Source organism: Periplaneta americana, chromosome 17, assembly GCF_040183065.1.
Source record: "Periplaneta americana isolate PAMFEO1 chromosome 17, P.americana_PAMFEO1_priV1, whole genome shotgun sequence".
Lineage (NCBI taxonomy): Eukaryota > Metazoa > Arthropoda > Insecta > Blattodea > Blattidae > Periplaneta > Periplaneta americana.
The window spans coordinates 12,356,499-12,428,587 of NC_091133.1; the positions used below are offsets into that span (position 1 = coordinate 12,356,499).

Consider the following 72,089-nt stretch of genomic DNA (forward strand, 5'->3'; position numbering starts at 1 on the left):
AAGATTATGAAGTGCCATTACTGTAGGACGAAGTGGAGGAAGATAGAGTAGAATTACCTAATGGGTTGTATGTATCACTCAAACAAGTCATTAGAAAGGAAATACTAATAATATACAGCATACACATATAGGTAAGTTTATCATCACATTATAGGCCTATTGTTACACATTCATAAGATTTTTTTTTTTTTGTGCTTCAGTGAAGACCATGTTGCAAATTCCTTTTCATTTGTCTTCAAGTCTTCAATGACAGAAAAAGACTTCCTACTTTTCACTTCCGGTAACTGATTTAGTGAAAAATATGAGGTTTTGCTTCAAAATATTAACAAATGAAGTTTGAAACTGCACACTTTCCTCCTCTATGATCGAAACAAAAGTATATTTACAAACCGAATGTGACGAAGTCTTCCCTCTGAAAGGAGCTCTAGTCTAAACATTGATAACTTGCATAGCATGTCTAGGCGATAAAATGTAACAACTCAGAGTCACGAGTGAGATATGTCCAGGAGGGGAAAATATTTATTAATATGAAATTCAGACTAATCACTCACTCGACCCTTTACCACTCACTGAGTTGTCCGATACATCTCACTCACTCTCAAGCATTTTTATTAATATCTGCCAATTAGTAAGTATATATATATATATATATATATATATATATATATATATATATATATATATATATATAAGTTTACAATTAAACAATCAAAATACATACAATCAATTTCAAAAGAAAATTGAAATAATAATAATAATAATAATAATAATAATAATAATAATAATAATAATAATAATAATAAGAAGAAGAAGAAGAAGAAGAAGAAGAAGAATTGAAATAATAATAATAATAATTGCATCTGAGTCACTCTCCACTGCCCTACTCCTCCTACTATTACCGTTCACAGAAGCACTAGTGTGAAAGGTGGTAACTTTGACATCATTATTTAATATTTGGCTGATGAGGTAATCGACACAATTTGCCTGTTTGGTCGTCATGTGGCATAAATAAAAAAACCTTGTTTTGAGAAAAACAAGGTTTACTATTCCTTATATTTTAAAATTCTAGTAGGCGCCTAACAATCCCCATTATTGCCACTGAAATAATATGATGGAGCAAAAGCACGGCTGACTGTAAAAATGCAGCAGGGGTAGTACCTAACTTACTGCATTAGGCACAAAATGAGAGGCAAAAAATAATTTTGTGCTAAAATCACTAATGTGCTCTGTTGGGAGATTTAGGTATGTATATGGACTTACTGATACTTCACATTAATAATTCTCCATATGGAGGATGCGATGTCACTACTAACCTCAATTTCGATAATTTCTGATTTACACTACTAGGCGTCCAAGCACGCCAATTGACATACAGTATTGTAGAAGATACATTTATTCATTGTTGCATTACAGCTCCGTCAACCAACTCGCAAGCACGCTGTGTTACTTCTGTGCACACGGCTTGATCTGTGTCGGTGGGAACGTAACGCAGTGATGGTCTGCTTGTGTCTGTAACTGCAGTAAAGTTTGCTATTACACTGTAGACGATCGGATAGTAAAGAAGAGTACATCATGCGCTTTGATAAACACTGTTCATTGTGCCAACATTAAACTATAGCCTAAACAACTAAATGCTAATAGCCTACATTACAGAAATACAAATAATACATTGTACCAATATAACTAAATACAACTTAATTGTGGCATATACTTGCAACATCTTTTTTAAGTATAGTTATATAGGAAGGAAATAATACATTGTTAGTGAAAGTTAGCAATTCACAAATGAAACTCCTACATATTTTATCCAATAGGCATGTTGAAAAATGCAAACAAAACATATTTACAACGGTAATACTGGAAAGATGCCTTCAAATTAAAGTGATATAAATTGTGCAATGGATAGTACATATCTAAATTAAGAATCCGATACTTTAAGGTTTACTCAGATCACGCTCTTGATTTTTGACATCTTTTGGTTTGTACGATATGAAGCTGAAACACAACTCTGAACCCTTAATGCACACTTCAAGTTATGGTCACTGAGATGGGCTCTTTCATAGCCTTTGTTACGTTTCACAGCTGAAAATAAAGCTTCACACACATAGGTCGAATCGAACATTGAGTCGACCTGGTTGGCAAGTTGGTATAGCGCTAGCCTTCTATGCCCAAGGTTGCGGGTTCGATCCTGGGCCAGGTCGATGGCATTTAAGTGTGCTTAAATGCGTCAGGCTCATGTCAGTAGATTTACTGGCATGTAAAAGAACTCCTGAGGGACAAAATTCCGGCACATCCGGTGACGCTGATATAACCTCTGCAGTTGCGAGCGTTGTTAAATAAAACACAACTTTTTTTAACTCGAACATTGAAATCAAAGATGCCTCACACACATATGCAAACAAGGGAATCTTGACTTACGAAATCGGCTGTAAAAGTCTAGCAAATTACGTCTGCTCCTATAACTATCAGTCAACTCAATGCCACATTTCAAGTTGCTTAGTTTCAGTTGAACGTTTTTGAGAGTGCCATCAATATTTATGCTGAATGGTGTAGCAAATAGATTGAAATCCACTTTTAAGTGACTCAAATCTTAAATCTGTGTTCAAACTCACTGGAGATGTTCAACATAGCAGTCTACCTCTAAGAAATCAGAGTTCCGGACCACACGTGCCAACCTAAGAAAATGACTGGGATTGCCATTGAACAGTTGACGTTCCCATAATGACAGCATATTTTTTTAAAGCTTGAATACTGCAAAACATCTGTGTGATCAATTTGTTCCTCCCTTGAAGTGACTCATTTAAAACATTCAAATGTTCAGTTATATCAGCCACGAATGCAAGATCATATTTCAGCTCTGCAACAAGTTCTCCACTCATTTCCAGGAACAAATTTATCTCTTCCAGCAATTCGAAAAATCTACACAGAACTTTGCTACATTCCATGAAGAAGTATGTTGCTTCCCATTCAGGATCAAAATTGCTCGTTGGCATCAAAGGTCTTCGCTTTAACGGGATTCTTTCCATGAAAAACAGGCGTCGAACTATGAGACACGACTGCTGCTCTACTCCGCTCAATATCTCACTGCAAGCAGCCAGTTGGTTGTCATTGCTTTACAGCATAGAATAAAGAACATGTCCAATTCTTACGTTTGGCATATAAAAATGCTAATATGATATATATTCAAAATTAATACCGATACCTTAATAACAATAACATATTATATACAATGCAATATGTTTATCATTTAATAATATTAAAATATTTACACAGTACTGTGAAATGTCAAGAATTCATCTACAGCAGCGTTTCTCAAACTTTTCTACCTACGGAACCCTTTTAAACCCAAAATAAATCTGTGGAACCCAGCGGACTATTAGTGATGTGTGTATGTTACAGGCAAATATTAAATTACCAAATGTATTTCTACCATTAATATGACATTTTTATTGATGTAGCATATTATACATATTTATAAATTATAAATAATTTTGTTGAGCTGTATTTGCTGTTATTATATAGATTAGTAATCCTGGTTGATTTTTATCACTAATATTAAACATGTTTTTTGAACTCAAACATTATACATACTCGTATTTAAAAATTACAAATGTTTCTGAAATATATTTCCTACTGTTACAAATATCAGTAAATATATAACAAGCATAAATGAAATTAAGTCCACTTGCATCTTTAACACTGTTTTGTAATTTACACTAAAATTCAGGTACCGGTACTTAATCTTTTTTTTTTTTTTTTTAGAAAAAATCACCTGTTTGAAACAGATCAGTGGAACGAGTGCTTTTATTGTTTCATGTTGGAAAGCTGAAGTCTCATGTCTGGTTCTGCATGGAGTCTGTTTTGGTATTTAGTTTTGATACACTTATACATATAAAACCCATTTTCACATAGGTAAGTCCTTACAAAAGTAATAGCTTTCTTTGATAACACTGAGTACTCTCTTCTCAGGCTGTGCCAAAAATCCATCACAGGGAGATTCTTAAACTGAGGTTGCAGGGATGAATCAGACGTCAATTCCAGTAATGCTTCGCATTGTTCAGAAGCGTTGGAAGAAGGTTTTTCTTTCATGTCAAATGGATTTTTGACCCACAAGTTTTGAGAATTATTTTCAGTCTCCTCGTCTGGAAAATACTGTTCTACAGTGTGGCGCATACAGTATCCTCCAAATGCTTTACAAATTATTCATTGATTTCATCAAGTTCTCGGAGAGTTTGGTCGTTCTCCTCAAGGAAATCTTTCAAAGCAGGGAAGCTCTCATATTCATGGCCGGCTAGACTTCTCATCCAGAACTGCAATTTTCTCTTGAAATTTCTGATTTTATCTGCTGCAGTGAATATATTAGCATTTTTCCCCTGTAATAATACAAGGCTCTTCTGATGGTCAAGACCCGAGCCACCCCTGCCCAAGCAGGAGGCCTTGCCCCACTGGAGATTTACGGCTTTTATTATTATTATTATTATTATTATTATTATTATTATTATTATTATTATTATTATTTCATTATTCATACATTTAATTCGTTGATTTTGACAAAAATGTAAGTTAAATAGGCAAATCTCAAGAACCATTGTTTGATACTCAAACGATCGTCCAACTCGAAATGGTGATCAATGAAGAAACCATCACCTCAACCCTAAATTCGAAGTAGAGATTTATGAAGGTTTCATTTTGAAAAGTCTTGAATTTAGTGGTCTGGACTTGATAAAATTAACGATTTTTACTCAGTGTTGCCATATTTAGCGATAAGTCGCTAAATCTAAGGAAATAAATACGATTAGCGATATTTTTTCCCTTTTTCCTTTCTTTTAAGTTAAAACATTCAACTGAAGTCGTGCACTTAGTTTTAGAAGAGGCATGTGTGCATGATTGACTCGTCTAATGATTCATATGTGAAAGCCCTGATCTCATATATTTGTGATCAGTGATCAGGGGTGAAAGATGCTGATTCAATGATTCTCAGGGGTTAGGTCTCTCTCTCTCTCAACACTGATAAACGGTAGCAACTTTGATTGGCACGTGACGAGTCGCGAGCTGCAGCTAATTCTTGGTTCTTCCCCGCAACGCGGAGATTTTCCACTCCAAACCGACCCGAGGCAGTCGAGTTTTGGAATTTTGTGCTGACAGTTCGTGTGAAGCAAATGGGACTGTAGTTTTTGCTGATTTTAATATATTTTAATATATAAGATTTTAAAAGTTTTAGATTTCACAAAAACAATTGCGATCAAATGCTTGAGTGAAAATTTCCACACTTACAAGGTGCCAGAAAGTGTAGTGTCCATGATTGGATCAAGTGCAGTGTATTCACAATCAGCTGTTCCCACACCTTCCACCTCAACATCACAGCCGTCAACAATACAACCAGACTCTGCAAAAGAGGGTGACGCGAGGAAATTACATTTTTCTCGCATATTAGTATTAGTAGTATTTATTTATTTAACCTGGTAGAGATAAGGCCTTCAGGCCTTCTCTGCCCCTCTAACAGGGGATTACAACTATAACATGAACAATAAAATTACAATTAATATTACATTTACAATTACAATTACAATAAAAATTAAAGCACAACAAGATTACCTGATTAATGAAAGCTAGACATTTTATCATAGAAGTTAAGAATAAAGAATATTTTTGTATTTACTGAATTACAAATTAAACCTACAATAACAAAATTATATAGTGATGAAATTACCGGATATTGAAATATTTTGTGATAGATTAAGAGAACTATTTACAAGAAACCATGTCTGAACGAGTCTCAATTACTGACCAAGTGCCTAGTAAGTTTGCGTTTGAATTCAATTTTATTTCGACAGTCCCTGATGCTAGCAGGTAACGAATTCCAGAGTCTTGGTAGGGCTATTGTGAAAGAGGATGAGTATGAGGAAGTGCGATGGGATGGTATTGTTAGTATTGTTTCGTGGCGAGAGCATGTGTTCAGATTGTGGTGGGAAGAAAGGTAAGTGAAGCGAGACGACAGGTACAAAGGAATAGAAGAATTCAAGATTTCGAAGAGAAGGAGAAGTGAATGTAAATTTCTTTTCTTATCTAGTTTATGAATGTTCCTCTTATTTCTATTTAATGATATTTATTATTAATTTTTAGCGACATTTCTAGGGAATTTTTTAACAAACTTTGTAGAGATTTAGCTACTTTTTGTTGAAAAGTTAGCGAGATTGTAGAGCGATATGTTGGCAACAGTGTTTTTACTACTTCATTAAGAAGATTCTTGAGGGAAAGTGGCATTTTTGATGTGCTCAAAGCTTGACGGTGCAAAATACAATGACTGCTTTTGCAATTTCTTGCAACTGACTTTATGTGCAATACTGCAGTAGCTGTTTTCCCAATCATTGCTTTTGCACCATCCGTGCAGATATGAAGACAAATTGTCCCAAGGTATATGATTTCTTCCAAGTACTCACTAATAAGTCTGAAAATTTCAGATCTTGTGTCATTAGCTTCTGAGTGGACGGTTTAATTCTTCCTTGATGTAAGCTGCCATGTCTTGAATGCAACGAGCCACTGTGTCATTTGAAAGCGACACGAAGATAATTGCTTAGCTTCTTCTCATGGATCATTGCACTTAACCATGTCAATCTTATCAATTTTTCGGCTACTGTGTGAGACTCACCTGCCTGAGCCACTCTGTAGGTTACAATGAAAGATGCCTCTGCTGTTTTTTCATTTGTACTATAAGATGTCGGAGCTAAGGACTTTCGTGAATTTCTAACTCACGACATTTCCTACCAAAGAAATCAATATTGTTGTCATCAAACTGAGCATGGTGTGTTTCAAAATGGCGACGGAATTTTCAAGGTGCCTTCGAACTATTAGGTAAAATTCTGCCACATATTACATACTGAGGGCAATTTTCAGCATTCATGAAATCCAAGACTACGTACTGTAACTATCATTATATTTACGTATTTTAATTACAGGTTCATGTTGTATTTTGGATGTTGGCTCCTTCACATTTTCAGATGATCTATTTTGTAAACCTGGTGTTTCCATTTCGCCTTCATCAGACCCACATAATTGTTTAGGGTTAGTTGAAGTTGCAGTGGCACACTTGGATGTTGATTGTTTTAATTATCATGTTTTAAGCCACCGATGGATTATTCGGTGCCACCCTGTATTAAAAAATGTAGAGTTAGGATCGGTATCACTCTGTATTAAAAATAGAATGACGTAGATCGCAATGATCGGTCTCGCCCTCTGTTTACACAGTTTTGAAGAAGGGATGACAAAACTCGCGCAATTATTCTTTAAAACATTTTACCTATTTTCTGATATTATTAAATAAACTTTGAGAAACAAAATTAACACATAACTCACCTTGAACTTCAAAATAATGGTCTTTCCTCTCCAGAAGAAGTTTCCTGTGCTTTCTTAAAGGAATGTCAAATCAATTCTGCGAAATATCCTTCACAGAATTTTCAATTGATTCCATAATACAATTTACACCTGTACATTATTGTCGAAAAAATGTGTTAGCTGCAGACACTTAAGTTACTTGAAGCGCACCCATTATTATTTCAACAATGTGCTTTAGTGATCGGATTGCTGTAAACGGTATCAATTGTTGTGTTGATAATTGCCAATAGAATGGCTGAATAAACAGTTATAGTTCTGTTCTTATTCTTTTTCATGTTTTATAACATATTTTAGAGATTAAAAAGTAAATAATTTCACATCAGGAATTGGCAGAACCCCTAAAAGTTGCTTACGGAACCCTGGGGTTCCGGGGAACACACTTTGAGAAACGCTGATCTACAGAATAGAAAGTGTGAGATATTAAGTAATTTTTTAGTTTTACCTTAAATAATGCAGAGTTTTGGTTATGATTGTTAATGTCTTCAGGAAGACTATTGAAAATTTTTACTCTATGTAACATACTCCCCTTTGATAGCATGATAAATTTGATGATGACATATGAAAATCATTCTTTTTTCGGGTACTTATATTATATATGGTTGAATTGGTTGGAAAATTTTCTTTATTACATAAGAGGAAATTTATTAAAGCGTATATAATTATACTGATTTGTTAAGGTCAGAATTTCTAATAAAAAAAAAAATGGTCTACATGATTCTTTGGCCTTTGATCCAAATATTACCTATTCTAATTGCTCTTTTTTCTAATAAGAATAGGCTATATTTTTACTATCTGCTGTCCACACCTGTGGAGTAATGATTAGCGCGTCTGGGCTGCGAAACCAGGTGGCCCAGTTCGATTCCCGGTCGGGGCAAGTTACCTGGTTGAGGTTTTTTCCAGGGTTTTCCCTCAACCCAATATGAGCAAATGCTGGGTAACTTTTGGTGCTGGACCCCAGACTCATTTCACTGGCATTATCATGTTCATCTCATTCAGACGCTAAATAACGTAAGATGTTGATAAAGCATTGTAAAATAACCTATTAAAATATACTATCTGCTGAATTTCCCCAAAATATTATTCCATAGGACTTAATGGAATTAAAATAGACAAAATATATTGTCTTTAAAATACTGCTGTTGAAAAACTGTTGTAACGACCTAACTGCGAAGAAATATTTAGAATATAAAATGTGCCAAAAGTCAAAAGGTGAATAGCAATGGCAAAGAAAGCTTTTAATAGAAAAACGAGCATCTTCTGCAGATCTCTGGACAAAGAACTAAGGAAGAGACTAGTGAAGTGCTTTGTGTGGAGTGTAGCAATGTATGGGCCAGAAACATGGACATACGACGAAGTGAAGACAAGCAAATAGAAGCAGTTGAAATGTGAATATGGAGAAGGATGTAACGTGTGAAATGGACAGACAGAATAAGAAATGAAGCTATGCTGGAAAGAGTGGATGAAGAAAGAATGATGCTGAAACTGACAAGGAAAAGAAAAAGGAATTGGCTGGGTCGCTGGCTGAGAAGAAACCGCCTACTGAAGGATGCAATGGAAGGAGAGGTGAACGGGAGAAGAGTTAGGGGCAGAAAATGTTATCAGATGATAGACGACATTAAGATGTATGGATCATGTGAGGAAAGCAGAAAATTGGAAAGACTGGAGAAATCTGGGTTTGCAGTGAAAGACCTGCCCTTGGGCACAACACTATGTGCCAAAAGTGATGTTAAAAAGAAAATAAGAGATGTACGTCTTTGAATGGAATTATAAGAACAGAGTTCATTCATGCCAGAGCATATATAATGAATGGAACACGTTCGTTTTCTCTCATATTCAAAACCATAACCTAAAAATCCTAAAAACTGAAATCGATATGGTCTTCCTGCTACCATTCCTAAATACGTGCACGATATACTATGTGAGCATCAGTCTAACAGTAATTCAACTTACCGACCGGTGTGACAAAATTATGGCTGGTCCAGGCAGTGTGAGGACCTGAGACAGCAGCCAATAGTGATAACAAAATGGCTCCTCCTTGTAGCTGCTGTGGTGTGTACATAATGTCCACTGGGCCACTCTGTTGCCTCAAAACTGCAAAAAGAATTGTACAGGAAGCTATTTTATGTGTAATCAGTGGTGGCATTCTAACTTTCCAACAACCACTTCATTTGCTAATGACGCAAATGTCAATTTTAATATGAAATATGGGGTAAATTTCAGAACACGGATTCAACCCTTCCCCCTCTACCCCACCACACCAACCTTACAGCAAGCTACTTTCCCTTTGCGAAATATGCTAAGTAAGGTAACAATAAGCAGCTATACATAAAGAGAAACTGCATAGCAACATATTATTGAAGAATTGTGTGTAGAGTTATTTAAAAACTCACAGATGTTGAGAGAAGAGAAATATAGAATATTTGCAACATCAACTAGCTTTGAATATCTGACCACACTGGCAAATTGTTTGAAACATCTGAAAATGCACTTACACCCTCTACCGTAACTTTTCACATCAACCACTCTATCATCTAGTTTACTTTTCTCAGTGTTATTGCTACCGCCACTACTGAAAAAAAACTTGATCAAATGTTTTGGCGTTTCATTGCACTAGAGCACTATACTGATTGCTCCCTGCAAATAAGAGAAAAGAGATTCAAACATAAGACTCAGTATTGCCAATACCATACTCGAAATGAAAAAAATAATTTATTTTATGAGAATGGAATTAAAAATTGTAGGACAAGTGTAAAAACAGGAAAATGAAGTATATACCTAACAGTGTATTTTGTAGTAGAAAGTCTATATATTTTTTAAGTTATATTTTTGATGAGAGGAAGAGTGCACTAATGTGCATATTGTTGAGTGTTTACACTTTGCTATATTCTTCTATAGAAACAGGCCAATTCCTGCGTTTTGTTATGCGAACACACACAGTCATCATCAATGTATGCAGCAGGTTGTCTTGGTAACCATGAACTGCCAAGCCTGTAAGCATATGTCGTAGATCTTAATTTGGTTGTGTCCATCATATCATCCGTAGAGCAGAAGTCTGGCCATATCTCTTCTCTTTTCAGGCGTCCTTCTAGTAGATGGTCTGATGAGTTGAGTTGCATCCTGAGGTCTTCAAGTAGAAAAGTTTCCTTGGCCACTTCGTAAATTAGCCAGGAAAATGTAGTCAACATTTCGAGATACCAAGGGCACGTTTCTTTCATTTCCTGAATAGTGACTAGGTCTCTGAGACTTAGTTTATACCAATTAATTCCAGTCCGTAACTGATTATCAGTATAGTAGAAAAGTACCATGGCAGTGTCCAATGAGAGCAGGGTGATGTTCTTCATTTCGAACATAGCTTCTGTAGCGACTGCAGTTCTGTCCTGAATGCGGTATGACGTTGTTGTTGGTTGTAGGGTGATCTCTAAGTACTTGAAGGAGCTGACAATCTCAAGTGGTTGATGCTAGCGCATTATTGAGTACACTTTTGTAAGTCGGCTTCCTTTTCTAAAGACCATCTGGACCATCTTTCTTTCATTCATGCACAAATGATTTTTGTTTGCCTATTCTGTCAAAGCATTCAAGGCTCTTCAAAGATTTTGTTGTTTCCTCCGAATTTCGCTAAATTATGTTTTCGAACACTACAGTTCACTGTTCTACATGCGCTGTTAGTATTGAAGTGGAAGGGGTAGAGGACTGTCGACGTAATCGCAGATGGGCTTCAAGGTTGCAGGCATGTTGCCTGCATACTCTGGCGAGAAATAACAATATAATAATATGCTCACTTCGAGCTGTATTGTCGTTTACTTTTGTATTATGTTTACTGCAGTATTAAAGCTGGGGAATTTCTTCTTGAATTAATATTCTTCCTTTCTGTAAAGAAGCTTGCATTTTCACTTAAAAAAATTAACAACTGGTTCTACGAACTTTGTCAAATTTAACAAGCGGTTCAGGCAAACCAGCTGAATGACATAACTGTGTGTCATCCATCTTGTAACCCTTAAAATAAAATAATTCATAAGTACAGCAGGGTCCCCAACAATGCGACCTAAAGGGACCAAAGTTGAAATTATGCTTCCGAATTACTAACTTTACTTTCCTCACTTTCTATTTAAGGTCTTCAACATGTTTTGGGTCCGGCGTAGAAATTGGCTATCGCTATTTTACACTAAACCTTGTTTTGAAATTAAGACTAGTACTGTCTGATAATAAATCAACAAAAAAAATTGCGGATTATCCACAAATAAGACAATTTATAAAGAAATAGAGTTGCACTATTTCTCAATGCAATGGAACGGGTCATAGGTCTCGTGTATAATTCTACCGACTGCTTGTGTATTCTACGATGCAATCTTCTTTCATCGGAACTATTTTCTTCCTTCCGCATCGTGAATAAACTGCACTAAGGTTTCGATTAAGTGAATCGATATATCTCGGTGATAGTAATTGTTCAAAATGAGCAGCAGGAAAATGTCGTGGCACAAAATTTATATAGAAATACAAGATGTAATAGGCGAAAGGGATAAGTGGCCTTTGTACATCAGAAGAATACTATGGACCAGCGACTTAAAATACAAAGACCGTTTGCCTTTAACAGTTTTTTTCTTCGGAAATGGCTGCTCTATGGATTTGTTCCTAGAATTTATTCAAAGTATCAGACCACGAACAATAACCTGTAAAAAGATAGCCAAGTTTCAAGGATTGTGGCAGTGGCTACAGCGATGTGTCGAAGAGAAAAGAATGGACATTTTAAAGAAAAGAAGTTACTTCGACATGATTTTGGGAAGAGTTGTAGACTTATGCCCAGATGACCCTCAAGGTTTTACAGTGGTCCAGGGTGTATTTTTTATTTTAAAGAAATAAATTATTTAAATAGCTTACGAACTTTGCATTACATAATTTTAATAGGCAATTTTGGTGTATGCATTAGAAATAATAGAACTGTAGGCTATTACGTTATCGTTAATAAATATGTTGGGTCATGTTCCTGTATGTCTCCATCCCAAATAGCTGTCACTTTTTCTTACGAGAGAGCAATATCGTCTACAATTTCTAACTTTGCATCTCACTCACTAGTACCCAATACTCGCTACATAAGCTGTTAAGTCAGCCATTGTTGTATAATCATAAAAAATGTATATTTTTCCCTGGACCAAAAATATATTACAAACTGACTAGAAACACACCTAGTAACAAACTATTAAAATTCTTTTCAGAAATCAGCTACTGTGTAAACACAAAAACGACCTATGTAACGAGTACCAGGTACTAGGAAACTACACACTCTTCTTCTTATCAATCTCATATCTTGTAAAGTTCTTAACGTGTTCTCATTGCCTCATGAAAAGGTTTGGATAATATCCAATATACCTCTAATATCCATGATTGTCTGAAAATTGATGTTGAAAGTTCCGCACTTGTCATCTGTTACGTATTAATGCGCGTGAGCCTTTAATGCCAAGAATGTACTTCTACGACGCCATCCCAACGCAATGAGAAATAGTGCAACTCTTTTTCTTTATAAATTGTCTTATTTGTAGATAATCCGCAAATTTTTTTGTTGATTTTTTATGAGACAATACTAGTCTTAATTTCAAAACAAGGTTTAGTGTAAAATAGTGATAACCAATTTCTACGCCCGATCCCATGTTTTTTTTTTTAACCTTCCGGTGGTTGCGCACGGACTGTCGCTCCACTGAGAACTATTAATATGGTTTTCCCGCGTACCTATCATCCCAGTTTCTTCCCAATTTTCATAGCTTTCAACAAAAGACTTTTCATTATTGACAAATTTTAAGCTCTGAACTCGCATTTGCTTATCAGTCATTAACAGTTGAAGAACAATGAACTATTGAAGAAATTTATAACTATAGTTTACAAACTTGCTATCACAGAAATCAAAAGAAATCTAATTGGCATGAATATCGTACTCGAAGGCAAAAGTCTACTTTCCCATTAACTGAGCCTAAATGTCATGCAAGTGCAGCTCTTAAACATGGTGCTAGTTTCGGCCCAAGACTTTATAATAAAATTACAAACCATTTTCCAAATTTGAGATATTTTAAAATTGAACATTTTAAAAAAGAAATTTATAAAATTATTCATGATATATAATATTAACAAATGTGTGTATTTTTTACCTTTTTATTTCTGTAGGCTATATTCATGTTTTTATTGAATATCACTGGCTTCTGTCTGATAGACAGTTTGTATTGTGTGTTTTTTCTCTCTTTTTCTCTTTTTTTTGTGTTATTTATTGGTTTGAATTAAGTTACTTACTGTATTTTAATAAAGTGTCCTTGTAAATTTTATGTTATATTATTGGCTAAGACCACACTGTACACAAGCTTGGTTCTTACTATAGTGTCTAGAAATATTTTTGTTTTATAATTTTAATTTGTACTCACGTTGCCTACTAGCTAGCTAAATAAAGTAAAGAGTCCGCAGTGACCTGTAATGCCAGTTAAAACTCCAGCAGTTACTCTGCTAATAAAGACCTAATGTAATGTAATCTAATACAATATGTACATGTTTATGTTATGACTCCCATGTGTTGCTGCGACAAAGACGAAACTCGAGCAGCATGTAAAAATGTTTTGGCTACATGGTGCGAGCAATATCATGTCTCTCACGCCCACATAGTTAAGACTCTAATGATTGAATGATTTCGCACATCATTTTTTTAAGATAAATATTTTCCACAAAAATGTTTGTCCATAACTTCTTTATGATTGTAAATAGATTTAAACCCTTTCATTTGCCAGTCCACAGCGACTGTGAAGGGCTGATCAGTCCTCTACACAACGTCTATATTTTCCTTATTGGTCATTCGAGCTTTATGGTTTCGAAAACTGAATTTAGAAAAAGTCTCAATTGTGAAAGACTGAATTGACAGAAGTATCACTCCTAAGAGCAGTAATAAACTACAAATACTGGACAAGGAAAGAATGTAGGCTTAGATACAACAATCACAAATCCACAGTAAAAATTGACGGTGATACTTTCCATTTCGAGCTCAATGTCAATTTTTATCTTTAGTAGGTATCTCACCAACTTTGCCACATCAAAAAATTTAACTGTCAAAAGTACAACATTCCCCCATAAGGAAATACATAAATATACTTGGACCTCTCCAGATGGATTGACACATAACCAGATAGATCACATCTTGATAGATAAACGGAGACATACTAGCATAGTAGACATTCGAACCTTCAGGGGGACAGATTGTAATTCTGACCATTATTTGGTAATTGGAGAACTAAGAGAAAGACTATCAGTAGCCAAGCGAGTAGAGCAACAAGTTAATATTAGAAGATTCAATATTCAGAAATTAAAGGACAAGGAAACTAAGCAACATTATCAGATCGAAATTTCAAATAGATTTGTCGTATTAGCAAGTTCCGACGAAGTTGAGGAAGAGTTAGATGTTAATAGCATGTGGGAAAATATCCGAGATAATATCAAAATTGCAGCTGAACAGAGCATAGGTTATTATGAAACTAAGAAAAAGAAACCATGGTTTGATGAAGATTGTTGCATGGTAGAAAGAAGGAAACACGCAAAATTGACATTCTTACAGGATCCAGTTGAGGCGAATAGAGATAATTATTTCAATAAAAGACGGGAAGCAAATCGTACACTTAGGTATAAAAAGAGAGATTACTTGAAGGAAAAACTGAATGAGGTAGAAACAAATAGTAAAAATAAAAACATTAGAGATTTATATAAGGGCATAAAGAAATTCAAGAATGGATATCAGGCTAGGGTAAACGTAATCAAGGATGAGAATGGTAACTTGCTTGCAGACTCTCATTCAATCCACAACAGATGGAAAAACTATTTTGGGCAACTAGGTACTAAATATACATAGGCCAAATGGAAATGATCGGGACGAAATTGAAATACAAACTGCTGAGCCATTTATACCCGAACCCACGCTTTCTGAAGTCGAAATTGCGATAGAAAACCTGAAAAATTATAAGTCTCCAGGTATACATCAAATTCCAGCAGAATTAATACAAGAGGGTGGAAGCGCATTATCTAACGAAATTTATAAGCTTGTACTTGCTATTTGGGAAAATGAAATTGTACCAGAGCAATGGAAGGAGTCCACAATCGTACCCATCTTTAAGAAGGGGGACAAGACTAACTGTAGTAACTTTCGAGGAATATCACTTTTGTTGACGTCGTACAATTGAATTTTGTCCAATATTCTTTTGAGCAGATTAACTCCATATGTAGATGAAATTATTGGGGATCATCATTGTGGTTTTAGGCGTAATAGATCAACTATTGATAAGATTTTTTGTATTCGACAGATAATGGAGAAAAAATGGGAATATAAGGGTACAATGCATCAGTTATTCATAGATTTCAAAGAGGTATATGACTCGGTTAAGAGAGAAGTTTCATATGATATTCTTATTTAATTTGGTATTCTCAAGAAACTAGTTCGATTAATTAAAATGTGCCTCAGTGAAACGTACAGCAGAGTCCGTATAGGTCAGTGATCAACTCGCGTATGAACGGGCACGGGCAGTGCTTGGCTGTTGCGTGCTTACTGTACAGGGCAGAGGACCGGTTTGTGACGTTGCATTTTAGTGAACAGAGGCGGTTCTTGCCATCCATTTAAACAAGAAATGTAAGGAGCAGAAAACACTTCAAGACGTAGGCACACTCAAGAAATAAAACTTACAGATGCATTATAGAACTCACAGTAACGAATATGGCAGATATGAAGATGAAGAGCGTGCAGTATTAGTTCAACAATTGAAGGAAAATGAGCTAGAAGTTGTTTAAGATCACAATGTTAGTGAATCGGCTGTGTGATTCAGTTATAAAATTTCACTTGTAATAGTAAGATATTAGAAACCTTTTAAAGATTGAAAATTTGAAGAATGTTTAATTGCAACTGAAGAACTTTTGTCACAACAAGTGTAGGAATTTGAATCTATCAGCTTGTCTCCTTCCACCGTGATGCGTACCATCCGAGGTCTAACCAAGGACGTTCAGGTGCAACTAGTAATTATTTGTCACCTTTCATTTGTTATTCTTTGGCAGTAGATGAAAATACTTACGTTAGCGATAATCCCCACCTCGTGATTTTTGTAAGAAACGTTATTGAAAACCTTCAGATTAAGGAGAGCTCTTACATATTGTTCTCATAAAGGATACCACTAATGATTCCGATATTTCATGTAGAGCCTGTAGAAATTATTTTGGACTTCCTTGGAATAAACTTATATCCTTGGCAACCAATGGTGCTCCTTCCATGGTTGGAAGTAAAACGAGTGTAATAAGGAGTCTAAAGGACGGAGTGAAAAGCGTTAATTTATCCCATGAAGTTATTTCTATTAACTGCGTTATACACCAACAATTAGAACGAAAGATCTCACTCATCGTCAATTTAAGTCTTTCTTGACGAATGCAATAGTGAGTATGGCGATCTGTCATATTATAATAAAGTGCGGTGACTAAGTCGTGGCAAATTATTCGATAGGTTCTTTGAACTGAGGGAGGAAACAGCATCGTTCACGAAGAAAAAAGAAAAGGCTGTATCATAAGTAGACATCGGATTTTTAGGCACTAAAAATTGCAGTTTTAGGCGCTTAAAATAAGCTCAAAATTTGTAAAATTAGGCTCTATTTTAATGAAAATAGGCATTTTAGGCACATCAAGGTATCATACTTATTTCTTTCACTGAAATTTTTAGTTATACACTAAAATACGCACAAAAAGTATGTTTAAACATTAAAAAAGAATACTATATTATATTTATAAACAGAGCTGCACAAATTTAATATATTGAAACTAATGAAATAATGATTATTGATATCAAGATTACTCATTTTAAGTTATTGAAATTCAGTTCCATGCTCAGAGTTTATTATAATTATCTGCACAGTACACCACCAGAATTTTTTCTAAATTCTCCACAGTTAACCTTTGCCTTTTGTCACTGAGAATCATTTTGAAAGCAGAAAAACTTCTTTCAACCGAAACTGATGTGAGAGGCGCAAATTTTAAATTAGGTATAATAGAAACATCAATACTTACTGGAACATTTACACTTTCCCCCGATATCACTCTTGATACTTTTTCCAACAATGAAAATCCTACATTCTTATTTAATACGTTGTCCCACTTATTTTTTAACTTTTTTCCCAGTTTCGCCCAAAGCAGTATGTATGTTCACTTGAGCTTCCTTTACTATTGCTATTTGGCTACAAAGAGATTGTTTTTCACGTTCTAATTGTTCAATGCTTGCAGGTATGAAAGAAAAGTTTGATGTTATGTAGGCAATATCGTTTTTCACTCGTGAGTCATTCAGACAATCTTTCACTGCTTTCACACACGCTGCACTATCAGTTTCAGGTAATTTATCAATAACTGTGACCACTTCTTTAAAATACTTAGAATAATACACCACTGACTGAATCCAGGTTCCCCATCGTGTAACAACCGGCTGAGGTGGGAGTGGGATATCTGGAAAGTTCTCTCTGAATATTGAAATCCTGGATGGGGCTTTACAAAAACTTTTTTTTTTTTGTGTTAGAAATAAACGAATTGACAAGAGGAAATTCATTCCGGATTGTTTCAGAAACCCTGTGAAGGCCATGTGCTAGACAGGTTACATGGGTGAGGTTAGGATAAAATGTTTTAAGAAGTGGAGCTGCAGCAACCATGTATGAGGCAGCATCAGTACAAAACAACAGAACTTTAGAATCGTCTATATTACCTGAGTATAAAGACTGTAGGCCTTTATTTACAAAATAAGCAATGGCTTGGCTATTCACTTTCGAAAGTTCCTTAACACATACGAGGTGTGGAATCGAAGGTCCATCAGAACTAAGTTTTCCTACTACCATATTTGCTATATACCTATTCACAGGATCTGAGGTTTCATCCACAGAGACCCATATGTAAGAATCACCTATATCCTCCCGAATGGAAGCTAAAGTTTCATTGTATATTCTGTCTAAGTAATTTTTTCTTAGGGTCGACTCAGATGGGATATTTTGTTTGCAGTATTTTTGTAAAAACTGTCTTAAAACCGGATTTTCAATTGCATTCCAGGGAATGTTAGCAGCAACAAACGCTCTGGTTAAATCAGCATAGAAATTGCTGCTGAGATTGGATGAAGTAGGCTGTGTTAGTAAAGTTTGTTGCAGTTGATTTTTCTGCTGAGCTTTAGCCTTATGAGCCGCTCCTTGCACATGCTGCTTTAGGTGGCACTTCTTTTCTTGCGAAATCTAAAAATGTAAAGTAAACTGAATTAAAATAAAATCCTAATATTGCCGTATTTCTATCACAAAGTTAGTGGGTTCGAACAATCAAAATTTTAATGACCTGCAAATACTTTAACTATCGGAATTTAAAAGGTTAAAGTGTAGTGGTCTTAAAAAGAATTATACCTCAGGATAGCTCAGTCAATGTATAAATATTATAGGCCTACTCATTAAAATTAATATAATTTATATATTTCAACCATTGTTACATACCTGTTTGCTACAAATCTTGCAGAATATTATTTTTCCATCATAATGAATTCTGAATATTCTGTTAGCCACTGCCGGATCAATGTAGATTTTGCACTTATATTTTTTGGCATTATCGCTTTAAACTTCACAGGAAAACGTCCTACCGCTCAAAACTTCTCAACACAAATAAGGTGAGGGAAAGAGCAACTGTTAACGAGCATTCAAATGAACCGTTGTTATTGAGATTCAATTGGACAAAAATACAAAGTTCCACTTATTGTTGCATTTCCTGATAGTGTTAACACTAGGAGGGCCATTCTTTTAAATATTTTGTAACAGTTTACACTATTAATTCGCAGTTTTACGACTTTTCATAAATATTTCAAAAACACTCTTTCTCCAAAAATTGTGATTTTATGACACTCTGAAAGGCAGTACAGCTAATCGATTTCAGACCGAAAACAGTCATTTTTATAGTATAGTATATCTCTGAATCGGTAGCAGCACATGTTGTGATTGTTGCCTGCTTCAAAACTAAGGTTGGTTCTTTGTCGGCATTTGTGCCTCCAAACATGTTAAATTCAGTGAAATCTATTGCGAGTGTCGTGAGATTCAAAACATTTTGTTTCGTTTATCAATGGTTTCATGGCCGGTGTGAAGCAAACTTTCCACTTTTTAAATGCCTTAAATTTCGCAGTGAATGCATGTATAAATTATAAAAAGTAAGAGTAAAATGCGAAACTTTACAGTGAGTTAGGCATTTTTAGGCGAATATTAACAAATTAGGCTCTAATAACCGTTTTAGGGCATTTTAGGGCACTATAAAACTCTTTGAATACCTTTCAATTTCCATGAAACACAAATATTAATAATTATTTTTACTTTTCTCCTAAAGAAACAAAATAGGCATTTGCCCTAGAATCCGATGTCTGATCATAAGTGAAAAATGAAAAAATGGATTTGTGAATTTGCCTTTTTAATATTATGTGAATGCTTTAAATTGTTTTCTACAAGGTAAGAACAAGATTATTGCACAGTAGGTCCGGGGTTCGATCCCAAGTGGTGACGGGATTTTTTTCGTTGCCAAACTTACAGAACGGCCCCAGGTTCACTCAGCCTCCTATAAAATTGAGTACCGAATCTTTCCCAGGGGTAAAAGGCGGTCGGAACGTGGTGTCGACCACACCACCTCATTCTAGTGCCGAGGTCATGGAAAGCATGGGACTCTACCTCCATGCCCCCCAAGTGCCTTCATGGCGTGTGACGGGGATACCTTTTTTATATGACAGAGTGAAGGCGTTTAATATGAAACCACCTCTAATTATGGAATGTTAGCTTAACTAAAAGCAAAAGTTACAGCACATTTTTCAAAATTAACAACGATATAGGCCTACTAGTTTCTTAAGACTTTGGATTTCGAAGAATATATTCACACATAATGCGATCTGCGCCAGGATTTTGATTCGAGATTTAAAGACTAGGGAAATTTTAAATATGATTTTCGATTATTATCTGTAATTGGAACTTATTGATTTACTTTACGATATGAATTTATGGGCAAATATCAAAACAAAAGAACTTTATCTGACTTTTATATGAACTTTCCGATTGTACAGACATACATGTTAGGATCCATATATCTGTGCGAACAGTAATTTTTTCCTATGATGAAGATGAACAAGCCATGTTATGAAACCAAGTATCGGATCACAACTTAAAATGTGCTCTCAGATTATGCACTATACAAACAATAGTTCCAAACGTTGAGAAATTGCTGAAGGAAAAGAGAATTAAACAAATCCCGAAAAATCAGTGCTAATGCCAGTGTTGAATGAACTGAATGGAGTTAATTTCTGCATTACTACTCTTAGGGTTTTTATGTGTTTTGTTCAACACTTTCCCTAACAGAAGCAGTTTACACATTCACAGTAATTGTCATGCATTACCCGAATAATTAACATGAATTGTGTATTACATTTCTAAAAGTAATTACAAATTTATTAACTTCTAACTTTGTTGAAAACAGACTACAATGCTTTTCAAATTGGTTAACATGGTTTATTTACTTATTTCTATTTAGCCCGTATCTTTCTACATCAGAAAACAATCATAAACCTGTGCAGTAAATTCATATTGAGGTCCTGCCGCTGAACGTCTGCCCTGTTAAGGCTGGTTCACAATAAACCGGAAACGGCAACGAGAACGAGAATGGAAATAATGTTAAAATAAATGTATCTAGAATGCTCATATTTAAATACATTTATTTTAACAATATTTCCGTTCTCGTTTTCGTTGTTGTTTCCATTCCTGGTTTATTGTGGACCAGCCTTTACGACTTTTGCTTGCCCAGAGGGCGAGCGGGCAAGGCTTGATGACGACACAGTGCTCTGAGTTGAGGACCACTGGTATAGGTCATTTTGTGTTAGATGCGTTTCCAATTCACTGTGGGCTAAAACAAGGAGATGCACTATCACCTTTACTTTTTAACTTTGGTCTAGGGTATGCCATTAGGAATGTCCAGGATAACAGAGAGGGTTTGGTATTGAACGGGTTACATCAGCTGCTTGTCTATGCGGATGACGTGAATATGTTAGGAGAAAATCCACAAACGATTAGGGAAAACACGGGAATTTTACTTGAAGCAAGTAAAGAGATACGTTTGGAAGTAAATCCTGAAAAGACAAAGTATATGATTATGTCTCGTGACCAGAATATTGTACGAAATGGAAATATAAAAATTGGAAATTTATCTTTTGAAGAGGTGGAGAAGTTCAAATATCTTGGAGCAACAGTAACAAATATAAATGATACTCAGGAGGAAATTAAACACAGAATAAATATGGGAAATGTCTGTTATTATTCAGTTAAGAAGCTTTTATCATCCAGTATGCTGTCAAAAAGTCTGAAAGTTAGAATTTATAAAACAGTTATATTGCCGGTTGTTCTTTATGGTTGTGAAACTTGGACTCTCACTTTGAGAGAGGAACATAGGTTAAGGGTGTTTGAGAATAAGGTGCTTCGGAAAATATTTGGGGCTAAGAGAGATGAAGTTACAGGAGAATGGAGAAAGTTACACAACACAGAATTGCACGCATTGCATTCTTCACCTGACATAATTAGGAACATTAAATCCAGACGTTTGAGATGGGCAGGGCATGTAGCACGTATGGGCGAATCTAGAAATGCATATAGAGTGTTAGTTAGGAGGCCGGAGGTAAAAAGACCTTTGGGGAGGCCGAGACGTAGGTGGGAAGATAATATTAGAATGGATTTGAGGGAGGTGTGATATGATGATAGAGACTGGATGAATCTTGCTCAGGATAGGGACCTATGGCGGGCTTATGTGAGGGCGGAAATGAACCTCCAGGTTCTTTAAAAGCCAGTAAGTAAGTAGGTATCTCACCATTTAATTTTCACAATTTCTGAACTTAATCTTCTATTAAAGCCACGATCTTCTTTTCAACATTCACATTAGCGTGTGCTTACTCACAGTCTGACAAACACTAAAGTAAATTAAAATTTAAATTCAACTGAAAACATTCAACATATTAATACATATCTTCAGAGCTGATTTTCGTTACTCAATTAGTACATCACTCTGCGATTGTTTTTTTTTTATTCGGGAAATGAGCTAAGAAAAAGAATGAATGAAAGAATTGGGCTGGCTTGAATAATTGCAACTGTGCTGTATCTCAACATTCTACTTGGAATACAACTCTTTTAATAAAAAATGTTTTAATAAGTAGGTACTTCTAGGGTGACCACCGCCCTCTCTTGTCCGAACATGTTCTCCTTTTTAGGCCTTTGTTCAGGGTCCGAACGGATTAAAAAAAAATCGAGAATGTCCTCCTTTTCGTAACTCGTATGCCTGATATTTTGAAATTATCTGATTTGACGCCTTTATCATCAAGTAATTTGCTTGTAGGTGGCAGCAGGAACGACAGAATATACTCTTCACCAATGGTCATAACTCTCTTTGCTCCTATTTGTTATGCTAGCTGTTTTCATATGTAGCCAAGTGTAAAAATCATTCTATATTATCAAGTTTTGTCATAAGTATCTTAGAGCACTCTGGTTAAAAAAGTAACATACTGGTACGCGAAAATGTCACATATTACATTTCTGAAATAAGGTATTCAATTATAGTTCCGTTCATTTTCATATGTAGCTAACTGTAATAACAATATTATCAAGTTTTTTCATAATTATTTTTTAATGAAATAGATATTAATATACTTCTAAGTATGATATAAGCCTAAATCTGTACTGTAAATGTTTTGTAATATAATAGATACTGACATAATTTAAAGTACAATAAGACTAAGTCTAAATACATATTTTCTGTCCTCTTTTTTCAAACAATGTCCTCCTTCTCGAACCTTTGTACCCTCTTTTTTATTGATGTGAATCTGGTCCCTCTAGGTACTTCGGTATTTAAATGAAGCGAATAATTATCAAACTTAATGTGTTTGAGAATATCAGAGTTCAGGAGGATCTATACAGACCACATCTGGAGGCATCAGAATGTGGGTACCTATCTATGTTTCAGTAGCGTAACAAATGATACACATAGTGGGAATCTTGTTCTACAGCTATTTGATAAAAAGTCGAATTCTTCTCAGCTGTCACACTGATGGTGAAATTCTCCGTCACGTTTGTTCCAACCCATAATGTATATGTCACAGTTGCAAGGTCAGCTCCTTCAGGATTTTGTCGAGGAGTTGTGCCTTCCGCTGTCAAATTTGAATCCGCACTTGCCACAGCAGTAGAGGAAGTGTTGTTGCTGTAGATGGCTGGAATTTAGCTACTGGAAGAGCGAAGATTTATCAAATATGAGTTTTGTTTTCACTTTCCATAAATTAAACATTTTGATTATTTGTACATTTTGTTTCTGCATTACATATAATACATATAATCTACGTAAAGAATTATAAACATAAAATATGAAAACTAATAAAGAAACCTGTCCACAATTTTGTGTTGGTGGAACTATTAATATATGAAAAATACTCTAATTTCTAGATGAAAATTTTCTGACAGAATTAGGGAATGTTTCAGAACAAATGAAGTCTATAATTTTATAGTGAAAATGACGACTAAAATGGTATGTAGATCTTTAAAGTCATTTTTGACATTTCATTTTGTTCTTGGAACAAAAGACAAATCGTGTTTCTAGAGTTAATTGCCACTGTCTAAGCTATACAACTGAGTGTAATAAAATATAATGATTACACATATTTCTCCTCCAAATTCATTATTATTGATGAGTTTTACGAGCATTCTACCATCTATACTAATAATAAATCTGTAGCCGAAATTTTTCTGGTAATTTTCGATTTTCCAAAAATAATTGGTCCTAACATATATAATTAACCACCCTGAAACCGAAAATAGCTTTTTTTAAATTTTTGTTTGTATGTCTGTCTGTCTGTGTGTCTGTATGTTTGTTACCTTTTCACGCGATAATGGCTGAACGGATTTCGATGAAAATTGGAATATAAATTAAATTCGTTGTAACTTAGATTTTAGGCTATATGGCATTCAAAATACAGTATTTAAAAGGGGGGTTATAAGGAAGCCTGAATTAAATAAATCGAAATATCTCGCTTATTATTGATTTTTGTGAAAAATGTTACATAACAAAAGTTTCTTTAAAAATAATTTGCGATAAGTTTTATTCCTTGAAAAATTTTGGTAGGACTGATATTTAATGAGATAAATGAGTTTTAAAATTAAAATAACTACCATCTAAGGCCATGTAATGAATTAAAAAACAAATGACTTCGTCTATAAGGGGCCTTGGACAGCAACAATCGAAAGCTATGAAAGATAGCCTACATAGAATATTTCTGTGTTTGTATGAAGTAATATCGGAAGCTAAATTAACCGATTTGTATAATTAATTATTATTTCACCATTGGAAAGTGTAGTTTCTCTAGATGGACATAATGCTATAATGTTATTACAGTAACTTCTGATACAATATAATATAATATAATATAATATAATATAATATAATATAATATAATATAATATAATATAATATAATATAATATAATTTAAGTTATTTGAAGGGTTCAGAACCATAGTGGGCCAAGCGCCATTTACTGAATATGTAGAAAACAAGGGTTAAAATTGAGTTATTACCATAATTCAATGGAAACCTATAACAAGTGAAATAAAATATACACATTAAATCTAAATGATGTCAATCTTCATTAAACTATGGTTTCATGTAATAAAAATTAAGAAACAGGTTAAAGGAATTGTCATTACACCAAATGAGTGCCTCTGGACCAAAATGATTGCATTTCAATTATTTGGATGCAATTTAAATTAAGTAACATATTAAACGATTTATCCTTCTATCAAACATGAATGTTCCCTGGATCAAATGTCGTATTTTAATTACGTAATTACTTTATATATTTATTTCTAACGGGTGCAGCGGAGTGCACGGGTACGGCTAGTACTTAAATAATTTCAATTTTTTTTTCCTTCCTTATCATTGAAATCTGTTTTATTCTGCTCCAGTCTATTACATCTGTTTAATTATTCTCCATTCTAATTAATGATGTATACATTTAATTCTGTTCCAGTCAGTTCTCTTGTATCCTGTTTTACTTTGTTATACTGAGTGAATAGATTATAGAGAAACCACAATGCAGCAATTCTGCTATTGACCAAGCTGCTTGCAGGTAGGGTTGCCATAATAAAGAAAGACAAAACCAAGACATGAATGACACGTAAATTGAATCGACAACAGGAAACATACGAATTTCTAAGAAACGCACACTGCGTTAAATATGGACATTAAAAATAATTTATTTACTATACACACATAAGTGGGTGGCCGGGTAGCTCAGTTTGTAGAGCAGCTGGCTACGGACTGGAAGGTCCGGGGTTCGATCCCAGGTGGTGACAGGATTTTTTCTCGTTGCCAAACTTTCAGAACTGCCTCGAGGTTCACTCAGCCTCCTATAAAATTGAGTACCGGGTCTTTCCCGGGGATAAAAGGCGGCCAGAGCGTCGTGCCGACCACACCACCTCATTCTAGTGCCGAAGTCATGGAAAGCATGGGGTTCTACCTCCATGCCCCCCAAGTGCCTTCATGGCATGATACGGGGATACCTTTTTTTTTACACACATAAGTATCACTTATTTACTTAATATGGACAGAGTTGGACACTTCAGTAATACACTTTATTTTATCTTTCACCTTCTTATTTGGCATGGGAATTACATTATTACCATTTATTTGAGTGCAAACCATTCAAATTTGTGTATTACCACCACAGTACCACTCATACTTATCAGAACTATGAATAGAAGAAAGTAACTTTGTTTCTGAATGACTGTGTTAAATTCACTGCAATTTACATTTTTCATATTATACTGTATTTGCAGAATTATTGATTTAAGTGATTATCTGTTCCTTTTGTCCACTGAGCATTAATCAAAGGAAATACTCTTTCAACGTCGCACTATGCAATTCTGAGCACTGCTCCACAGAAACAGAGCTGTATCCATATTTGTGCAAAGAGCATCTTTAGAACTTTCCTCTTTGTTGCCCGATAGGAAAGATTTTTCAATTGTTAACCAGAAGGTTCTCATTCAGTTCCAAGATGTGTAATTGAGCATAATTTCCACATTATCCCACGAATATTGTTGTTGTTGCTAAGGATCTTGGATTCTTCCATTCTCCTGCGGGCGTCCCAATAGTATCTGGTGAGCTGCGATGGTAAATCAGCATCTATTTCCTTTATTGCTGGGCATTGTACCAAATGTTCTTTATCCATGATGGAGTTCTGATTTCTGCAGAGCGTGCACTGTGGATGGTAGTATATATTAATTCGATGCAGATGAAAGGCAGGACAATCATGTTTGGTTGTTAAGCGAAATATAGCAACAGCAAATCTGGGATGTTATTACTGTGTAGCAGAATGTTCCAAGGTTTGAATTCGCTTTTCTTCAGGAATTCGTGTTTACAAAAAGACTGGAATATGTGTTTGATCCTGACTTTTGAGGCATGAAAAGAGATTGTAATATTTTGAGTTTGTCTGATGTTTGTTCCTTTTTTGGCCAGGAAGTCAGCTTTCTCATTACCTACTATTCCACAGTGTGAGGGTATCCATTGAAAAACTACCTCTTTACGAAGCCCTTGTAGTATTTTAAGAGCAGAAAGAATTTCTCTTTCTCGTCTGTTTTCTGGAGGACTCGATGTTCGTGCTTGGAGTCCAGATTTATAATCACTAAGTATAACTGCTTTGTTAAATTTATGTATGTGATGGAAAGCTGTATTGATTGCTTCTAATTCACCATCATAATGAGTGGACATTGTTCCAAGAGATACGTGAAAGCTAAAAAAGTCACTTAGATTCCTGCTCCAGCGTTACTGTGTTTATCAAGCAGAGATCCATCTGTACAAATATGAAGCCATTCAGATTTTGGATATGGTTTCAATAGCTAATGATTTTAATACTGATTGATCAATGCCATGTTTTGCAGTGATGTATTGTATCAAATCATTTTCACATTTAATTTCGGACTGATAAAGTAGGTGTACTGAGAGTAGAAGCTTTTCTATATTATCAGTTGTTTGTACATTGTTTTCACTTTGTAATTTATAAATATCCTGGAAGAAGTCAGATTGTGTTTTGAGTTTCCGTTCAGAATTTTTATAGTTCCTCCAAGAATCATTGTTTGGAATTCGTTTTAATTTCTCAAATAAAATAAGACTTTGTTTCTCAATTTCGTTTTTAATAGGGATATTGTTAGTACTTATTTGCGTGGGGGCAGATTTAACATCACCTGTAATTATCCTCATAGCTTGATTCTGGACCATAGATATAAGAACTGCACTGCCATACATTAAAACTGGTTTCACATAAGTCTTATAATATGTTGTATTCAGTGTATGTACTGAACAACCCCATTTACTTCCAGCTAGTCTTTTCATCACTGTCAGTGTATTTTGCACTTTCTTTAACATTTTCAATATGCTTCTTCCATGTAAGTTTTGAGTGCACTGTCACACCGAGGTAAGTGTAAACTTCTGTTTCTTCTATGGATTTATTATTAAATGTGAGTAAGACTCTGGGTCTAATGTGACAAAGAGTATTTGGTTTTAGACAAGTTGATTTCCATCTCATTCTCAAAGCACCAATCTCGTAATTTCAGTAGGGCTTTGTTCATTTCTGTTGATAGATGCATACGTTTCTTTTGTGGTGCCGATGTCCACATTATGAGATCATCGGCATACAGTGCACATTTAACATTTTTTGTTTTGTTTAACTCAGATGGTAAATCATTGATGAAAATATTAAAAAGTGTAGGCCTAGATATTGCCCCTTGTGGGAGGCCTTTGTGAGTTTGTCTATATTTTGATAGGCATTCATTGAATTTTGTTGCACAAAATCTTTGATTACAAAAATTGTAGAACCAGTGTAGCATTTTATTATGTATTCCAATATTAGACATTTTTTCCAATAGTTTGAGTCGAGGTACAGAATCATAAACACTTTTGAAATCGACATAAACAGTCAGTATTGTTTGTTGCTTGTCCATACAGTCTTTAATTTCTTGGCTAATCCTACTCATTTGTTGTGAAGTTGACTGATATTTCCTAAATCCTGCCTGTTCTTTGGCTATTATGTTTTCAGTTTCCAAATACCAGATGAGATGATTGCAAATCATTCTTTCCATTACTTTAGCTAGAGTACTGGTAAGTGATATAGGTCGGAAGCTTTCAATTTGATTTTGGTGATTTGTTTGTTTTAAGAATAGGGACAATGATAGCTTTTTTCCACATTATTGGTATTAGGGATGTATTCCATATTAAGTTGAAGATGTCTAAGCATTTCCTAAGAGTGACTGTGCGAAAATGTTTAATCATTTCTACAGATATTTTATCTGGACCTGGACTCTTCTCGGACTGTAATTGAGCAATGGCTTTTTGAAGCTCATTCATATTAAATATGGTGTGTAATGTATAATTTGTTTTACTTTGGAATTTATCCCTAACATTCCTCTTAAGGAACTTCTTGTTATTTGATCTTGACTTGGAGGAGGAAGCAAAAAGTTTATTAAAAGCGTCTGCTATGTATTTATCATCTATTAAAATTTTCTCTTTGTGTATAATAGGTTGTTTTTTGTGTTTTTCTTTTTATTATTTAATGAAGCAATGAACTTGTGTACTTTTCCACTATCTGTAATCAATGCTATACAAAAATGTTTCAAAACACTGTTTTTTTTTCTGCATACATTATTTCCTTCCTAAGATTTGCTGCTGCAATTTGTAATTTTCCAGATTTCTGTCCGACTGCATTCAAAATCGCGGAATTCAGTCTTTTCGGCCCGGACCTTCTTCTTCACTATAAAATCACGGACTGTCCGCGAAATCCGTGGCATGTGGCAACCCTGCAGTCACAGCCCAGTATTGGTAATCCGATGCCACAAAGCAGTCATATAAAATGTTACTAAATATAAGCATTTAAACCACCGTTCACTCACTCATGTTAAGAACGAAGATGCTGAAACTGTCTGCTTTCTTGTTCCAAATATTTCTCGAATCTGCTTTAAAAGTGACGCATCATTTGCTGCACTTCTCATGGAGACAGTGTTTTTCAAGATGCAGTTTTTCAACTCTTTCAGATTATTTTTCCACATTTAGACTTCTCTAGAGATCACATTTATAAGGGCTCAGTTTAGTATCGACCAAAAAATAATCCACAAACCCTGCAAAAACTAAAAAAAATTGTATTCGGAATCAGTGATGATTTCAAGAGGTGGCTGGGGAAGGACATCCTCCCCTGGATTCCACGATGTTCCCACTCGAGATTTCAGAAATTTTAAAAGTAGAAAAATATAATTTATAGAGTATTGTATTTCAATTTGATATGGCTTTACAGTAACTGAAACAAATTATTGTGTTATGTAGATTGTCAGGTAGTTGTTTCCTTAAAGGTTGGTGCGCCACCCGATCTTGACTGGTGGACATTTAAACCATCTCAATCTCCAGTCTTGTTTATTGCAGTTAAGAAGTCAGTGCTGTGTTCTTATTAGCGTGAGTTTCAGTCTTAGTTTTGTTTAGCAAATATAATAATTTTGTTTACTGAAATAGTTGTAGCATATAAAGTAAATATAAATATTTCAGTGTATGATGGCAAAATAAGAGACATTCTTTACTTTTCTTAAAATGAAAAGATGTACCAAATTGAGAAGTCAATGGGAAGAGGACCTGTTGCATTTAATGAAGTTAATTCTCAATTGACTTTAAGTGAAAGCGAAATCTGTGAACTGGTAAAATTCCACCTGTGTTACCTTCATCTAGTGCTGTTGGGTAAGTCAATGAATAAAACAGTTGGAGTGAAATCAAAGTATAAAGAATGATGGGAAAAATAAATATCATTTGTTGTGTTTCGATTGTGCTCGGGGTGGTACATTTTGCAAACTGTGTGAAATGCATTTAAAACTGACTTTGAAGTTCTTAAAAAAACGTGGAGGGGGGGGCATTATATCAAAGCTCTTCAAAACTTTAGAAACGTTTCTGTAAGATGCATTCGTCTAATTTAATTGGCCAGTTATTACTATTGTAGGACTACTAAATTTAGGCTGTTTATGTAAAAGGATACTTAACACCGGCTTTATGGGATAATTTTACACAGAAGGATAGTTCATATTCACCATGTTATATGTAACAATATTCACATTTTTAAGTTAATGGGTACCTATGTCAACATTTAGTAGTATTTAAAACAAATGAAAGCTCTATTTCTTTAATTGACCACATTTTTCTCTGTTCCCTTTCACATAGACTACCTACCGTCAGTTGGGGTGACTTTGTCTCATGTCACGGAAAAATATAAATGGCGCAATTTCACATTTGTTCCAATGAAACAGGTTATTAATGTCTGATTCTGATATATGACAGAACAGTTTCAGTATGGAAATTTCAGACTGGACTTTGTGGTTCCACAGTTGGTTGTACTGGAGCTATTGTGTTGTTTACATTTTTCAGTGAATTTCTTGTGCAGCAAACTTTCTATTGCAACAGGTGTCTCAACTTACTTCAGTAATATTATTCAATAATAGTTTATATTTTCAGTCAAAACCGTCTAATAAATACACCATTAAGTCAAACAGCCTATATAAAAGAACGTAAATACATAATACAACTCGCCACAGACAATGGCTTCAATAAAAATACAATACAAAATTACATTCGGAACAGAATCAGAAAACTAGGGAATAAAACCTTTACAACTCTGCAACCCACAACCCCAAAAACAGACACAACACGACACCCCATGACATACATCGGAAAAGTTAACAATCATTTATCTTCCTTTTTCAAAAAAGAAAACATACACATTACCTACAAAACCAACAATAAACTAAACAGTATTATTCCCAATAGATTGTGCAAAAAGAATAAATTCTCACAAAGCGGCATTTACCAACTGGATTGCACAAATTGCAATAAGAAATACAAAGGACAGACTAAACGAAATTTTCAAATAAGATTCAAAGAACATAAATCAGACTTTTTTAACAACAGGAACAAATCAAAATTCGCCACCCACCTTATTGACTCTGGCCACGAAATTAATAATATGCAAAAAGCTCTGAAAATACTAAAAGTAATAAATGATCCACATCTCATTAATACCGCCGAGGAATTCTTTATCGTCAAAAATCACACCCCCAACAATCAATTACTCAACGAACAAATACGAAACCTGCGTTACCCCCTATACCATATAATAAAATAATAGGTTATCGACTAGTTATGTCTGGTATCCCCTCCTGGCTTCCCTTCCGTACATCACCGCTCAGTCTGCAATGTAACGCTGAGTGAAATAGGCCTTCACTCTCTGGACTCTATCAACCATACATCTTGTAAGTATAATAATTCAAAGTGCCTATATAGGCCTTTACAATCTTTTTTCAAAATTTTAAATATCTGTTTAATTTAATCTTTTCAGACAAATATGCCTTTCACCACGGTGAAACAGATTGCGAACTCCCTCCACCCTACAACACATTAATTAATATTACAGAACTCATCATTTTTATAATATTTATATTTTAATTTTACCTTTTGACATATAGTGTAAGTTCATTACTTGACTGCACAAGTTTTTAATATTAGGCCATACAGATGCCAAATAGTTTCATATACACGCAAATGAGAGTTTTCAGTTATCTATGTAAATAAGTGTTTTATTTTGTATGTGAACCATTTAACCTCAGAGTCATGACAACTATATATTTGTAAAATGCCTGCATGTGCATTCAACTACTAGATCATAATGTACCTGATTACTCCTTCACCTATTTTCAAATTGTTTGCTTAAGGATCACCTGAAGATGACTTTTTATATAAGTCGAAAATATTTGTGACCTTTAAATTATAATATGATGTAACAGAATTATTTTCTGATTTCATATACTGATAAATGTTTTGACTGAAAATATAAACTATTATTGAATAATACTTCATAACACTTTTCTGAAACAATATGACTTTAAAAAAAAATTACTTCAGTAAGCTGGTAAGTATTTGTTTTTATTCTTTACTATATCTACTTTATTTTTTATTTCATTGGCTTATTTTACGACACTGTATCAACATCTGAATGAAATGGTGATAATGCCGGTGAAATGAGTCCGGGGTCCAGCACCGAAAGTTACCTAGCATTTGCTTGTATTTGGTTGAGGGAAAACTCCGGAAAAAACCTCAACCAGGTAACTTGCCCCAACTGGGATTTGAACCTGGGCCACCTGGTTTTGGGGCCAGACACGCTGACCGTTACTCCACAGGTGTGGACTGTCTACTTAAAATACCAATGAAAGTTACAATTATTGAGCCAACACTTCAGGTTACTGTGTTGAGTATAGGGAAATGTACATTTCTAACAGCGATTTGGAGTGACTTTGTCTCATCAAAGTTTGCTCATGTTTTGCATTGAAAATGAATTTATGTATTTTTGATTTGCATTTATAGCTATACATGAATACTAACAAATACTGGTACTTGCTTTTTTTTTTTTTAATATAGGTACGTATTGATCCATCATACCACATACGTGTTTGTGTCCTCAGCAGGTAGCCTGCCCTACAAAAACTACAATGAAGAAACTCTGAAGAAAGCTGTAGATGATGTCTTAATGAAGCGATTAAGGCAAAGAAAAGCGGCCATAAATTATGGAATTCCTATTACCACTCTGGAGAACATACTGAAAAAAAAACAGGCACACTAAAACACTGCGGCGGGGGGGGGGGGCAAAAGATTTTCAACAATAGGCAGGAACAATCATTTGTTGACCATCTTATCAAGTTATCAGAGTTTGGGTTTCTTGTGGATGAAACTGATTTTAAAATATCTGTGCGATATTATCTGCCAGGCAAAGGTGTAAGTGTGCCTAAATTCAAGGATAATACCCCAGCCTCTGATTGGATCAAAAGTTTTCTCTGTGATCACCCTGAATTAATGGCGAGATTTGCGCACAATATTAACAAAGAGCTGGCATCTCAGCAATATGAATGGGAGAGCATTTTGAGGAAAGTTGACCCTCTGAGACTTGCATTGGTGAAGAGGAACAACTAGGCTATTTTTCAGTCCTAGAGTTGAATGATTACTACTGCAAATAATTCCTCTATTATTGTTTATTTTCCAGTTTTTTGTGTCTGCTTTTGTACTCCTCAAATTACTTTAAAAATATGAAAATAGATGGAAATTTTCATGGAATTGTATTATATCCTTCACCTACAGAAGTTATTATTGTTTATTGAGATTCATTGCTGTATGACAATGTAGGGATGACATTGTCTATTTCCTGTAAAGGCTTATTGAATGGTTTTCGAGATTCTAAACAGTCACCCCAGGCCGAGGTGAGATTGTCCCATTTCTTTGGAAAAAATATGTAGACTTGGAAATTTCAATATCTTTGCAAATTGGCTTTAAAGTACTCATTAGTCACTAAACAGTTTGAGAATAATATTCGAGAAATTTACAAAAATACTTTTCACACAATAAAAATGTTTTAAAGGGAAACAGGTGCTGAAAATGAGACAAAGTCACCCCAGTTGAAGGTACCTCTGCTGTTACGTAATATCTGAATTATTGTTTCTTTTGGTGTCAGACTCATCTCCCCCCATTATAGTAGAAGGGCAAGGTCTGAACTCAACACTGATTTGGGATAATACTGCTTCCATTCTCAACAAGAACTACAACAAGACATCCATCACTTTTTAAACAGGTTCGACAAATATTTGTAACAAGATTGCAGGCAGTTTCAGGATTTCCTTTCTTAACTTCAGTCAGTAAATGATGGTTTAACTGTTTATACTTAGTAATGTTTTATATTAATAATTTTTTATAGGTATAGCACTGCATATCATCAGTAGCACACTCCCTGCTTAACATTTCGTCTTAGACCTGGATTGCCGCATTGCAGTTTCACTACAATCTCTTCACCCAATACATTATTACATTCACTTCTATTCCATACTTTATTCTTTTTTAATCTATCATGAACTCACGTGACTGGTCAGAAATGAAATAAGGAATAATAAAAAAATAAGATGTGTTATTTATTTGCCGGTACTTATTTACTTCTTTATTTTTTTACTTATTAGCTATTTATTTATTAGTTATTTCTTCATTTGTTATGTATTTATTATTTATTTATTTAATCTGACATGGTTAAGGTCATAGGGCCTTCTGTTCCATCACAGCAAACATCACATACAAGCAGTGTTAGTAAATAATGAAAATTACATTCAATTCCAAGAGGATCACAAGGGAAGACTAAAGAGCACACACCCATATAGCTCAAATACAAATAAGAATAAAGGGGAAATAATAGTGCTTTTCCTTTTCTGGAGGAGGGCCAGTTTAGGCTAATTGTGGGATGACTTCTGAAGTTCTTGTAGGATCACTCCTCTAGCACTATAAGGCGCGATTCAGCCACAGCATGCAGACCGTACCTCCCTCTCTGCGGCCTCCTCAGATCGATGGCAGCTGGTGTTTGAATCTGCTGCATCCTTAACCAAAAGGCCATACCACCGACCATTCCACGACTCACCAAGGGGCCATCTGAGGGAGCAACATTCCCCCACTCACCCGCAGTTCGCTTATTGAAGCCCCTGTGGCTACTCTGGGATATGCAGCTGCTGCAGACAGATTCCACCTGGAACCACGTCCGTCATGTCCTCTTGGTCAACCTGTAAATGAAATGGTACTAATGAAGGCGAAATGAGTCCGAGGGCCAACGTCGAAAGTTTCCCAGCAATTTTGCTTCAAGTGGTTAAGGGAAAACCTCGGAATAAATTCCAACTAGGTAACTTGTCCCAATAAGGCTTTGAATCCTGGCCTGATCATTTCACAGTCAGGCAGGCTAACCATTACTCCACAGCAGGGGACTAAAAATAACAGTGATGATAATAATACATTACACGTTAAGAGTAAAATTTATAGTGTGACAGCCAGTTATTATATTTACTATTATTGCTTAATCCTAAGTTAAGCATCGCAGCAAGTGCTTAGCAAGCAATTACATGGAGAAGGATATGGTTCTTTAATTTACATTTAATTCTTCATTGTTCTATATACACTTTTAACACATATAATCACTGATTGACTTTGTATCTTCTTTACTGTGTTAACATGAGGAAATTACTTGGCTGCCTAGTTTCGAAGTGATATTCAATAGCAACAGCAATGGCAAGGGAAGTTTTTAATATGAAAAGGATCATCTTCTGCAGGCCTCTGGAAAAAGAACTAAGGAAGGAACTAGTGAAGCGCTTTGTGTGGAGTGTGGCATTGCATGGGGTAGAAACATGAACATTACGACGAAATGAGGAGAAGCATTTGAAATGTGGATATGGAGAAGAATGGAACTTGTGAAGTGGACTGACAGAATAAGAAATGAAACTGTGTTGGAAAGAGTGGGTGAAGAAAGGATGATACTGAAACTGATCAGGAAGAGGAAAAGGAATTGGTTGGGTCACTGGCTAAGAAGGAACTGACTACTGAAGGATGCACTGGAAGGAATGGTGAACAGGAGAAGAAAGTATCAGATGATAGGCAACATTAAGATATGTGGATCATATGCGGAGACAAAGAGGAAGGCAGAAATAGGAAAGATTGGAGAATGCTGGGTTTGCAGTGAAAGACCTGCCCATAAGCAGAACACTTATGCATATATTCTTCATTGTCTAAACCCAGTAAGGTCCGGTGCTATCTTCTGGTTTCCTGTTGTGGTGGGGTATGTTCGGACCTTCACTAGGCTGCAGACAATGAATAATATCACTTGGAAACTACTCAGCCAGGTAGTTTCCTCGTATTAACACAGTGAAGAAAATGTAAAGTTAATCAGTGTTTACATTTGAATTGTGATATTATACAAAGTCAGTGACAGAATTCCAGAGCCCTGGAAGTGATACAGTAAACAGAAAGGAGAGACGAATATCTCTTCATGGTATGAACCAGCGCATGCTTTCTTTGACTTGGAAAAATACTCGAGCCGCTCAACATTTCTGTAGAAGAGCGCTGCCCAGTCGTTCAGAGATAAGCACAATAAACCTCAGGCTGCAGTGTAAGCCTTCGAGTCCCTCCTCCTTACAAGAAAGAAAAAGTGATTTCATTTTGGTTCCTACAGCATATCCTTAAAATAATAAAAAAAACGTTCTGCTGTGCTCACAGTCATCATGCGCATGGTCGGCGTTATTGCGTCATTATCTATCCGTAACTTCCGCGCATTTTTATTCATATAACTTTGGTTAATAATAGCATGATCATAATTATATTTTTATTTAATAATATGAGTACTAAACTGCGTCACAGGAGCTGTTCAAAGTGGCTCCCATCTGCGTTCATGCATTCCCGACATCTCTTGATGAAGTTTATATTTGCACGTGTAAGTTCTATTTCCGGATGCTCGCAGTTTCTCCTCTTGTACTGGACTAGTCCGGCTGAGGAACGGACGGCTATAAGTAGCTGTTCATTAACTAGGAATTTATTGTTCAGAGTGACATACATGAGATCATAAAATTCATAGTCTGCCATTTATTTCTGAAAAGGACGTCCCTTAAGAGACTACCATTCATACGTACACACTCCTCATCTGCGACATATGTAGCTCATAGGGCGGAGCAGCAATGTTGTCTGCAGTTCTTCATGGAGGCTTTTTCTATACTGTCGATCCACTTTCCTCCAAGATGTAACCCATGGATCAGCCAAGAAATCAGAAAAGCAGAGAGTTAACAACATTGCAATGAGAGAAGTTAGAAACAACCTTGGCACTCATTCCTGTGAGACGTGAGTAGACCCCAGGGCCATAGTGCAGCTGGAAGGGTTAGACCAATGGAAAAAGTCTATAACCCCGTCGGGAATCGAGTCCGTGACCTTATGGCTTGCAGCGTTAGTTATTAATTGCAACTGTACCGCGCGCCCCACTGCTTCACTAATATTACTGCCATATCGTCAGTAGTAGTACTACAACTGCTGCCATTCATAATGCAGTCAGGGAGGAGCATGGACATTGTACCAAAAAAGAATTATGTAATTATACCTTAAATTTATTTACTGAATTTACTTACCTGATTTTCGTTACTCTCTCCGATCATCTTCAGAATGACAAAATATAAAAATGTCACTTGGGTTATACAGCACCCGGTCCCCCAGCGTCAAGCTACACCTCTCTTCGTGTGCCGCATAATTGTTGTGTGTTATTTATAATAAAATAATAGTTGTAATTGAATGCCCACACAGTGTCTCATAATTAATGCTTATTTTAAAATAAATCAATTATTATTTTAACGTTACAAGAATGATGTTTGAGGTGATCAGCGTATTCTGGATCAATTTTTCCGAGTATTTCTACTTCGCCTAGAATGTCATCCTACACACCCTATCTCAGCCACGTTCAATATTATCGTGAATTTATAGTAAACCTAATATAAATACAAGGATAGTATTGATATATACGAGAAGCATTCAGATTTAGTTAGGAAATTATTTTTATTTGAATTTCCACTCTAGAGGCTCGGTTCAAACGTCAATGCGACGTCGCACTCAGAGAGTACAGGTAGGGGAGGAATTATCGAACCCAATTGAAATTACTTCCTAGGTCCTGCAGGGGAGTATCTTGGGGCCTCTTCTATTCTTGGCTTTTGTAAATGATCTGCCAGTTAATATCTTGTCTAGGGTTCGCTTATTCGCGGATGATTGTATGGTATACAGGGAAATAAAAAGCCATGAAGATACTACTCTTCTCCAGAATGACCTCAATAGAATAAACGATTGGGCAATAGCCAACAAAATGAAAATAAATTCTGTAAAGAGCAAAGCCATCAGCTTTACAAGGAAAAGAAATAAAATAGTCGCATCGTATACGTTAGGGGGTGAAACCATTCCGGAAGTTAACAAATGTAAATACCTCGGAATAACATTTAGCAGTGATCTCGGCTGGGGGGAACACGTTACAGACACAACGGGAAAAGCATGGAGAGCATTACACTTTGTGATGACGGTACTAAGAAAAGGTTCTGATAAATCCAAAGAGATTGCATATAAATCACTAGTACGTCCAGTAATGGAATATGGTGCTGCATGTTGGGATCCTTACAGATTAGAACATATTAAGACACTGGAAAAGATTCAAACATGGTCTCTTAAGTGTTGTCGGAAAAATTCACCATTAAAATGGGACACACTCACGGACAGGAGAACGCGAATTCGATTATGCGCACTGTTCAAAACATACAGAGGTGAGCCTGCCTGGAGAGAAATAAAAAATAGGTTGCAGCCGCCAAATTACTCTTCAAGGAACGACCACTCATATAAATTGAGGGGAAGAAGGCAGAGGACGGACACAGGAAAGTTTTCTTTTCTCAATTGTACTATCAGGGACTGGAATGCTTTACCTGCAGACTTACTAAAGGCTTTACCAACAACCAAAAATGTATTTAAAAATAGGCTTAAGGGCCTTACTAATAGACGGTAATTATACACAGTATTTAAAGGGTTTAAATGATATGTTGTTATTGAAGTGTTGTATCAGTGAAGAATTATGTTGTGTCAATGAAGTGTGTTGTGTCAGTGAAGAAGTATGTCGTGTCAGTGAAGTGTGCTGTGTAAGTGAAACGTGTTCTTGTCAGTGAAGCTTTATAGTTTATAGTGGCAGTGCATAGTATTTGAACAGTGAAATGTTTTTGAAGTGTTCGTGAAATCAGGATAGAATCAGTGAAATGTGTCGTAGTTCAATTGCAGTGAGTGAGCTGACAGCGAAATTAGTGTAATTTGAAAGGTACTTGTGCAGATATGAACATATCATTCTCGTGGGTTTTAGTTCGATCTTAGTTTTAAGATACAAATTAGATTTATTTCAAATGTTATTTTAAGTGATCGTTTCATTTAATTTAGTATATTCCCTGTTGTTGTTGTTGTTGTTGTTGTTGTTGTTATTATTATTAATTATTGTTAGTATTAATTATTAGTATTATTATTAATTGTATTTTTAATTAATAAGTTTATTATTGTCATTATTGAGTGTAATTAGTTACCACTGCCACCGGGTATATACCCACTGCAGTGTGAATAAATACATACATACAACATAAGCTTACAAATATTAACTACTGATCTAGTGCTGTGTGTTGACATTTCAGTGGGGTACTTTCCTCTTCCCTGGAATATTTTGTATATTATTTCCTTGATATTTCGTGCTTTCAAGTATGATATGTAATCTGGAGAGAATTAACCCGATTTGTCCCCGCGTATGGCAACTTTGAATATAAGCACATATAAATGTTGTTTTTAAAATGATGAATGGTTCGTTGGCGACTGTAATTGGTTTCCTCTACTGTCCATTGTTGTGTCTTTCTTATCCCCAAACCTAGTGTCAGTTGGTGTTATAACTTGGAAGTTATTACAGTGTGAATAAACTGAAGCATAGAATTATGTCTGAAAGTGCTAATCAGGAATACATGTCAAGGTAAATATACATTTTCATTACACTTATTATGATAACTGAATATATTTGTATATGTATTATGAAAATAGATAGTTATATGTCTCTTTTGTTCTAAAGACCTGATTTGTATGTTCTGTATGTCAGATTATATTCAAGGTTATTTTTTTATGTTGCCATATGGCTACACCGGGTCATACTGCAGATTCCATTGTGAACTATTTCTGTAATGACTACTACACTAATATTATTAGATTATAAGATTTATTATGCTGCAAGAAGCTTTATAAAGTTCGAAAACTATTATATTTTTTAGTATTTTTTTTTATTCTTTGTTTATTGACTTTTTAGGCCTCTGTCACTAAAAGATGCCCTAGATTATTTGGAGGATATTTTATCAGATGATGACACACCCGAGACCATCTACATACAACTGCTTTCATTAGAGGATGGAGCTGTGAGTGGGTAAGATGATGCAGATGAGGAAGAAAGTGGTATACCAGATAATGTATGTCCTGAGCAGTTAAAAGCAAATTGTGAAATTCTTATGCAAAGTGGCCGGCATATTGATTCAATTGAGGAAACTGCAGAAAATCCAGACGACAATGTGGACAATGAAAATGAAATAGAAGATATTATTTTGGCCGAAATTTTAGAAAACTCAGATTTAAATATAGAGACAGAACTCTTGGAAGTTCCTACTTCTGAATATGATTGATGACTTTGATCCTGAAGTACAGCAACTGCCATTTTCCTTCTTTTTTGACAATTTATTCACAGGTTTTCCTGTCCTGGCTTATTTGAAATCTCGCGGATACACAGCAACACGGTACTAAGAGAGAAAACAGTTAATCCCAAAAAGTTGCATACTTTCTCAAAAACCTGAGCTAAAGAAGAAACCTCGAGGCTACATCACGTCTGTAAAAATGAAAGATATTGACATACATGTAACAAAGTGGGTGGATAATGCAGTCGTGACTATTGCATCAACATCGTATGGAAAGAACACCGTTTCAAAGGTACAACGGTACTCCAGAGAGCAAAGAAAGAAACTCAGTATTATTCTACCAAATGTAGTAGGGAAGTACAACAAGTACATGTGCGGTGTCAATCGCATGTATCAAAATGTAAACCTGTACCGTATAGGAAACCGCGGAAAGAAATGGTGGAGTTGCATTTTCACCTGGCTCATTGACGTTTGTGTGCAGAATGCATGGCAACTACAAAGAGTAGATGAGCCTGCAATGTCACAACTAGAATTTAGACGGCAAATTGCAATTTATTACTGCAATCACTACGGAGAAAAGCCAGCAGGACCAGGACAGACACGCAAGAGGAAATTTGAAGGAACTGCCTATAAGACTTTGCGATATGATGGTCTAAACCACTGGCCAGCACCAACTGATATGAAAAGACGGTGGGCTGGTGAAACCTGCTCTAATATTGGTCGAACAATGTGCACAAAATGTGACATAGGACTGTGCCTCAAATGCTTCAAAACTTATCACACCATGGAATAAATATCTACATTTGACATAGTTACGTTACAGATAATGTGCAAAGTATACTTCTCATGGTTTATAATTATGATGTTATAATTTGTCAATACAAATTTCTGTCGTGTTAACTACACTCTGTAATGTAACAAAAAAATATATTAAATTTCCATAAAAAATTCTTGGGTTACGTACAAATTTAATAAATAGTGTAAAATGAATCATATTTATTTCAGTACTTTTTTCTTCCCCTGTATAACCCAGTGTTGCCATATGGCAACAAGCTCTACCTGCCAAACGACTCAACGTCAAGTTAAATGAAGACCATTTTTATATTTATTATATTCCCCCATGCTGATCTGTAACAAAAAAAGTTCCATTAAAAATAAAAATTATTCTGGGACATACCGAGTTAAGTAATTGAATATGCATACAAATTATTCTTTAGCTTCCATCTATAACATTAAAGTTGGAACTCGTACTGACACGATAATGCAGACCCAACAATTGTTCATATATGAAAGGCTTGGGTGAAGTTCAGATGTGGAATAGAATAACACTGATATTTCAAATCGGATTTACTTCAATTATTACACTCTAAAAATCAATGATGATTTTTGTAAATTACTGTATGTTTTATTTAACGACGCTCGCAACTGCCGAGGTTATATCAGCATCGGCGATGTGCCAGAATTTTGTTCCACAGGAGTTCTTTAACATGTCAGTAAGTCTAGTGATATGAGCCTGTCGCATTTAAGCACAATTAAATGCCATCGACCTGGGCCGGAATCGATCTCGGACAGAAAGGCCAGCGCCATACCAACTGCGCCGATCGGAGCGACAGTATGATGTATCCTCAATAATTATAAACTCTTTTTTAATTCATATCCAGAATGCCAAGTGTTAGGATATGATTAGACTGAACTTTATCTTGTCTTTACCGCACCCTCTATAACCTATCTAAGAAAACTTTCCTCATTGTTTAAAGTATCTCCTTCTTCAAAATCTGAGAATAAACAGTTCTTGAAACATGTTAGGCAGTACTCAGAGAGTGAAAATATTGTGAAGATTCACGTGTATCAAATTCGAGTAAAAGGAATTGTAGGCTACAAAAATGGACGATTGTTTGGGATCGCTGCAAATAAAACAGATGATCTCACGAAAAGTGTTGTACCGGAAACTTTTTTAATTTGCTGCATTTTGGTAAGTTTAAAAAAGTGAAAAGTATTAAAACTTGTTGCAGTGAATCAATTTACAGGGCCAGGTTCAGCAGAAATATGTGAAGATATCTTACAACAAGTACATGTATGGGGATTGCAAAACATTGTGAGTCATAACTGATAATAATAGCGTGAATCACGTGAATCACATAATGTTTAGTGAACTCACTAAAGACTCAGGAAGTCATTACTTTTCCTTTGAAATGAAAAATGATGTAGCCTACTGCTTTTCTCGCATTTAACAGTCATGCAGCAGGATAGGACGGCGACTAACCTACTGTGCGACGTTGCCACGTAGTGTGGGCCAGGCTCTGCATAAAGCCTATATTTCTCGCATTTAACAGCTGTGTAGCAGGATAGGACGGCAACTAACGTGCTGTGCGACGTTGCCACGTAGTGTGGGCCAGGTTCTGCTTAAAGCCTATATTTCTCGCATTTAACAGCTATGTAGCAGGATAGGACGGCAACTAACGTGTTGTGCGACGTTGCCACGTAGTGTGGGCCAGGCTCTGCTTAAAGCCTATATTTCTCGCATTTAACAGCTATGTAGCAGGATAGGACGGCAAGTAACGTGCTGTGCGACGTTGCCACGTAGTGTGGGCCAGGCTCTGCTTAAAGCCTATATTTCTCGCATTTAACAGCTATGTAGCAGGATAGGACGGCAACTAACGTGCTGTGCGACGTTGCCACGTAGTGTGGGCCAGGCTCTGCTTAAAGCCTATATTTCTCGCATTTGACAGCTATGTAGCAGGATAGGACGGCAACTAACGTGCTGTGCGACGTTGCCACGTAGTGTGGGCCAGGCTATGCTTAAAGCCAATATTTCTCAAGGATCACCTATACTGCCATCTCTCTATTTTTAAATAGGTGAAATTGTTTTACTTATATCCCTTACTATGTATTTTAATAAATGATATTGTACCTATTTTAAAACAATAAGAACCTATTTTACATACGTTTGCAAGCTATATAGGCACTAAAACTTAAAAATTTAGGGCCAGATCCGATGTATAGCCATTACAAACTACAGAAAACGAAGCATTGCTACTTTTCTTGATTACTAACCACTTCCACAGTCACAACATAAAACACGTTACACCAAGTACATACAATACATGCAGCACTTGGGCGAGCATTATAATGCTGATTTCCTGTACAATATAATATCACTTAGATGCATGACACATTATGCATTTAATAAATTAGATTACATAATTATATACATATTTTAATCGGCTTATGGATACTGTATGTTATAACCTGTAGTAATAATTTAAATTTCCCCTGTTAGAATGTTAAATATCGCTAATTCAATTCACTTATTAAAAGTGGCATATTATATTGGCTTCGGATTATTATAAGAAAACAAAAGCCTCAATGAAAATCAAACGCCTATTCCTAACAAGGAGAGAGTATAGCGAGAAGCTGCATTAAGTCCATAGCAGCTTACGTATGAAGTGAGCTGTCATGGAACGGGTGTCATCAGCTGCCGCTGATTCTTTGTGGGCGGTTAATACAGCCAAATGACTATTTAAAACTTTTGAAACAAAATAAATAAAACAGTAGAAAAAATAATTGCAAAATGTTATGTTTTATTTAACGACGCTAGCAACTTAATTGCAAAATGGATGAATTAATTTGTAAAGTAAGTAATAGACCCTGAAGCTTCGACTTCAGAAGCAGTCAAAGTTGCTTGTAAGTTCCGATAATGACCAGCGAAATTAGCAGCATCAGTGCTGTCACTCCTCTGGAAGCAGCTTGCCTTGATGAAAGATCGGCAGTGAATTCTGTTTCTTGCCTGTGCCTCCATCTCCTTCCTTACTCTTCGGCTTCATTTCTGAGTGTATTGGCACTCTAGGTCTTCCTCTTCTTGTACTTTTGTTCCCTGGGGACTCCAGTGGAAACTTGCTTTGGACCATGTTCTGTCCGTATTTGAATAGATCCTGGAGCTTCGGACTTTAAAAGAACTCAAAGTCGCTCTCAGATCTCATATATATATATGCCACAAAAGTTCGTTGCCCTGTCTTAAAGCTGGATTCTCAACATCGTTACCCTGGTCAACAAGCTGGTTAATCGCCATGAGGATTGAATACTCTGTTTTGAAACAGGTTACTTAGCATCGTTATCATACATATCACGCTGATTTACATGTAGGTAGATGGTATTTATTCACACTGCAGATGGGTAAACGCCTGGTGGAAATGGTAACACATTACTCTTACAATACAATTATTGCAATTAATAATAATAATAATACACATGTAAATAATTAGGTTTACATATACTTAATTAGGTTGGCAAGATATATTTACTTTACTTTTTTATTCGGTTTTTAAATATAAATATTATTTTATTTAAGATGCTCCCTCCACCTACAATATTACTTTTCTAAGTTAGGTTTTTCATATTGAATTATTATTACTATTGCTGTTATTATTATCAAACCAAAAGAAATCAATAACAGTTTAAAATCCATTCCTGAAATTATTCCACCTAATTCTATTTTTAAATATATAAATCAAAATCCCAAAATTCTTCCTTGAAAACACTGCCGAGATCTCATAAAAATCCATTACAATGAGACCAATAGTAAATAGAATCAACTCTCTAAGTTACAAAATATGTAAATTTTTACAACAGTACGTAAGATTCACATTGAAATTACAACACCTATACACAACAACAAATACTAATCAATTAGTTAATAAACTCAACAATTTAAAAGTGACTAAGAACACTAAAATGTTATCACTTGACATTGAAAACTTATGTACCGGTACTAATATTTTGATAAATGTAACCATTAATATAATTGAAAATAAATTACTTAGGTCCACAAATTAATTAGAGCTACACAGATCCAAAATTGAACAGATAATAACACACTGTAACTAAACACAATTATTTTCAGTTCAAAATAGAATATATAAGCAACACGAGCGACTCGCGATGGGAAATCCATTATCAGGCCTATTAGCCGAGATATTTATTCAACACATAGAAGACAACCACATAAGCAATATTTTACAATCACATAACGTCAAATGCTATAGCAGATATGTAGACGATACATTCATAATTTATGAGAATGAAAAAACAAATGAACAAATACTACAATCATTCAATAAGCTACATAATAGCGTAAAATTCTTACAAGAAATAGAAGTCAACAACACTATTCACTTTTTAGACATCTATACTAATAATAAATCTGTAGCCGAAATTTTTCTGGTAATTTTCGATTTTCCAAAAATAATTTGTCCTAACATATATAATTAACTACCCTCAAACCGAAAATCGCTTTTTTTTAATTTTTGTTTGTATGTCTGTCTGTCTGTCTGTATGTTTGTTACCTTTCCACGCGATAATGGCTGAACGGATTTCGATGAAAATTGGAATATAAATTAAGTTCGTTGTAACTTAGATTTTAGGCTGTATGGCATTCAAACTACATTATTTAAAAGGGGGGTTATAAGGGGGCCTGAATTAAATAAATCGAAATATCTCGCTTATTATTGATTTTTGTGAAAAATGTTACATAACAAAAGTTTCTTTAAAAATAATTTGCGATAAGTTTTATTCCTAGAAAAATTTTGATAGGTCTGATATTTAATGAGATAAATGAGTTTTAAAATTAAAATAGCTGCCAAGGCCGTGTAATGAATTAAAAAAAATGACTTCGTCTATAAGGGGCCTTGGACAGCAACAATCGAAAGCTATGAAAGATAGCCTACAGAGAATGTTTCTGTGTTTGTATGAAGTAATATCGGAAGCTAAATTAACCGATTTGTATAATTAATTATTATTTCACCATTGGAAAGTATAGTTTCTCTAGATGGACATAATGCTATAATGTTATTACAGTAACTTCTGATATAATATAATATAATATAATATAATATAATATAATATAATATAATATAATATAATAAGTAATTTAATGCAATATTATTTAATATAAGTTATTTGAAGGGTTCAGAACCATAGTGGGCCAAGCGCCATTTACTGAATACGTAGAAGACAAGGGTTAAAATTAAGTTATTACCATAATTCAATGGAAACCTATAACAAGTGAAATAAAATATACACATTAAATCTAAATTATGTCAATCTTCATTAAACTATGGATGCATGTAATAAAAATTAAGAAATATGTTAAAGGAATTGTCATTGCACCAAATGAGTGTCTCTGGACCAAAATGATAGCATTTTAATTATTTGGATGTAATTTAAATTAAGTAGGCCTAACATATTAAACGATTTATCCTTCTATCAAACACGAATGTTCCCTGGATCAAATGTCCTATTTTAATTATGTAATTACTTTATATTTATTTCTAACGGGTGCAGCGGAGTGCACGGGTACGGCTAGTTACTACAATAAAACAGAAAAACAAATATGGCTTTAATATTTATAGAAAATCCGGAAGCACTAACCACAGCATTCCAATAACTTCAGAACACCAAAATTCGCACAAACTAAATAATTTCAAATTTTTTATCAATAGATTAATACAAACTCCCTTAAGCAAGAACAACTACAACAAAGAATACAATAAAATAATTCAAATACCTAACGAAAATGGTTAAAATAGAAGACTAATTAAGGAATTAATACATAAAAAAGAGAGAATTGTAAAACAAAAAACGTAAGTACATTAAAAAATGTTAATGATATTAATAAGAATGCTAAAAGAAAACATTTTGCATTATCCTACAAAGAGTATATATAAAATAAATTAGCTAATTTTTGAAGAAAGAATATATATTAATAGCACACAAACCCGAAAAGAAACTCAACAACATTTCAAATAATGGGCTTCGTACACCTAATAAATTACATAATAATGTATTTACAGCTTAGAATGTCACACTTGCAAACAGAAATATTATTGGCCAAACTAAAAGAAATTTTGAAATCAGATATGGTGAACACTTAGCTGATTTGAAACACAATAGAAGAAAATCTACATGTCCTACACATTTAATAGACACAGGACACGAATTAAGTCACATGTTTGAAACATTCAAAATTTTGAAACGATGTTTAGATAATGGATTGATAAATTTAGCTGAAGAATATTATATCACAAAACAATTTTAAAGGATAATTGCATACTTAATGAAAATTTGATCCATGTCCGAAACCCCCTATACAACCTCTAAGTAAATAGTCCAACTTTACAAACCACATAATATTCATGCGCGTAACATACAGACCCCTGGTCACTCCCACGGAAAGTTGTCATGGTACTTAGAAGTCAATGCATCACCAGCAGCATTCCCATAAGTATATCTACATATCCTTCATAGGTTACTAAAATACTGTTCCCACTTATATATAATACGCAACATGCTTCAGTACAGAAAGACGTATTACAAAAAATCTAAAATTGATTACTGGATATATACACGAGTCTACTTTTAAATACAAGGCCTGTTTAACCCATAATTGTGCGAACAACTTTTATAGCTTGTATGTAAACGTAAGTATATTTCACAATAAATTATTTAACAACATTCACTTTTTATACTAGTACTTATAATATATAATGTATTACAGAATGAAATACATCATAACCAGGCTCAACTTCCAGTTAATAAAATATATCTACGATCTACAAGTCACACTCTCAAACTCCTGACGTTTCGCGAAAGCCAGTAACATGCGAGTGCAACGTCACAACTACTCTCTCCGTCTCTGTCTCTCAGCGGGAGTACTTTAAAACTGTGGAGCGCGACCCTTTACCTGAGGTTGGTTTGATAGGGAGATGCAGAAGACTTAATAATAATAATAATAATAATAATAATAATAATAATAATAATAATAATTGATTATTATCCTCATTGCTGTATAATGTGCCATTCCTTAGATATTAGTTTTGAATAAATTTTTAATCGCTAAATTTATATTTCGTCAATATGCACGAGGCGATGAATGATTTCAAATTTCTCTTAATATTCGATTTAATAAATTAAATTTAATATATGCCTCACAAGACCAATATAAACAAACTGATTTGTTATTCAGTCCTATCTGGACAGTTGACTAAACAACAACCACCATCATCCTATTGTCCTAGAATTTTCCAGTGGAGGACACAATATTAAAATAGAAAATTTATTCATAATAAAGTATTGAAAAACTAAAAAACATAATTTTTCATTTTCGGCCAAAAGTTGACTGATGTATTGCCTTAAGTTTCCTATACAACATAATATTGGTTTGACTTATGTATAGCTGCAGGATTTCACTATATATTGCAAGTCGCATGTTCTGAAGTTGATTTAAAATACAAATACAGTTCATGAATTTGATTCTGACTTAGAATTTTGTTATGGGAAAGTAATATTTCTTCATTTCTTGTGTGCACTTTTAATTTGATGTGCTATATAAAATGTTGAATTACATTTTTGTCTTTTTTATATCATGTGGACTTGTGGTATACATTGTGTAGAAGTGAATTCTTCAGTGTTAAGGGGGCGTAACCTCCGAAAATGTTGCAAATTTGTATGTATAATAGCCTATGTTGTGAATTTCATTAAATTTAATAAAATTGTGAATATATTACATTATTCCAATATGGCCAATGTATAGCTTACAAAGCCATTCGCAACATCATCAATGACGTCACAGCCATTCATCGATTCCAAGAAATTACCTAGAATTCTATTGGCCTTCACCTAATTTATCTGGCACAAGCCGCCACTGCTACTGCTACTACTACTACTACTACTACTACTACTACTGCTACTACTACTGCTACACCACTGCTACTGCTACTACTACTACTGCTACTACTACTACTGCTACTACTACTGTTACTATTAGTACTACTACTATTATCACTACTACTAGTACTGCTACTACTAATACTACTACACCACTGCTACTGCTACTGTTACTACTAGTACTACTACTATTATCACTACTACTAGTACTGCTACTACTACTAATACTACTACACCACTGCTACTGCTACTGTTACTACTAGTACTACTACTATTATCACTACTACTAGTACTGCTACTACTAATACTACTACACCACTGCTACTACTACTGTTACTATTAATACTACTACTATTATCACTACTACTAGTACTGCTACTACTAATACTACTACACCACTGCTACTGCTACTGTTACTACTAGTACTACTACTATTAGCACTACTACTAGTACTGCTACTACTAATACTACTACACCACTGCTACAAGTCCTCAAATTGCAGAAAAGAATACTCAAAATCATTAAAAAAGTTCCTATTCGAACTGAAAGTATAAAAATTTTCAGAGAACTAAAAATCTTTCCTGTACCCTGCATATATATTTTAGAAACAGTGTGCTTTATTCATCAAAACATAGATTCCTTTAAAACAAATTCAACCTATCATGAGTGTAACACCAGAACATCCCAAAACATGCATCTGAATTTCCACAGGCTTACCAGAAGTCTTAACAGCATATCACATAGAGGCAGCAATTTATATAATAAACTTCCACAGAAAATCAAAGAACTTAACATAAGAAAATTCAAAAAAGAGGTAAAGAACATTTTATTAACACATATGCCATTTTGCACAAATGAATACCTAAATTTAAAATTTTAGAATTTAACGTTTCTTGATACTGCCCTTGACCATTTATGTTTCAGGTAACTCAGAGTTGAAGAAAAGACAGGGGAAAGCAAAAAGAGAAGATACTAGGTAGAACAGTGGAGACTGAAGATCAAGCTTGTCCTATATATTTTTTTTTCTCTCTTTTTTTTGCATGTCACTTAATATTAAACTGTTAAATTTATTTAGAATTAAGTCTATTTTTGTATTATATTGTATGTTATGTCATTTTTCTTGTGTACTGACGACGCCATGAATGCTTGTAATTCTGTTCGGCTAATAAAGATCTAATCTAATCTAATCTAATCTAATCTACTGCTACTGTCACTACTAGTACTACTACTATTATCACTACTACTAGTACTGCTACTACTAATACTACTACACCACTGCTACTGCTACTGTTACTACTAGTACTACTACTATTATCACTACTACTAGTACTGCTACTACTAATACTACTACACCACTGCTACTGCTACTGTTACTATTAATACTACTACTATTATCACTACTACTAGTACTGCTACTAATACTACTACACCACTGCTACTGCTACTGTTACTACTAGTACTACTACTATTATCACTACTACTAGTACTGCTACTACTAATACTACTACACCACTGCTACTGCTACTGTTACTACTAGTAGTACTACTATTATCACTACTACTAGTAGGCCCATTGCTACTAATACTACTACACCACTGCTACTGCTACTGTTACTACTAGTACTACTACTATTATCACTACTACTAGTACTGCTACTACTAATACTACTACACCACTGCTACTACTACTGTTACTATTAATACTACTACTAGTACTGCTACTAATACTACTACACCACTGCTACTGCTACTGTTACTACTAGTACTACTACTATTGTCACTACTACTAGTACTGCTACTACTAATACTACTACATCACTGCTACTGCTACTGTTACTATTAGTACTACTACTATTATCACTACTACTAGTACTGCTACTACTAATACTACTACACCACTGCTACTGCTACTATTACTATTAGTACCGGTACCGGTAACATACCAATACAAGATACATTACAGATACTAAAACAAATGCTCATAGACAACAATACACCACAAGAATACATCGAAGAAATCATCCAAATCACAGACATCATAACAAAGCAAAACTATTTCACACACAACAACAAATACTACACCCAAACAGAAGGATTGTCAATGGGATCACCCATATCTAGCATACTAGCAGAGATATTTTTACACAATATAGAACCAACATACATACTCAACAATGAACACAACAAATATGCAGACAACACAATATACTGGCACAGGTACGTAGACGACATAGTCATACTATACAAAGGAAACAAAAGACAAATACACAAACTACACCCAAAACTTCAATACACACTGGAACTTGAAAATAACAACTCCATAAATTTCCTAGACATCACCATAACAAAAATTGACAACAAACACACCTTCAAAATAAACAGAAAACCAACCACCATCACCACACACATACACAACACATCTAACCACCCCATACAACACAAACATGCTGCATTCAGGACAATGGTACACAGATTACTCAACATACCCATGAGCCAACAACACTACAATGAAGAAGTGAACACAATCAAACACATAGCACAAGAAAACGCTTACAATCCAAACACAATAGACAACATCATAAGAAAAAGAAAACAAAAAGTTAACAAACACAAAAACACGCAAAACACAACACAAACATAAGAACACAAGAAATACATCACACTAACATATGAAAACAAAAGCACACATAAGATCGCATCTTCATTCAGAAAGCAGAAATACAACATAGCATACAGAACAGAAAACACACTACAAAGACATCTCAACACAAAAAAACACAAACAAATAAATACGACCACACAAGTGTAAACAAACTCACATGTAATAGTTGCGACAAGTTCTACATTGGACAGACAGGCAGATCATTCCAAACACGCTACAAAGAACACATTAAAGCAATAACCAGAGGACACAATACATCTACATACGCCGATCACATAAACAATGCTAATCATACATACAATAACATAAATGCAGACAAGGAAATCCTACACATACAACCCAAGAACCAAAATCTCAACACATTAGAACAATACGAAATATACAAACTAAAACACACCCCGATCAAATGCTCAACACACAGATCAATTTCAGTACACACACACTATTTGACTTCACTTTTCAACAATCAAACGCACCCACACAACAGGCAGAGAAGTTCTAGATGACGCCGAGATCTAGTAGGCTCTGAGGATGGTGTGATGAAGCACCGAAACAGCTGTAAGCCGCACAGACTTAGATAATTAACACGAGTAAGTCCGCTAGTTAATCAATTACTTAAATTTCATTAATCGTCCATCATTCAATTAATGTCTTGACCATATTTTTCCTAAAAACTGGAAATAACTTAAATTTTATACCTGGAGTTTACGCAAGTGCAATAACAGATCATTATATGACTTTTGCATTGTTGTCAACCAGTAATAAAAGTATCAGCAGAGAAGCCACTGAACCTTCGGACAATTGTAAGCTAATTATAAACCATAAAAGCCTAATATATCATATTAATAATATGACTTGGAAATCTATATTCTACAATGAAGTCCTTACTTGCAAATATTCTAATCATGTCCCTCTCAAATTCTCAAGTAATTACAAAAAAATTAAACCTTGGATTACCACAGGTATTGTTAAATCAATACTATCTAGAGATAAGCTAGCTAAGCAAGTTAAACGTGACCCACAAAACATTGTTTTATTAAATTATTACAGAAAATATAGAAATATTCTCACTAATGTAATAAGGAATCAGAGAATCAAATATTATTCTGAAAAATTTGACAAAAATAAAAATAATCTAAAGCAATTTTGGCAGACCATAAACGAAGCTACTGATAGTCAATGTAATAAAAATACTATATTAAAGACAATTATAAGTCGAAATGGAATAAAAATCGAAAATAAGGAAGCTATTGCAAACGAATTTAACAATCATTTTACTAATGTAGGTCATGACATCGTATATTCTAATATAAAAAAGAAAGTATTTAATACTCATCACTATAAGCTTACTTATAATGAAAGTTTATCATCTATATTTATGTTTTCTGTAAACGAATGTGAAGTCGTTAATATTGTAAATAGTTTAAAAAATAATGTTGGTCCTGGTATTGATGGTATTACAACAAATACCCTGAAACTTATTATCGAAGCTATTTCTAAACCACTTGCCTTTATATTTAATTGGTGCATATCTCAAGATGTATTTCCCTCAGCCCTAAAACATGCTGTGGTGATACCTATTACCCAGTCTCTCTACAGTATTTGAAAATTGTATAAAAACACTGTTAACATAATTTTTAGAAAAAAAAAAACCACTAAAAGATAATCAATTTGGTTTCAGAAAAATTTGTGCGCTGATGATGCTATTATGGCCGTTAAAAATAATTCAACAATTAGATGTAGGAAATAAATGTCTAGGAATTTTTCTAGACTTACAAAAAGTTTTCGATACAGTCAATCACAATATACTTTTAATAAAATGGATAGATTGGGAATTAATTGATTGGCTTTAAAATTATTTAAATCTTACTTAAGTAACAGAACTCCGTCAACTAAAATCAATGATCACCTTAGTGAATTACGTAACATTGGTATAGGAGTATCTTAGGGAATGATTTTAGGTCCTGTTTTGTTTTTAATATATATCAACGATTTACTTAAAATTGACATTGAGAAATATTCTGGTACTCTGTATTTTTATGCTGATGATAGTGTGGTTATATTTAGCAGTTCGAATTGGAATGAAACTTATCAAAATTCTAACAGTAGTATTAACATTATTAAAGAATGGCTGGATGCTCACTTACTTTCTTTGAACATTTCTAAAACAAATTAATACCATTTTTATTAACATCACATGGCCTTGAAGAACTAAACATAAATAATAATAGAAACATAACAATACATGATTGTAACTTACCACTTGCTCATGTAACGCTTTGAGTATATCCTCACAAGTTAAATATTTAGGCATTATTATTGACCAATATCTAAAATGGGACAAGCATATCTCATTCCTGTGTAACAGATTGTGTAAAACAATCCAAAAATTTTCCATCTACATTCTTATTTACTTATTTATGTTCTGCGTACTGTGTACTTAGCTCTGTTTCAATCAATAATTCACTATGGTATATTAGGTTGGGAAGAAATGTCAAAATCGACTATCCATCCTTTAAATTTACTAAAAAAAATAATTATCAAAATTTGTTTATATAAAACTTTTGATTACGCAACGAAGTTAATTTTTCAGGAATTTGGTGTATCATATCGAGAACAAATTTATAAACAAATATTGCTGATTTACTTCCATAAAAATCACAAATTTAAATTTTATCCTCATGAATATCATACGAGACAAAACTACAGTTTCTTTCTAAACACCCCCAAATGCTACACAATTACTGGATTAAAACACAGCAGAAATTTTAGATCCAGAATTTATAATGCATTAATTAGAGCTTATCCTGAACTAAGTACACTGAACACACATAGATTTAGGAAACAAATTAGATTAATTATTTAATTGTTTGGTCTTTTATTAAGCTGTACGAGTTTAAAATTTTAATCTAATACTCGTGTATTTCGTATTTTCTATATTCGTGTATGTTGTTATATGGTCTATTCAATTTTATATAAGTAGACTGAACTGCACCCGAGCACGATCTTCTGCTCTTTCAGGCTGCAATGCCTAATGTAGTGTAAATCTAGTGTAGTAAATAAATAAATTTAAATAAAAATCCTTATTTCCACAAAATTTGTAAATACAGGTTTTTAGTCGATCATTTAATAAACACACCTCTTAATAACCAAGCCTACTTAACAGAATACAAATACATAATATAATTAGCTATTGAGAATGTTTTTAATAAAAAAAAAGATTCAGAACTTCAAAACATAATTAGAAAATTAAAAAATAAGACACCCATCACCTTACAACCTACAGAATCCAAAAAAGTCAAAATCTGGAACTCTATAACCTATATAGGGAAAATTAATAATCAACTATCTGCCTTTTCAAGAAAGAAAATATAAACATTACTTATAAAACTAACAATAAATTAAACAGTATAATGCCCAATAAAATCAGGAACATTAACAAACATTTACATAGTGGAGTTTATAAATTAAATTTTACTATCTGCAATATGAAATACATCGGCCAAACAAAAAGGAATTTTCATGCTAGGTACAAGGAACATGAATCCGATTTCATTCACAATAGAAATAAATCAAAATTTGCCACTCACTTAATTAACACAGGTCATGAACTTAATAGTATTCACAACACATTGCAAATCTTAAAAACAGTGAATGATCCATATTTAATTAATACAGCTGAGGAATATTTTATAGCCAGGCATTATAATCAAAACATACAATTGCTAAATGAATAAATTCCTGATTTCCAAAATCCCCCATATAACTATTTATAGAGCAGTTTTGTCCGGCTCCTCGATAAAACTCCCTTCTCCCTTCCTACCCACATTCCACAGTGTGTACACGATCAGTCACAAGCTTTGTAACGCTTTGATGAGATGACTTCGACGTCTGATTCTGTATCCTCCTCTGAACATCATAAGTATTAATAAAAATTCATAACTCTTACTTTTCTAATTATTGTTACATAAAATTACTTTTTGGTTAATTTCAGATGTCACACACACCTTATTGATTCAAGTGACTGATTAACAAATTTACAGAACACCAATAATTGTAACCTTTCGTATGAACATGGTATCACTTACTTACTTACTTACTGGCTTTTAAGGAACCCGCAGGTTCATTGCCTCCCTCACATAAGCCCGCCATTGGTCCCTATCCTGAGCAAAATTAATCCATTCTTTATCATCATATCCCACCTCCCTCAAATCCATTTTAATATTATCTTCCCATCTACGTCTCGGCCTCCCTAAAGGTCTTTTTCCCTCCGGCCTCCCAACTAACACTCTATATGCATTTCTGGATTCGCCCATCACTAATGGCTTTAAAAAATTTTAAATTTTAATTATTAATACATATATACATACAATTTTATGATTGAACCTTGTTATATAACATCAAGAGATTCAAGTAGTGTGTTCATCACTTTGTATGACTGTTGGTTTGAAAACTTTACAAAATGTTTTATCATATTGAAATGACTTAGAACCACATTTTATATCATATTCTTTTTAAACAGTTTTGATTTTTATTTATAATGTGTGTGTGTATTATTTTCTTGCATGTCAACTACCTGTTCAATATTTGTCAATTTATGTCTCTCCACCTGAAGATGATTTAAAAAAAATAGAAAATATTTGTGGATATATAATGTTGTGATGTGAAATAACAGCAATTGTTTTCTGTATTATTAGGCTAGATAAGTTGTTAGCTGAAATTATAAAACAATTCATATATACTTTAAACTTGTCTGAAATCTTAACCTCAATATGACTTTCAAAAAAGCTATTGTTAATAGGATCCGCAAATGGAAAAAATAAGTTTAAAACTAAAACCAACATACGTATCACATTAACCCAAATTGGACAACAAAACTGTAAACAATGACCTTTTTTGGTAATATCTCACACAAGCTACGTAATTTCTTTGAAAAAGAAAAAAATCAATTTTACTATCAGGACAAATAATAAACTAAAAAAATAGCAATATCATTCCTAATAAAATTCTACATCGAAACAATCTAGACAATAGCGGAATATATTTAATAAACAATTTGTAAAAATTGTTGTATTAAATACATATATCAAACCAAAAGGAATTTCAGAACCTGTTACAATGAGCATAAAGCAAATTTTTAAAACATAAGAGGAATAAATCCAAGTTTGCGACACATTTAACTAATAACAATCACGAACTCACGAAGATATAATAAATATCGGTACCTTACAAGTTCTTAGAACAATTAATAATAATAAATACATAAGCATAGCAGAAGAGAACTACATTGCAAAACACTAAAATAAATAATAATACACATTTAACTAATGAACAATTATCCAACTTAAATACCTAATCCTCCATACAAAATCGTAATAAAATAAATTCTCAGATTGATCCAGTACTTCTGCCAGGTAGCCTACATAGTTTTCTTCATGCCAATCACTTTTTGTAAAAGTCAGTCGTGTTCTGCTATGCTACTTCAAGGTTGGTGACCCTCCCCCCAACAACTTCCATGTAAGTATTACATCGAACAGCATTCTTCATACATCACCTTTCACGGTTCATGTATTCATACTTAAATTTTTCTAAAAATCTTCCCTTATTGTGGTTGCAGGATTTCTCCTCAAATTTATCCTCCAAAATGAAACAACACGATCACGTTACGTAACACAGCATGTACAACCAGATTGCATATTGATGAAGATACTCAGGATATTTATATTATACACTGTGTACCTTAGTTTTAAATTATGTTAACTGTTTTGAGTAGGCCTAACGATTAAAACTGTTCTACGCACTTATGACATATACACTGTTACTATCAAGAAAATACTTTATTAGTTTTTGCATTTAACCATGGCATCATATTTTATAATATGGATTTTTGTTATTCTCTATAACCTACTGATGTTACATTTGTAACACACATTTTAACAATCCAATAGTTAAATTTTCATTTGGTTGTTTTATTGATCTATGCTTATATGTATATTTAAAAGAATATTTTTTAGAAAACCAGATATTCCTGAAAGTGTTCATTTTGTGTTAACTAATTGTACGAGATCTTGTAGCTTCACTAATAATAAATTCCATATTTATGTCGTAATGACTTCATGGTAAGTAATCAGAGGGAAAGTGAGCAAATGCTGGGTAACTATCAGTGCCGGCCTCCAGATTCATTTCATTGGCATTATCACCTACACCTCATTTAGATACTAAATAACCTAAGATGTTGATACAGGATCGCAAAATAACCTACTAAAAAGATATAAAATAAATGGAAAATGTGACCACAATACATTGCACAATGTTTCCAAGAGACTCAAAAGCTGGCCAAAAATAATTTTTCCGTTTTTAGTTTTATGGTGTTTACAATATACCCCAACTATCTCCAAGGTCTGGCGGTCATAAAACAGCCACCCTCGTAGCAGGTCTAATTCTACGCAGTTGTATTCGAATCCTTCAAGCAAGTGCATGAAGTGTGGTTTTTGCTGTGTTGTGGCTGTGTGTTTTTCAATCAGAATTTCAATTACCGGTATTATTTTTTGTGCTTCTGTGGTTGATTTTCAGGTAAGTGTTATTATAGATTGCTAGAGTTATGTTTTTGAATTAAGAGTACGTTGTTATTATTATAATGATTAAGTATATTATGCTTGGCTAAGGACATGTAACCATATTATGTAAAAAAAAGGTATCCCTGTAACATGCCATGAAGGCACTTTGGGGGCATGGAGGTAGAGCCCCATGCTTTCCATGACCTCGGCACTAGAATGAGGTGGTGTGGTCGGCATCACGCTCTGACCGCCTTTAACCCCCGGGAAAGACCCGGTACTCAATTTTATAGGAGACTGAGTGAACCTTGGGACCATTCTGAAAGTTTGGCAACGAGAAAAATTCCTGTCACCACCTGGGATCGAACCCCGGACCTTCCAGTCCGTAGCCAGTTGCTCTACCATCTGAGCTACCCAGCCGCCAACCATATTATGTACAATTTTATTTTGTGCTTCCTTAAGTTCGGTCTTTATGCAGACTAACAAAAATTGCCTCACGTTGCCCCGTGTTATTTCCTCGACCAATGTGTAGTCTGACATGTTTACTTAATGATCTCGAAAGGTAAAACTCCCCATACTTGCCCCTTTTGATAAGATTTAGATAAATATATTTATTGGCGTATTTCAAATTAATCGTCTAAAATACAAATATTCTCAGTATTAGTTCATTTCTTCTCTAAAGCAAAACTATGTTCAATTTGGCTATCAAATAGTTAGAAAAGTTAAAATTAACAACTTTTTCATTTATTTTGGTTTCAGAATGGAGTACCGGTACTGTTGTAAAAGGATGGAATGGTTAGATGATTTATAGAAAGAAAAAAGCAGTAGTGAAAAACAAAAAGACGTAGTATTGCAGTTTCTTATTACAAAAATCGGTATAGAAGACTCCTACGATCAAATTAAATTGTTAGAAAGACATTTTTCCCGTTTTTTCAGTAATTTGTTTTGCAGACTCGATAAATCGAACAGGATGAGTGATAGATTTTTTAAAAACAATGAGCAGTGGTTAGATTAAGAGTTTGTATGTGGTTTAAATGTTGTGAAATCTACTCTACAGAAAAGAAGAAGACCACAGGCAGAGTTTGGGGGGTACAGTAGTAGGTCTAAGCGTAGAAAAATTGAAAATGTAAGAAAATCTGCAGAAAGTGCGGAAAGTTTAACATTTGCTGCAAAAATGAAGTATTGCGAGTCTGGCAGTGAAGACCGTGCTAGGCTTTTAGAGGAGATGAATAAAACATCTACTAGAGCTTTCAAAATTAGAAAAAGCTGAACATTGGCATCAACTAGCAGCTCTGTTACATGATGCTATGATGAAGAAGAAGCGTTGACGCTTTGCCTGGAGGCAGATTTACAACACACCAGTACAATATGATGAGATGAGGTGCCAAAGATCGAAATGCAGATATATATATATATATATATATATATATATATATATATATATTCATCATATAAAAGGATTTTAAATGTAGAGAAAAGTTATCCTGAATCTGTAACGGTCACATAATTCCTTACAGAAGTAAAACTTCAAGATCTATTGAATCATACTGCTAGCCGAATTCTGAGGTCACAAGAACCAGTACGAAAGACGAAATACTATCTATGACATTATTTTCAAAGTGGGGCTGTGATGGCAGTAGAGGACATTGGCTCTACAAACAAAAGGCAGAGGGATTTTCTGACTCTGATATTTTCTTCACGTCTATGGTTCCCTTGCAGCTTTATTCTTCAAACGAAAATGGAGAAAAAATTATTATTGATTGGCAAAATCGTCGACCATCTTCTACATTGTACTGTCGCCACATATGGGTACAATTTCTGAAAGAGACTGCCAAACTTTCTAAGGAAGAAGTAGCTTACATTGAAGAACAGATATGTGCTCTCAGTTCCACTCACGTTAATGTATTTGGAAAAGAGCTAGAAATTAACCATGAAATTGTACTAACCATGATAGATGGCAAAATTTATAACGCTGTGATGTCAACTTTATCAATCCAAAGGTGTTACATCTGCAGGGCAACACCGAGAGAAATGAACCAGTTAAATGGCATAGGCAAGAAGACACATCTACTTTTAAATTTGGCTTGTCAACTTTGCATGGCTGGCATCTTTCCTACTGTTTAGCATTTCAAGTTTGGCAAGTGAGAGGCAAGAAGTTGAAAGAAGGTGTGGCCACTTGCAAGAAAGAAATCCAAAGTAAATTCTGTTCTGAATTAGGGCTCTTGGTAGACCAACCCAAGACAGGAGGAAGCTGAAACACAAACGATGGCAACACTGCCAGACGATTTTTTGATAATGAAGGAGTAAGTGCACAAATAACTGGCATTGACAGGAATCTCATCCACAGATGTGTAATTATACTTAAAACTATATCCTGTGGATTTGAAATAAACACAAATGAATTTTAAAATATGCAAGGGAGACTGCCAGATTATTTGTCTCACTGTACTCTTGGTATGTCCCATGCCATGGCGTCGTGGTCTAAGGCATCCTGCCTAGGACCCACATTATGGAATGCGCGCTGGTTCGAGTCCTCATGGGGGAAGAAATTTTCTCATGAAATTTCGGCCAGTGTATGGGACCAGTGCCCACCCAGCATCGTGATGTACGATAGGTAGCGAAATCCAGTTCCGAAAGCCAGCTATAATGGCTGGGGGGATCATCGTGCTAACCACACCTCTACTTAGGCATGTGGGCGTGAGGCCAGCAGCCGGCTGGTCGCTCTAGGCCCTTCATGGGCTGTAGCACCAGCACCACGGATAATTATTATTATTATTATTATTATTATTATTATTATTATTATTATTATTATTATGTACTTTTGGTATCCCATGCCTGTCACTGTACATAAAATACTCATTCATGGTTCTGCTATTATTTCCAAGGCATTACTTCCAATTGGACAAATGTCGGAAGAAGCCCAAGAAGCAAGGAATAAACATCTTAAGCAATTTCGTGGACATCATGCCAGAAATATTTCAAGAGAGGCCACTAATCGGGATGTATTGAATCGACTCCTTGCCACCTCTGATCCTTTTATAACATCCCTCCGCCAACAGTACCGAACAAAAGACAAAAAAAGGATCATTCCTGTGGAAGTCATAAACCTATTGAGTTCCAAAACAAACAAGGGATGCCTCATAAGTAGGCCTACTACAAGCACAGTAACAACTTTCGGAGAGGAGGACAATACCAATACTTGTGACAGTGATCAATGAACATTCTTTACCCTATTAAAGTGTTTCTAAAACTGTATTGTGTGCGTGCTCACTTAGATTTCTTATTTATTAAGTGCCCCATAAGAAATATAATAAACAGTGAAGTTACTTTAATATGTGACAACCACTAAAAAGTTACTATTAAACAGTCATGGACATAATCGTACAATGTTTCTAACACATAAGACACATATTAACTCAATGAACACTAATAATTAGGGATCGGAAGTTTAGGAAAATGCCTATTTTGTTATTGTACGTATTTTAAGACTGTTAATTTATGTATACGAATCATGAAAAATTAAATCTTGTGAAGTATTATATTGCCTGTATTTGCCTTTTTTACAGTTTGTGGCTTTTTTGTTTCTATTTTTGTCCTTTTTTCCCTTTTCTGTGTAGGGATATATAGTTAACAGCATTCATTATTAATTTTTTTTCCATGAAACTTAAAAAAAACTGATAGTTCTTATAGTATACAAAGATTTCGGACACCCTATTGAATGACATTCTTAAGACCCTCTACCTAACTAGCCCCATCATTCATACCGACCAGTCACTGTCTTGAGTTCAGATAACGGTTTACTTTATTATCTACCCTTCTCCTGCATAACATAGACGACGTATCTGCTTGAAGCACACAGTCTAGGTTTATCTTTGTATTTAGAGAGAAATCTGACACTCCCCTGCCCCCTCAGCCTATTGTTACGAAGTGAGGGACATGGTTGAGAGCAGTAAAATACTATGCGAATAACTTTGAACAAATAGCACTAATTGTTAAGGAATTTTCAGAGAATGATCAATCAAAGAAGCTCAATGTGTGTTAAAAAAAAGGACTTAAAGAAAACTTAGCATATATCGATGCATATTTCACTTTTGTAGCAGATACCATTCAATAACTGGAATCCAGCAGTCTGTCATTTTGTGAATCCACGTCTCTGTTATTGAATGCAAAGAAAGATTATGTGTAGCTCCTGGCAAGTATGCTGCTCAAATATATGAGAAGTTAAAAAGTTTTTTTTCAAGAAATCCTGGATATGAAACCATTAATTCTGTGTATAAAGTTCTAAGTGGGACCAGTGGTGAGCTTCCTGAGGGGTTTAATGTAGTCAGGATGGTACTGTATAAGCACGTTCCAGTCACTTCAGTGCATGTTGAGAGATCCTTTTCGGCATATAAACAGATTTTGTCCAATAGACGTCACAAGAGCAAGTGTTTTAATCTTAAGAAGTTGTTTGTTGTGTACTGTCATTCAAATTATGAACATAAGACGAATAATTACACACTAAATTAAACATTCTGTAGAACAAATACCACTCATCTAATTCTTTTAAGTGGTCATGCAGTGTTATGTTAATTTGCTGTGTATACCTACATAAAGAACAAAAAAGCGAATACTGGCATTTAATTAAAACATCGAGTAAGGAAATAGCCCAAATTAATTATTGTGTGTGGAATAAATTTTCGGTGTTTAATTTTCCCTAAATTTTTATTTCTAGTGCCTTTTGGGTGAATGGAATACAATTTTTAGTGCCTTTTTAGGAGCCTAAAATACCATTTTTCAGTGCTTTTTTAGGAACATAACACACCAATTTTTAGTGTCTTAACTTCCGATCCCTACTAATAATATATAATGTTAAATTAAGAGCCTTTATTATGGACGAAGAAAACTGAGCCTACCATTTCACTGTTCAAGTATAGGCTACCCAGGGGGACGCGTGCCATCAGATGAGAAACACTGTCCTAGGTAAGCAAGTTATATTGTTAATATGATATTATCTTTCACTGTGCATTGGGTGGAAACAAGGGACGGAGCATGAGATTCAGACATTTTAGCAGATAAAAGAAAAAGGCCGCCAAACAAAATGAAAGTTTTAAAAGTTGGTAACATTAAGGAGTGCACATAATGTGAAATTACTCTAACAGAATTGCTTAACTATGAACAAATGGTGAGGGAAACATAAGTAGGAACACGCAGAGGGCGATATATCTAAAAATCATAAAATTAGAAATTACTTACGCCCAAAAAGACGACGAAGCCCAACAAATACATTTTTAAACAGGGCCACCAGCAACAGTTCGTTCTTCTTTCCTCATCTTTTTCAGCTGGTAGATGTTCCAATGAAGGTGCCCGCATGGGATCTGGCATGGGAGCTGGCATGGGGGCTGGCATGGCAGCTCGCATTAAGACTGGAATGAAGGCTAGCATGAGAGCTAGCATGAAGGCTGGCTTCAAGGCTGCCATGGGAGCTGGCATCAAAGCCGGCATGGGAGATAGCACAGGGACTGGCATGGGAGCTGGCATGGTGGTTGGCATGAAGGGGGGACATGCGAGCTGGCATGGGAGCTGGCATGAGGGCTTGCATGGTAGCTGGTATGGGGCTGCCATGTCTGCTAGCATGTCAGATGCAATGGGAGCTGGCATGGCGGCTGGCATGGGAGCTAGAATGGAACCTACCAGGGGCCCTGGCATGGAACATAGCAGGGAGGCTGGCATGGGACCTGACATGTTATGTAGCATGGGAGCTAACATAGGAGGTAGCATTGAAGGTGGCATGTCAGCTGGCATGAGACATAGGCTGACATCTAAAGCACATATGGATTCACTTATCCTGGCATTCAGCATGGCTGGTGGTATGTTATCTGACATTGTAGCTGACATAGGAGCCGGCATGGAGGCTGGCATGGAAGCTGGCATGGGGGCTGGCATGTCAGCTAGAATGTCAGATGCAATGGGAGCTGACAAAGGACCTCGCATGAAATCAAAGTGACTTGTACAGGCACCCATCCTGGCACGAAACATGGGAAATTGAATGTAAACTGGCAAGAAGTCTGGAATGGGACCTGGCAGTGGGGCTGGCATAGAACTCGGCAGGGGGGCTGTCATTGGAACTGCCTTGGGGGCTGGCATGGGAGCTGGCTTGGACGATGGTTTGAGGGATGGCTTGGGAGCTGGCTTGGGGGCTGCTTTAGGAGCTGGATTGGGGGATGGCTTCGGAGCTAGCTTGGGGTATGACCTGGGGCTGGCTTGGGTGCTGGCTTGGGGGCTGGCTTGGGAGCTGGCTTGGGGGAAGGCTTGTGGGCTGGCACGGGAACTGGCTTGGGGCTGACTTGCGAGCTGGCTTGCGTGCTGACTTGGTGGCTGGCTTGGGAGGTGGCTTGGGAGCTGCCTTGGGAGCTGGGTTGTGGGATGGCTTGTGAGCTGGGTTGCGGGATGGCTTGGGATCTAGCTTGGGGGCTCATTGGGAGATGGCTTGGGGGATGGCTTCGGAGCTGAATTGGGGGATTGGCTTGGAGGCTGGCTTGAGGGGTGGCTTGGTGGCTGGCTTGAGAGCTGTCTTGGGGGCTGGCTTGGGGTATGACTTGAGAGTTGGATTGGGGAATGTCTTGGGATCTGGCTTGGGGGCTGGCTTGGGATCTGTCTTGTGAGCTGGCATGGGAACAGGCTTGGAGATTGATTTGGGTGCTGGCTTAGGATGTCGCTTGGGGGAAAGCTTGGGAGCTGACTTGGGGGTAGGCTTGGGAGCTGGCTTTGGAGATGCTTTGGAAGCTGGCTTGGGGGCTGGCTTGGAAGCTGGCTTGGGGGCTGGCTTGGGAGTTGGCTTGAGGGATGGCTTGGGGGCTGGCTTTGGAGCTGGCTTGGGGGATGGCTTGTGAACTGGTTTTGGGGGATGGCTTGGGAGCTAGCTTGGGAGCAGGCTTGGGGGCTGGCTTGGGGGATGGCTTGTGAGATGGCTTGGGAGCTGGTTTGCGGATGGCTTAGGAGCTGGCTTGAAGGTTGGCTTGGGAGCAGGCTTGTGGCTGGCATGGGAGCTGCCTTGGGTGCTGGAATGTGAGTTGGCTTAGGAGCTGGCTTGTGAGCTAGCTTGGGGGATGGCTTGGGAGCTAGCTTGAGCGCTGGCTTGGCAGCTGAATTGGGGGATGGCTTGTGAGCTCGCTTGGGGGGTGGCTTGGTAGCTAGCTTTGGACCTGGCTTTGGAGCTGGCTTGGGGGATGGCTTGGGAGCTGTCTTCGGGGATGGCTTGGAAGCTGGCTTGGGGGATGGCTTGCTGGCTGGCTTGGGATTTCACTTGGGGGCTGGATTGGGGATGGCTTGGGAGCTGGCTTGGGGGCTGACTTGGGAGCTGGATTGGGGGAGGCTTCGGAGCTGGCTTGGGGTATGACTTGGGGGCTAGCTTGGGGGATGGCTTTGGAGATAGCGTGGGGGATGACTTGGGACCTGGCTTGGGTGTTGGCTTTATGGCTGGCTTGGGAGCTTTCTTGGTGGCTGGCTGGGAGGAAGGCTTGGGAGCTGGAATGGGTGCAGGCATGGGGGCTGGCTTCGGTGCTGGAATGGCACTTGCTTTGCGGGCTCGATTGGGAGCTGACTTCTGGGCTGACATGGGGGTTGGCTTGGAGGCTGCCTTGCGAGATGGAAGGCTTGGGAGCTGGCTTTGGAACTGGGTTGCGAGCTGACTTGTTGGCAGGCATGGCAGCTGGCTTAGGTGCTGGAATGGGAGTTGGCTTGGGGGCTCGAATAAGACCTGGCTTGGGGGCTGACCTGGGGTCTGACTTGGGAGGTGGCTTGAGGGATGCCTTTGGTGGATGGCTTGGGAGCTGGCTTTGGGAATGGCTTAGGAGCTTGCTTGGGTTATGGCTTGGGGGCTGGCTTGGGAGCAGTCTTGGGTGACGGCTTGTGAGCTGGCTTGGGGAATGGCTTGGGAGCTTACTTAGGGGCTGGCTTGGGAGCTGGTTTGGGAGTTGGGTTGTGAGCTGGCTTATAAGCTAGTTTGGGAGCTGGCTTACGGGCTGGCTTGGGAGTTGCGTAGGGGGAATGACTTCGGAGCTGGTTTGGGGGATTGATTGGGAGCTGGCTTGGTGGCTTGGAAGTTGGGTTGGGGGATGGCTTGGTGGCTGGCTTGGGAGCTGTCTTGGGGGCTGGCTTGGGAGATGGTATGAGAGCAAGCTTGGGGCTGGCATGGAAGCTGGCTTGTGTGCTGGAATGGGAGTTGTCTTGCGGGCTCCAATGGGAGCTGTCTTCGGGGCTGACTTGGAGGTTCGATTGGGTGCTGGCTTGGGGGATGGCTTGGGAGCTGGCTTGGGAGCAGGATTGGGAGCTCGCATTGAGACTAGATGGGGAGCTGGCTTGTGGGCTGAGATTGCAGCTGGCTTGGGTGCTGGATTGGGAGTTGGCTTGGGGACTCGAATGAGAGCTGGTTTGAGGGCCGAATTGGGGGCTGGCTTGGGAGATGGCTAGGGGGATGGCTTGGGAGCTAGCTTGAGCGCTGGCTTGGCAGCTGAATTGGGGATGGCATGTGAGCTCTCTTGGGGGAAGGCTTGGAAGCTAGCTTGGGAAGTGGCTTTGGAGCTGGCTTGGGGGATGGCTTGGGAGCTGTCTTCGGGGATGGCTTGGAAGCTGGCTTGGGGGATGGCTTGCTGCCTGGCTTGGGATCTCACTTGGGGGCTGGATTGGGGATGGCTTGGGAGCTGGCTTGGGGGCTGACTTGGGAGCTGGATTGGGGGATGGCTTAGGAGCTGGCTTGGGGTATGACTTGGGGGCTAGCTTGGGGGATGGCTTTGGAGATAGCGTTGGGGATGACTTGGGACCTGGCTTGGGTTTTGGCCTTTTTGGCTGGCTTGGGAGCTTTCTTGGTGGCTGGCTGGGAGGAAGGCTTGGGAGCTGGAATGGGTGCAGGCATGGGGGCTGGCTTCGGTGCTGGAATGGCACTTGCTTTGCGGGCTCGATTGGGAGCTGACTTCTGGGCTGACATGGGGGTTGGCTTGGAGGCTGCCTTGCGAGATGGAAGGCTTGGGAGCTGGCTTTGGAACTGGATTGCGAGCTGACTTGTTGGCAGGCATGGCAGATGGCTTAGGTGCTGGAATGGGAGTTGGCTTGGGGGCTCGAATAAGATCTGGCTTGGGGGCTGACATGGGGTCTGACTTGGGAGGTGGCTTGGGGGATGGCTTGGTGGATGGCTTGGGAGCTGGCTTTGGGAATGGCTTAGGAGCTTGCTTGGGTTATGGCTTGGGGCTGGCTTGGGAGCTGTCTTGGGTGACGGCTTGTGAGCTGGCTTGGGGAATGGCTTGGGAGCTTACATAGGGGCTGGCTTTGGAGCTGGTTTGGGAGTTGGGTTGTGAGCTGGCTTATAAGCTAGTTTGGGAGCAGGCTTGCGGGCTGGCTTGGGAGTTGCGCAGGGGGAATGGCTTCGGAGCTGGTTTGGGGGATGGATTGGGAGCTGGCTTGGTGGCTTGGAAGTTGGGTTGGGGGATGGCTTGGTGGCTGGCTTGGGAGCTGTCTTGGGGGCTGGCTTGGGAGATGGTATGAGAGCAAGCTTGGGGCTGGCATGGAAGCTGGCTTGTGTGCTGGAATGGGAGTTGTCTTGCCGGCTCCAATGGGAGCTGTCTTCGGGGCTGACTTGGGGGTTCGATTGGGTGCTGGCTTGGGTGCTGGCTTGGGGGCTGGCTTGGGAGCTGGCTTGGGGGAAGGCTTGTGGGCTGGCACGGGAACTGGCTTGGGGCTGACTTGCGAGCTGGCTTGCGTGCTGACTTGGTGGCTGGCTTGGGAGGTGGCTTGGGAGCTGCCTTGGGAGCTGGGTTGTGGGATGGCTTGTGAGCTGGGTTGCGGGATGGCTTGGGATCTAGCTTGGGGGCTCATTGGGAGATGGCTTGGGGGATGGCTTCGGAGCTGAATTGGGGGATTGGCTTGGAGGCTGGCTTGAGGGGTGGCTTGGTGGCTGGCTTGAGAGCTGTCTTGGGGGCTGGCTTGGGGTATGACTTGAGAGTTGGATTGGGGAATGTCTTGGGATCTGGCTTGGGGGCTGGCTTGGGATCTGTCTTGTGAGCTGGCATGGGAACAGGCTTGGAGGTTGATTTGGGTGCTGGCTTAGGATGTCGCTTGGGGGAAAGCTTGGGAGCTGACTTGGGGGTAGGCTTGGGAGCTGGCTTTGGAGATGCTTTGGAAGCTGGCTTGGGGGCTGGCTTGGAAGCTGGCTTGGGGGTTGGCTTGGGAGTTGGCTTGAGGGATGGCTTGGGGGCTGGCTTTGGAGCTGGCTTGGGGGATGGCTTGTGAACTGGTTTTGGGGGATGGCTTGGGAGCTAGCTTGGGAGCAGGCTTGGGGGCTGGCTTGGGGGATGGCTTGTGAGATGGCTTGGGAGCTGGTTTGCGGATGGCTTAGGAGCTGGCTTGAAGGTTGGCTTGGGAGCAGGCTTGTGGCTGGCATGGGAGCTGCCTTGGGTGCTGGAATGTGAGTTGGCTTAGGAGCTGGCTTGTGAGCTAGCTTGGGGGATGGCTTGGGAGCTAGCTTGAGCGCTGGCTTGGCAGCTGAATTGGGGGATGGCTTGTGAGCTCGCTTGGGGGGTGGCTTGGTAGCTAGCTTTGGACCTGGCTTTGGAGCTGGCTTGGGGGATGGCTTGGGAGCTGTCTTCGGGGATGGCTTGGAAGCTGGCTTGGGGGATGGCTTGCTGGCTGGCTTGGGATTTCACTTGGGGGCTGGATTGGGGATGGCTTGGGAGCTGGCTTGGGGGCTGACTTGGGAGCTGGATTGGGGGAGGCTTCGGAGCTGGCTTGGGGTATGACTTGGGGGCTAGCTTGGGGGATGGCTTTGGAGATAGCGTGGGGGATGACTTGGGACCTGGCTTGGGTGTTGGCTTTATGGCTGGCTTGGGAGCTTTCTTGGTGGCTGGCTGGGAGGAAGGCTTGGGAGCTGGAATGGGTGCAGGCATGGGGGCTGGCTTCGGTGCTGGAATGGCACTTGCTTTGCGGGCTCGATTGGGAGCTGACTTCTGGGCTGACATGGGGGTTGGCTTGGAGGCTGCCTTGCGAGATGGAAGGCTTGGGAGCTGGCTTTGGAACTGGGTTGCGAGCTGACTTGTTGGCAGGCATGGCAGCTGGCTTAGGTGCTGGAATGGGAGTTGGCTTGGGGGCTCGAATAAGACCTGGCTTGGGGGCTGACCTGGGGTCTGACTTGGGAGGTGGCTTGAGGGATGCCTTTGGTGGATGGCTTGGGAGCTGGCTTTGGGAATGGCTTAGGAGCTTGCTTGGGTTATGGCTTGGGGGCTGGCTTGGGAGCAGTCTTGGGTGACGGCTTGTGAGCTGGCTTGGGGAATGGCTTGGGAGCTTACTTAGGGGCTGGCTTGGGAGCTGGTTTGGGAGTTGGGTTGTGAGCTGGCTTATAAGCTAGTTTGGGAGCTGGCTTACGGGCTGGCTTGGGAGTTGCGTAAGGGGAATGACTTCGGAGCTGGTTTGGGGGATTGATTGGGAGCTGGCTTGGTGGCTTGGAAGTTGGGTTGGGGGATGGCTTGGTGGCTGGCTTGGGAGCTGTCTTGGGGGCTGGCTTGGGAGATGGTATGAGAGCAAGCTTGGGGCTGGCATGGAAGCTGGCTTGTGTGCTGGAATGGGAGTTGTCTTGCGGGCTCCAATGGGAGCTGTCTTCGGGGCTGACTTGGAGGTTCGATTGGGTGCTGGCTTGGGGGATGGCTTGGGAGCTGGCTTGGGAGCAGGATTGGGAGCTCGCATTGAGACTAGATGGGGAGCTGGCTTGTGGGCTGAGATTGCAGCTGGCTTGGGTGCTGGATTGGGAGTTGGCTTGGGGACTCGAATGAGAGCTGGTTTGAGGGCCGAATTGGGGGCTGGCTTGGGAGATGGCTAGGGGGATGGCTTGGGAGCTAGCTTGAGCGCTGGCTTGGCAGCTGAATTGGGGATGGCATGTGAGCTCTCTTGGGGGAAGGCTTGGAAGCTAGCTTGGGAAGTGGCTTTGGAGCTGGCTTGGGGGATGGCTTGGGAGCTGTCTTCGGGGATGGCTTGGAAGCTGGCTTGGGGGATGGCTTGCTGCCTGGCTTGGGATCTCACTTGGGGGCTGGATTGGGGATGGCTTGGGAGCTGGCTTGGGGGCTGACTTGGGAGCTGGATTGGGGGATGGCTTAGGAGCTGGCTTGGGGTATGACTTGGGGGCTAGCTTGGGGGATGGCTTTGGAGATAGCGTTGGGGATGACTTGGGACCTGGCTTGGGTTTTGGCCTTTTTGGCTGGCTTGGGAGCTTTCTTGGTGGCTGGCTGGGAGGAAGGCTTGGGAGCTGGAATGGGTGCAGGCATGGGGGCTGGCTTCGGTGCTGGAATGGCACTTGCTTTGCGGGCTCGATTGGGAGCTGACTTCTGGGCTGACATGGGGGTTGGCTTGGAGGCTGCCTTGCGAGATGGAAGGCTTGGGAGCTGGCTTTGGAACTGGATTGCGAGCTGACTTGTTGGCAGGCATGGCAGATGGCTTAGGTGCTGGAATGGGAGTTGGCTTGGGGGCTCGAATAAGATCTGGCTTGGGGGCTGACATGGGGTCTGACTTGGGAGGTGGCTTGGGGGATGGCTTGGTGGATGGCTTGGGAGATGGCTTTGGGAATGGCTTAGGAGCTTGCTTGGGTTATGGCTTGGGGCTGGCTTGGGAGCTGTCTTGGGTGACGGCTTGTGAGCTGGCTTGGGGAATGGCTTGGGAGCTTACATAGGGGCTGGCTTTGGAGCTGGTTTGGGAGTTGGGTTGTGAGCTGGCTTATAAGCTAGTTTGGGAGCAGGCTTGCGGGCTGGCTTGGGAGTTGCGCAGGGGGAATGGCTTCGGAGCTGGTTTGGGGGATGGATTGGGAGCTGGCTTGGTGGCTTGGAAGTTGGGTTGGGGGATGGCTTGGTGGCTGGCTTGGGAGCTGTCTTGGGGGCTGGCTTGGGAGATGGTATGAGAGCAAGCTTGGGGCTGGCATGGAAGCTGGCTTGTGTGCTGGAATGGGAGTTGTCTTGCCGGCTCCAATGGGAGCTGTCTTCGGGGCTGACTTGGGGGTTCGATTGGGTGCTGGCTTGGGGGATGGCTTGGGAGCTGGCTTGGGAGCAGGATTGGGAGCTCGCATTGAGACTAGATGGGGAGCTGGCTTGTGGGCTGGGATTGCAGCTGGCTTGGGTGCTGGATTGGGAGTTGGCTTGGGGACTCGAATGAGAGCTGGTTTGAGGGCCGAATTGGGGGCTGGCTTGGGAGATGGCTAGGGGGATGGCTTGGGAGCTAGCTTGAGCGCTGGGTGGCAGCTGAATTGGGGGATGGCTTGTGAGCTCTCTTGGGGGAAGGCTTGGAAGCTAGCTTGGGAAGTGGCTTTGGAGCTGACTTGGGGGATGGCTTGGGAGCTGTCTTCGGGGATGGCTTAGAAGCTGGCTTGGGGGATGGCTTGCTGGCTGGCTTGGGATCTCACTTGGGGGCTGGATTGGGGATGGCTTGGGAGCTGGCTTGTTGGCTGGCTTGGGAGATGGTATGAGAGCAGGCTTGGGGCTGGCATGGAAGCTGGCTTGTTTGCTGGAATGGGAGTTGTCTTGCGGGCTCCAATGGGAGCTGTCTTCGGGGCTGACTTGGGGGTTCGCTTGGG

At 37.4% G+C, this 72,089-nt stretch overlaps 1 long non-coding RNA gene across 2 annotated transcripts; it reads right to left on the bottom strand.

Annotated features, from left to right (window-relative positions):
• Positions 1-786: 786 nt before the first annotated feature.
• LOC138693141 (uncharacterized) lies at positions 787-43,048 on the bottom strand. Of its 2 annotated transcripts, XR_011330234.1 has the most exons (5): positions 36,990-43,048; positions 34,863-35,099; positions 9,343-9,483; positions 5,275-5,386; positions 787-1,515 (listed from the first exon to the last, which is right to left on the bottom strand). It is a non-coding gene; the product is annotated as an uncharacterized lncRNA (long non-coding RNA). The 2 variants fall into 2 exon arrangements; XR_011330233.1 differs by lacking the exon at positions 787-1,515 and having other exon boundaries at positions 2,266-5,386; positions 36,990-43,046.
• Positions 43,049-72,089: the final 29,041 nt, after the last annotated feature.